This window comes from Hyla sarda, chromosome 7 (assembly GCF_029499605.1).
Source record: "Hyla sarda isolate aHylSar1 chromosome 7, aHylSar1.hap1, whole genome shotgun sequence".
NCBI lineage: Eukaryota > Metazoa > Chordata > Amphibia > Anura > Hylidae > Hyla > Hyla sarda.
Window position 1 is genome coordinate 219,929,218 of NC_079195.1, and position 65,158 is coordinate 219,994,375.

General features: G+C 43.7%; 1 protein-coding gene across 1 annotated transcript; it reads left to right on the top strand.

The window, feature by feature from the left end:
• Positions 1-19,433: 19,433 nt before the first annotated feature.
• ZRANB2 (zinc finger RANBP2-type containing 2) lies at positions 19,434-45,160 on the top strand. Its single transcript, XM_056532737.1, has 10 exons — positions 19,434-19,741; positions 24,626-24,678; positions 30,963-31,071; positions 32,299-32,381; positions 32,471-32,547; positions 34,042-34,206; positions 36,315-36,466; positions 39,866-39,946; positions 41,473-41,634; positions 43,874-45,160. Exons 1-10 carry the CDS (start codon positions 19,686-19,688, stop codon positions 43,938-43,940), a joined length of 1,005 nt encoding a protein of 334 aa, XP_056388712.1. The 5' UTR covers positions 19,434-19,685; the 3' UTR covers positions 43,941-45,160.
• The last annotated feature ends 19,998 nt before the right edge of the window (positions 45,161-65,158 follow it).

Below are 65,158 nucleotides of genomic sequence, written 5' to 3' on the forward strand. Positions count from 1 at the left end.
GCACCCTGATTGGAAAACACTGGCCTTAAAGGGGTAGTCTGGTGGAAAACAATTATTTATTTTATTTATTTTTTCAAATCAACTGGTGCCAGAAAGTTCGATTTGTAAATTACTTCTATTTAAAAATCTTAATCCTTCCAGTACTTACATGCTGGGAGTTGTAGTTTTGCAGCAGCTGGAGGCCCCATGATTGGAAAACACTGGCCTTAAAGGGGTAATCTGATGGAAAACATTTTTTTTCTTTCTTCAAATAAACTGGTACCAGAAAGTTAAACAGATTTGTAAATGACTTCTATTTAAAAATCTTAATCCTTCCAGTACTTATCAGCTGCTGTATGCTCCACAGGAAGCTTGATATATATCCTATAAAAACAAAAAAATCCAATCTGACTAAACCAATGTTACGCAATCAGGGTGCCTCCAGCTGTTGCAAAACTACAACTCCCAACATGCTGCTGTATGCTCCACAGGAAGTTCTTTTCTTTTAAAATGTCCATTCTGCCTGACCACAGTGCTCTCTGCTGACACCTCTGTCCATTTAAGGAACTGTCCAGAGTAGGAGCAAATCCCCATAGCAAACCCCTCCTGCTCCGGAGAGTTCCTGACCTGGACAGAGGTGTCAGCAGAGAGCACTGTGGTCAGACAGAAAAGAAATTCAAAAAGAAAAGAACTTCCTCTGTATTATACAGCAGCTGATAAGTACTGGAAGGGTTAAGATTTTTAAATAGAAGTCATTTACAAATCTGTTTAACTTTCTGGCACCAGTTCATTTAAAAAAAAATAAACTATTTGTTTTTCACTGTACCCCTTTAACTTTATAAAGCTGCAAACTGGTTTCCTATTAGAATCCGGAGACTTGTGAGGACGCGGGGAAAGGTTCGTTTTTCCTCTCCTACTGTAAAGACGCCGCTTCACAGCCACTAAAGATGGTCATGCATAACCGCCAGGATAGGTTTTAATGTACAATAAACAGATGATTTTTCATGGCGGGGGATGCTGGGGGGGGGGTGGGGGGTAGTCGAGTCTCCGTTTTGGACACCTCGGCTGCTTTAAAGGATGCATTTTGCAACGAAAACCCTAAATCCAGCTGTTTACGCTTTATCTCTCTTTTTTTTTATGCGCTTAAAATCATTTTCCTTTCAAAGTCTATAAATCTTGTGTTCGTGTAACTCAAAGGTACCCAGCCTGACAGAGATCAAAATCTCACACTATATTGGAGCCAGGAACCACATCTGCATTACAACACCGCCATCTAGTGCTCCTTCTCCATAACTGCAGCTCAACCCGACGCTGTATTCTCAATTACCCTGCGCCATCAGCGACAAACGCAGTTCATTTTGAGTTCCATTTTCAGCTTTTTTTTTTTTCTCATAATATCTTTTTTTTATTTTTAGCCTCTCTCCCTCTCTCTGAAACGATTTTCTTCGAAATTATTTCGTCAAGCATTGTGACACTTTTGAGTTGATTTCTGTTCTTTTTTGGCGAATTGAAAATACAATGTTCCCCCACTTAGCCGCGTTGGATTTTTTTTGTTTTTTTTTTGTAATTAACAGCTCCACTGGTTTGACTTGTTTCTGACTTTGCAGACAATTAGGCCATTAAATATTTCATTTGGCGCCATAATGACTGCGACGGCGTCGGTTTAGACTGTAAACAGAGAATGTCGGCTTTCGGATATTTAACTTATTAGGACGTTAGAGTAATTGCCGAGTTATCAAACTGGAGATTTATTTAATTATTTATTTATTTATTTATTTATTTATTGCAAAGGGTTTTTCCAAATTCTCTTTCCATTTCGTCCCTCGGCGGCACACAAAGGGTTAACATCCTCTTTTCACCTACTGGACAGAAGATATGATATCCAATTAATTAACAATTAAATCATTAACCAATTGTGATCCAGGGATAGACACCCCCCTATCCCATAAATGCCCCACAGGAACAGAAACACACGTGTTTCTTCTTCTGTCCTGCGGACATTATGATAAGTGTCTCAGTTCTGTCCCCGTTGGGGTTAATTCATTGCTGGCTCTGCCTGGGAGTCCTCGGGCTTCCATCATGTCTCGGGACCCATGTTCCTCTCCCAGTCGGGAGAAAACAGGTGGGGCGGCGTTTATTGTGGTGTGGACTGTAGGTACTTTGTATCGGGGTGCCTCTGTCTTACTCACCGCAGTATTCCGCTGCCCGTATTCCTTGCCTCTTCTCTTGAGTGCTTGGTTTGGCGGCAGCTGCAGCTTCCGGGTCTGCGCCGCGCGCACGGTCCGGCAGGAGTGGCGCACATGGAGCATGCGCGGCCTGACGTACTTCCGGAGTCCTGTGTCTGAGACACCGGAAGCCTTCAACAGGTATGGGGTATGTTTCTCCGTGTGCCGCACGGCTTGTCACGCCCCCTCCTATAGACTTGCATTGAAGGGGCAGGATGTGACTCATGAGGGGGCGGGGCTATGACGTCAAGAGCTCCCGACTCCAGTGTTCGGAATAGTTTGTTCCAAACGCTGAGCAGCGGAGTACCCCTTTAAGGAGTCAGCAGATCATATCATATGAGGTTAGTGGCCTCTGAAGGGGTTAATAAAGAAGTAATATGCCCGAAGGAAAAAGCTTTAACGTTGCATCTCTCCTGTCTCTTGGGGTAAATAGAGACCAATATATAAAAATAACACATCATATATTAAAGGGAGCGCGGACGTTCCGTCACATCATTTTCCAGTGAATACATCAAACTTTTTTTTTTTTTTTTAAGAAATCTGACAGAATTTAACTATTCCAAAGAGACCACAACTGTAAGTAAAGTTTTATCGAAAGCGCTAATTAAATGGAGAATAATTGGCGCTCAGGTTGTGAAAATTCTAATGAGATTTCACACAATGCATATTACTGTGAAGAGACTAAAGAACAGAGCAGATTGGCTCAGCTGGTCATTGTGACGGCTCAGGATGCTCCGTAATACTTTAAGGTATTCTGCAACTCCCCCATCCCCACCTTAACAAATGGATCTGCTGTGTCTACCGAGCCACTTTATATGCGGATTACAGCGACGACCTGGGATTAAATGCTGCAGAGAAATACAGGAGATTGTCAAAGAGAGGTTCAGCATTATGCACATAAATCTACAACAGAGGATACATGAGACTGTATGCATATAGAAAGGGTAAACAGGGTGAAAGGGGTATATAATACTGTCCCCTATGTACAAGAATTTACTATAATACTGTCTATTATATACAAGAATATAACTACTATAATACTGCTCCTATATACAAGAATATAACTACTATAATACTGCTCCTATATACAAGAATATAACTACTATAATACTGCCCCTATATACAAGAATATAACTGCTATAATACTGCTCCTATATACAAGAATATAACTACTATAATACTGCGTCCTATATACAAGAATATAACTACTATAATACTGCTCCTATATACAAGAATATAACTACTATAATACTGCTCCTATATACAAAAATATAACTACTATAATACTGTCTACTATATACAAGAATATAACTACTATAATACTGCTCCTATATACAAGAATATAACTACTATAATACTGTCCCCTATGTACAAGAATTTACTATAATACTGTCTATTATATACAAGAATATAACTACTATAATACTGCCCCCTATATACAAGAATATAACTACTATAATACTGCTCCTATATACAAGAATATAACTACTATAATACTGCTCCTATATACAAGAATATAACTACTATAATACTGTCTACTATATACAAGAATATAACTACTATAATACTGCTCCTATATACAAGAATATAACTACTATAATACTGTCTACTATATACAAGAATATAACTACTATAATACTGCTCCTATATACAAGAATATAACTACTATAATACTGCTCCTATATACAAGAATATAACTACTATAATACTGCTCCTATATACAAGAATATAACTACTATAATACTGCCTCCTAGCTGAGAGGTTGTGTCTGTGTAGCTCTCCTGATGTCTGGAGAAAGCCCAGGGAGGGGCCACCCTGGGTGGGGAAGCTCCCCAAGCAAGGCCCAGGCTTCTCGGCCTATTCTGGGAATTAATCCCCAGACACCACAAACCATGGATGAAAATCCTAAAGTTTCTCTGGATGTAAGAAATGTTCAGAATGTTGTCAGTTCTGGTGCAGCAAGAAGCACAGATGAGAAGAAAGCTGTGGAACTAAAGAAGGAATCATCAAGTAAGGTAATGGCTGCAGGTACAATCCACCCCTCCTGCAGTCAGACAGAGGAGAACATCCCTGGAGAAGCAGACCATGCAGGAGAATCTGCAGCAGCCTGTCCTGATACGTTCTGACCGCACACGATACGGGAGCAGCGCAAAAGTTACAAGCACGCCAGATGAGACCAGAGGGAGTACACCAGGAAGGCTTCAGGGGGCCACAGGTGCGGTCACTGGGAAGAACCAGGGGCCCGGTCCCCAGTCTGGAGATTGTAACCCCGCAGCAGTGACCACAGCAACACCGAGACAGATCCCACCTCAGAAGCAGAGTCCTGTGAGTACCCCACCAGCGCGGCCCCCCAATACTCAGCGGGCGCCTGAACTATGTCTGGCCGAGCAGATCCCAGCTCTGGTAAAGAGACTTGAGACTTTAAAAAAGACAAAGTTACAGCTGCAGAAACAAATTGAATGTATATACAAGCTAAAGGCAGCAAACCCCAATAACCAGGCTGTACATGACAAGAAGCTGAGCTCCCTCGCTGTGCAGCTCGCTGACACTGTGCAGGACATGGAGGACGTATTGGACCAGATGGGACCAGTCGCTGAGACCTTCAGAAACCAGCAGCGATTTGAGGGATATAAGGAAAGACCAGCAACAAAGTCATCTACTGCTGCACCTAAGTCTTCAGCCTCACCAGGGGACACCCAGCAGTCCTGTACAAGACAAGAGGACATCCAGCAGTCCTGTGCAAGACCACTCCTCAGACCAGCCAGCTTCCCTTTTGAAAAAGGGGATTTGTACAGACAAGCAGAAGCAAGCGTCCAGCAACATCAGAGACCTGCAGAGACTCCTCCAGAGGTACCACAAGTCCCAGCAGTCAGCACGGTGAAGCAGGACTATGGACACATACCTGAAGGTAACTCTGTAACAGTAGTGCAGTCACCACAAGCCCCTGGGGGCAGTAGAGAGCAGCAGGACTGTGGACTCTTACCTGAAGGCAGCAGTGCAGCAGAGAGTTCACAGGACATGGCTCTGCAGGGCTTGCTGGGCTCTGTAGTGCAGGATCATTCTGCCAGTGACTGCAATTATATGAATGTATGTGATATTACTGATAATGTGTCTGCAGAGGGGGGCGCTTCACAGTCTGTGTGGGATCTGGGGTCATCTCTGGGGTCAGGTCCACCATTAGTTCAGCCTTCAGAGGCTTGTGACCCCCAGAGTATAGAGGTTGATGGTGGGGAGGGGGCTGTACAGTCTGATGCACAACACTTCCCCCCTTTAGTCACACAAGTGTCAGACCCCCCTAGTACGGCTGGTCAGCAGCCACCACAGCGCCCCCAAGTACAGCAGGAGGGTAGAAGTAGTGGCGCCTCCTCTGGTAATGCCTGGAGTCGTGGGTCACCATTCATGTCCAATGTAAATTACACGGGTCAGGCTTTCAAGAGGAGGAACGTGGTCAGGTTCAGACATAGAGGGGCCAAGGAGGAGCTGCCTGACAGGAGGTTTGTGGTCCGTGAACTTCTGTGCCACCAAATGGGCTTCCTGCCATCTAACATCCTGGCAGTGATAAACCTTCCTGACAGGCAGGGCTATGACGTCAGCTTCAAACTCATGTCTGACCTGGACCGCTTCTGGGCCCATGTCACCCGGGTGAGAGATGCTGATGGCTGGAATAAGTTCAGCTTTGTCCCCATCTCCAGACCGGACACAGCGAATGTCACCATTATATTCTGGAACGAGTCTGTCCCCCCCCAGGATATTGTTGTATGGTTAAAAAGGCACTGTGACCTAATGTCAGATCTGACTAAGACCAGGGATGAGGACGGCATATGGACGGGCGGGTGGAAGGTCCTGGTAAAGTTACGGCAGATTAATAACATTACCCAACATCTGCCCAATTCATTCTTCATTGGTCGGGAGAAGGGGGTTTGTTTCTATGCAGGTCAGCCCAGAAAATGCTTCAAGTGTGGGAAGACCGGTCATATCGCGAGTGTGTGCACCCTGGTGTAGTGTAATTTATGTGGGGAGATCGGCCATGTCAGCGCCACCTGCCAGAACATCCGCTGCAACCTCTGTGGTAAGACCGGTCACTCCCACAGGGACTGTCCTGACGCCTGGCATAATATCTGTAAGGACTTCCCTGATGAGGACCTGCTGGAGGGGGCAGAGGACCTGGAGGAGGAGACGTTGGTGTCAGGGTCAGCAGTGACACAACCCGAGCCTCAACATAACACTAGGGGTGACAATATGGGTGACACTGTAGGTGACACTAGGGGTGACAATATGGGTGACAATATTGGTGACACAGTGCCCGACCAGTCCCAGCCAGGAGCCACTGAGGGGAACAGGGAGGTCACTGAGCAGGTTGTGGCCATGTCTTCTTCTGCCCCAGCATCAATAAATCCGCAGAAGAGACGGAAAAAAGACAAAACCAGCCGTAAGCCTGAGGAGGGATGGACCACTGTCCAAAAGCCCTCCAAAAAGAAAGTAGACCCCGGGTCAGGTGTAATGACCATCACAAATAGGTACAGTGTGTTGTCAGAGTCAGACGCTGAGGAAGAGATGGAGAGGGAGCTAAAGAGAGTGATAGAGGAATTTAATGAAGACCAAGAGGGTGATCCCCCCACAAAAAGGAGACCCCCACGGGATAAACGTCTGTCCGAATCGGACATGGAAACAGGTGGTCAGCAGGAGGGCTCGGACTCAGATCTGTGATGATGGGGGTGACATCTCTGCTTCTTCTGCTTTCCTTTGTTATGATGGCCGACTTTACCCTTAAAGTGTTCTCCAGTAATGTGAACAGTGTCAGAGTGAGGAGGACCAGACACGTCGTATATGACCATCTAAAGTCTATCGATGCCGATGTCGTCTTCTTACAGGAGACACGTTTAAATACTCAAGGACTGTTACGTGAAGCAGAGCGTGAATGGCGGTCTGGTCCATCCTTTTGGTCACTGGCTGTGGAACCAAGTGCCGGGGTCTCTATCCTCTTTACCACCAATGATGTAACTATACATAGGCTGACAGAGGTATTGATGGGAAGGTGCCTAATGCTAGAAGTTACTATTCGGGGTAGAAGGCTCCGACTCATTAATATCTATGGTTCACAGACAGTGACTGAAAGGGTTAACCTTTATAATGAAGTGAAGCCATATCTCTTCACGTCTGTCCCCGTCATCTTGGCTGGAGATTTTAATGCCTCCAGAACAACTAGTGACAGATCCTCTAATAGACCTCTAACCCGAGACTCCAAGGTCTTAAACAACATCATTCTACAGGCCGGGTTGTCAGATGTGTTTGTGCAGGGTGGTCGGAAGGCAAAGTTTACCTATTTTTGTGGTGGAAGAAGCAGTAGGATAGATTTGGCTCTGGTTAGTCCTACAGAGACGATTGGTGAGAAAGATGAGAAGATCGTCCCTTATTCTGACCATCTGGCCTTATATTTTTGTCTGGGTGTCACACAGGGTCCTGAGACAGGTAGAGGGTTGTGGAGACTGAATTCCAGTCTATTAGAGGATCCTTCTGTGCAGAGACAGGTTCACTCTCTTATACAGGGTCAGCTAGAGCGGGTGGACTTCTATGATGATATGGCCGCCTGGTGGGAGGATGTCAAGGATGAGATCAGAACCCTCTTAAAGAGACTGTCAGTTATAAAGGGGAAGAGTAAGTATGGCCAGTATCTCAAGCTGCGGAAAGAATTGGAGTCACTGTATTCGGCGGGTGGGGACCAACAAAGGATAGACCGGCTGAAATCTGAGATAAGGCAGTATCAGTACAGCAGGTATACCTCCCTGGTTCTTGAACGGGATTATGGGTCCTTAGGGTCTCCTGATCCCTTTGAGAATTGCCGGGAGCGGGTGGCAAATAAATCTGTCACCGGTCTCACTGACTCCCAGGGTGTTTTGCAGGAATCTCGGGAGGGTATCCTGGGGGTGGTGAGATCGTACTATGCTGACTTGTTTCAGAGGAAGGTTTTGGATAGAGACAAGATGACCCAATTCTTGGAGACAACTCCGCTCCCTGATACTAATGATTTGGACTTTTCTCCTTTGACAGCAGAATTGACGGTGGCGGAGGTCAAAGAGGCCATTGATAAGTTACATGTGAAGAAGGCACCAGGTCCAGATGGGATAACAGCAGAATTCTATAAGACATTCAGAGACCTCTTGGCCCCAATCCTCGTGGATGTTTATACAAATTGTCTAGAAAGTCACCTGATGCCTCCATCCATGAGAGTGTCCTCGCTGATTCTGCTGTCTAAAGGTAAAGAGCCGAGTGACATCAAGAACTGGAGGCCAATTGCCCTCTTGAATGTCGACAGGAAGATTCTGGCAAAAATCCTGTTTTCTAGGTTAGTTTGTCTGTCCCCGGCACTGTTGGCAGGCTGTCAGTATGGCACAGTAAAAGGGCGGAACATCTCTGGGGCAGTGATCTCCATAAGGGAGATGTTTGAGAGATGTAAAGCCCTGAGGTGTGGGAGATATGTTGTCAGTCTTGACCAGGCTAAAGCCTTTGACAGAGTAGATCATGAGTATCTATGGGCCACTTTGTCAAAGTACGGTATTCCGGGACAATTCATCGATTGGCTGAAGACTTTGTATTGTGAGGCCGAGAGCTTTCCTCTGATCAATGGTTGGCAGGGTGACACGTTCAGGGTTGAGGCGGGGGTGAGACAAGGTTGCCCACTGAGCCCGCTGCTGTATGTGTTTGCCTTAGACCCGTTTCTGAGGTCACTGCAGGAGTGTGGTTTTCAGGGGGTGCCGGTTCCCCACTGCCTACCCCTGAGTGTTGTTGCCTACGCGGATGATGTGACCGTAGTGATATCTGAGCCTCGTGAGGTGGAGATGTTGTCTGCGGCCATCAGAAGTTACTCGGAGGCCTCAGGGTCTCTGGTCAACCTTGAGAAGAGTCAAGCTCTCTGGGTATCAGATACTGATCCATATTTTGATCTGCCCCAATTTGTGAGAGCCTCCTCCTATATTAAAATCCTAGGGGTCAAATTCGGGAGGGACGATAACGCCAAACTAAATTGGGAAGAGAAGTTGGAAGCCGGAAATGCAAAGGTTCAGCGATGGAAGAACTGGAGGCTGACCTATAGAGAAAGGGTTAAAATGTTGAAGACTTACCTGGTCCCCGTCTTTTTGTATGTCTCTGTTGTTTTTCCTTTGCCAGAATCTTTCTCCGCTCGGCTCTTTAGCCTGTTCTTCCAAATGTTCTGGGGGAACAGGTTGAATCTGATAAAAAGAGGGGTCACCTACCTACAGAGGAGAGAGGGTGGGTTGGATATGCTGAATCCAAGGGTGTTCTTTGACTCCATGTTTCTAAAAGTTAATTTTGGTTGCATGGACTCAAACAACAGCTCCCTGTGGGTGAATAGTATCAGGGACTGGATATTGCCTTTTGCAGAGTCTTGGGTGCGAGGTGGCAGTCTCAAGAGGGGGAGATGGACGCGCGACTACCTCCCCCCGTACCTGGAATACGGGCTCAGATGTCTGAAGAGATGGCGCATTGAGAAGTCCTATATAGAGAGTAAGCCAAGGAAGGATCTATACGTAAGGGTTTGTAGGGCTTTCTTCTGCTCTCCGCTTGCCTTGAGGGATTGTGTGACCAGCACTTTACAGGAAAGTCTAAAGTTCCTCAATGGGAAACGACTCCCCGCAAAATTCTTTGACATAGCTTGGCTGTCGCTCCATGGGAGGCTCTTTGTCAGGGGTAACCTGAAATATCTAAGTGTTTCTGATAGGAACTGTCCTCTGGGTTGTCAGCAGGAGGAGACTATGGAGCATTTCATATCTGACTGCAGGGGCGGGAGGAGGATATGGGAAGAAGTGTCCAGTAAGCTGAACATCCCATTACTGCAGAACCTGACGTATCCTGACATCATATATGCTGTACCATCCAGTAACAGGACTGTAGACAGGGGGACTATGTACATTATAATTACTATCACTAAATATTACCATTGGCACATGAGAACTAGAGTGTCCATACACAACGAGCCATTCCATCACAACACAGCAGTAAGACAGATCATGTCCGAGCTCCAGTGGGTAAAGTCATTAGAGATACGGAGGAACCAAAATAATGGGAAATTATGGAGGAATGTCTCTTTGGTTTAACACAGATGATGTGATGTTATTTTATTAAATTTTTTTGTGTTTTTCCTTTTCCAGCAAATGCGGACTTTCTAAGTTTAATATTACTCTGTACATACTCTAGTTGAGTAGTCATTGTGTGTACAATGCTTGTTATTTTTGTTTTGCATTGTAAGAATTTATGTTAATTGTAATTTTGTTTGTTTTCACAATAAAAATTGCCTCCTATATACAAGAATATAACTACTATAATACTGCTCCTATATACAAGAATATAACTACTATAATACTGCTCCTATATACAAGAATATAACTACTTCAATACTGCTCCTATATACAAGAATATAACTACTATAATACTGCTCCTATATACAAGAATATAACTACTATAATACTGCCTCCTATATACAAGAATATAACTACTATAATACTGCCCCTATATACAAGAATATAACTACTATAATACAGCTCCTATATACAAGAATATAACTACTATAATACTGCTCCTATATACAAGAATATAACTACTATAATACTGCCCCTATATACAAGAATATATCTACTACAATACTGCTCCTATATACAAGAATATAACTACTATAATACTGCTCCTATATAAAAGAATATAACTACTATAATACTGCCCCTATATACAAGAATATAACTACTATAATACTGCTCCTATATACAAGAATATAACTACTATAATACTGCTCCTATATACAAGAATATAACTACTATAATACTGCCTCCTATATACAAGAATATTACTACTATAATACTGCTCCTATATACAAGAATAGAACTACTATAATATTGCTCCTATATACAAGAATAGAACTACTATAATACTGCCCCTATATACAAGAATATAACTACTATAATACTGCTCCTATATACAAGAATAGAACTACTATAATACTGCTCCTATATACAAGAATAGAACTACTATAATACTGCCTCCTATATACAAGAATATAACTACTATAATACTGCCTCCTATATACAAGAAAATAACTACTATAATACTTCTCCTATATACAAGAATATAACTACTATAATACTGCCCCTATATACAAGAATATAACTACTATAATACTGCTCCTACATACAAGAATAGAACTACTATAATACTACCTTCTATGTACAAGAATAGAACTACTATAATACTGCTCCTATATACAAGAATATAACTACTATAATACTGCTCCTATATACAGGAATATAACTACTATAATACTACCTCCTATGTACAAGAATATAACTACTATAATACTGCTCCTATATACAAGAATATAACTACTATAATACTGCCCCTATATACAAGAATATAACTACTATAATACTGCTCCTATATACAAGAATAGAACTACTATAATACTACCTCCTATGTACAAGAATATAACTACTATAATACTGCTCCTATATACAAGAATATAATTACTATAATACTGCTCCTATATACAGGAATATAACTACTATAATACTGCTCCTATATACAGGAATATAACTACTATAATACTACCTCCTATGTACACGAATATAACTACTATAATACTGCTCCTTTATACAAGAATATAACTACTATAATACTGCTCCTATATACAGGAATATAACTACTATAATACTGCTCCCTATATACAAGAATATAACTACTATAATACTACCTCCTATATACAGGAATATAATTACTATAATACTGCTCCTATATACAGGAATATAACTACTATAATACTGCTCCTATATACAAGAATATAACTACTATAATACTGCTCCTATAAACAAGAATATAACTACTATAATACTGCTCCTATATACAGGAATATAACTACTATAATACTGCTCCTATATACAAGAATATAACTACTATAATACTGCTCCTATATACAAGAATATAACTACTATAATACTGCTCCTATATACAAGAATATAACTACTATAATACTGCTCCTATATACAAGAATATAACTACTATAATACTGTCTCCTATATACAAGAATATAACTACTACAATACTGCTCCTATATACAAGAATATAACTACTGTTACGCCGAGCGCTCCGGGTCCCCGCTCCTCCCCGGAGCGCTCGCTTCTCTCTCGCTACCGCAGCGCTCCGGGCAGCTCCACTGACCCGGTGCGCTGCGATACCGTCTCCAGCCGGGATGCGATTCGCGATGCGGGTAGCGCCCGCTCGCGATGCGCATCCCGGCTCCCGTACCTGACTCGCTCTCCGTCTGTCCTGTCCCGGCGCGCGCGGCCCCGCTCCCTAGGGCGCGCGCGCGCCGGGTCTCTGCGATTTAAAGGGCCACTGCGCCGCTGATTGGCGCAGTGGTTCCAATTAGTGTGTTCACCTGTGCACTCCCTATTTATACCTCACTTCCCCTTCACTCCCTCGCCGGATCTTGTTGCCATTGTGCCAGTGAAAGCGTTTCCTTGTGTGTTCCTAGCCTGTGTTCCAGACCTCCTGCCGTTGCCCCCGACTACGATCCTTGCTGCCTGCCCCGACCTTCTGCTACGTCCGACCTTGCTTCTGTCTACTCCCTTGTACCGCGCCTATCTTCAGCAGTCAGAGAGGTTGAGCCGTTGCTAGTGGATACGACCTGGTCACTACCGCCGCAGCAAGACCATCCCGCTTTGCGGCGGGCTCTGGTGAAAACCAGTAGTGACTTAGAACCGATCCACTAGCACGGTCCACGCCAATCCCTCTCTGGCACAGAGGATCCACTACCTGCCAGCCGGCATCGTGACAACTACTATAATACTGCTCCTATATACAAGAATATAACTACTATAATACTGCTCCTATGTACAAGAATATAACTGCTATAATACTGCTCCTATATACAAGAATATAACTACTATAATACTGCTCCTATATACAAGAATATAACTACTATAATACTGCCCCTATATACAAGAATGAGATGACCGACTATGTAAAAATTATATAAATCTATTTTGATAGCTTTGACACTTGTGATTTCCTCCTGATATATTCCCGGTAGATATATCTCATCCATTGACGTCACATGACCTTCTCCGAACCTTCCATAATGAAATGCATAAGATTCAGTGAGAGGCAAAACACTCGGCTCTGAGGAGCAACTTGTGAACATCTTAAATTAATCTCCATCTACACAACAAACAATTACCAAACAAGACTCCCCAAAGTGGAGTTCAGGATCGGCTCATTCTCGCACCCCCTGAAGTGTCACCCTAGGGGGAGGGGGAGTCCCATAAAGTGCCATCAGTGTGGCTACCCATAGATGGAACCCACAAAGGGCTGTCATAGCTTATTGGTTGTGATAGTATGTCCCAGTGGAACAGCAATAAGTGGGGGTCCTAAAACTCAAGGCATGAATGGTGTTAAATATTGGCTGTTATGTATGTCTAGTGCCACTAGATGGCTCTGTAGCTGAGAGGTTCTGGAGTAGTATAACATTGTCAGTTATTTTTGTCTCGTTTGTCTCATGTGTAAAAATCTCCATCTGACAAAAACCAATGCTGTTGAATCTTATTACTTATCAACAATAATTAAACAGTACCTCTCATGATCTTGCTATATTTTAAAGGGGTACTCCGGTGGAAAACTTTTTCTTTTTTTTTTTTTTAATCAACTGGTGCCAGAAAGCTAAACAGATTTGTAAAAATTACTTCTACTAAAAAATCGTAATCCTTCCAGTACTTATTAGCTGCTGAATACTAAAGAGGAAATTATTTAGTTTTTGGAACACAGAGCTCTCTGCTGACATCATGAGCACAGTGCTCTCTGCTGTCATCGCTGTCCATTTTAAGAACAGTCCAGAGTAGGAGAAAATCCCCATAGCAAACATATGAGAGCTCTGTGTTCCAAAAAGAAAAGAAATTCCTCTGTAGTACTCAGCAGCTAATAAGTACTGGAATGATTACGTTTTTTAATAGAAGTAATTTACAAATCAGTTTAACTTTCTGGCACCAGTTGATTTAAAAAAAAAATAAAAAAAAACGTTTTTTACCGGAGTACCTGTTTAAAATCTTCCCATCATGATAAACCACCCTCTGCCTTTATTTTTTTATTATTTTTAAGTTTTCTACCTTGATATTGCTCTGTATTTTCTGCTCAGTCTCAGTCAGATTCACAGACTGGGAAGGGGCGTTCCCCAGCAGGCGTGACGTAATCTGAAGCCATACAGGGGAGAACTTCCTCCCTCACTCTGCTACACACAGCACATAGCATTTCAGTGTGAGATGATCTATGATTGGCTAAGGCTGCAAACACCCCCCTCAGCACTCCAGACTGCATTTCCTGATTTTGGACTTCTTCCAGGCCAGCAGGAGTCCAAAGTCTGTGCAAGAGATGGGGGGAAATGTGCTCTGGACAAGTAGGGAGACACCTAGTGGTAACAATTAAATAAATAAAAATAGAAAACTTCATTTTTTTAAACAAAGTACATTAGAAAGATTTTTATTTACCATAAGGAGTGCAATAGCAAAAAATTTGTTTTAATGAGAGTTACCATTTAAGTACAAGACATAACAAGTAGTGTGACAGATCACCTCTAGTTGCCTATAAATGGCCTGGAAGGAAAGAGTGGACTTTCCTTCCAGGCCATTTATAGGCAACTATAAATTGCCCAGGGCCCCCATCCACCAGGGGGCCACCTGCGGGCTGCTCAGTGGCGGATCGAGGGGGGGGGGAAACCGCCACTGAGCAGCCCACAGGGGGCCCCGTCACATTCGGTACATCCCTGTGTCCCGAAAGATCTTTTCGGGACACAAGGATGTCTCGGTTACTTTTCTGCAGCCCCACGTTGGCTTTAAAAATGCAGGGGCTACCGGGAGGTAGCGCACGCCGGGACGTCACTGCATGCACCCATAGGAACGGAGGAGCGGAGCATCGAGGAGGAGGACATGCGAGTGCATGGTAAGTTACCTACATGTCAACTTCAGTGCTCCGACCACCGCTCCCAGTAGATTGTGACCCCGGATCAGAGGAGCGGTGGACGGAGCAATGAAGTGGGGCAGTATACAGGCATACAGCCTCCAGTCCGCCATACACTGTATATGGCTGAAGGCTGTATATCTGTGGGGGAACTGTACTGCACCTAATGTGGGGAACTATACTGAACCTAATGTGGGGAGCTATACTGCACCTAATGTGTGGAGCTATACTGCACCTAATGTGGGGGAACTATACTGAACTTAATGCGGAGGAACCATACTGCACCTAATTTGGGGGAACTATACTGCACCTAATGTGGGGGAACTATACTGCACTTAATGTGGGGGAACTATACTGAACCTAATGCGGGGGAACCATACTGCACCTAATGTGGGGGAACTATACTGCACCTAATGTGGGAGCTATACTGCACTTAATGTGAGGGAACTATACTGCACTTAATGTGGGGGAACTATACTGCCCCTAATGTGGGGGAACTATACTGCACTTAATGTGGGGGAACCATACTGCACCTAATGTGGGGGAACTATACTGCCCCTAATGTGGGGAGCTACACTGCACCTAATGTGGGGGAACTATACTGCACCTAATGTGGGGAACTATACTGTGCCTAATGTGGGGAACTATATGGCACCTAATCTGGGGGAACTATACTGCACCTAATGTGGGGGAACTATACTGCACCTAATGTGGGGGAACTATACTGCACCTAATGTGGGGGAACTATACTGCACTTAATGTGGGGGAACTATACTGCACCTAATGTGGGGGAACTATACTGCACCTAATGTGGGGGAATTATACTGCCAACCTAATCTGGCGGGATTTATACTGCCAACCTAATCTGGCGGGACTTATACTGCCAGCCTAATGTGAGGGAACTATACTGACAACCTAATGACGGGGGACCTATACTGCCAACCTAATGTGGGGGAACTACAACCTAATGTGGGGGAACTATACTGCACCTAATGTGGGGGAACTATACTGCCAACCTAATCTGGTGGGACTTATACTGCCAGCCTAATGTGGGGGAACTATACTGCACCTAATGTGGGGGAACTTTACTGCACCTAATGTGGGGTAACTTTACTGCACTTAATGTGGGGGAACTATACTGCCAACCTAATGTGGGGGAACTATACTGCACTTAATTTGGGGGAACTATACTGCTCCTAATGTGGGGGAACTATACTGCCAGCCTAATGTGAGGGAACTATACTGTACTTAATGTGGGGGAACTACACTGCCAACCTAATGTGGGGGAACTTATACTGCCAACCTAATGTGGGGGAACTATACTGCCAACCTAATGTGGGGGAACTAAAACCTAATGTGGGGGAACTATATTGCCAACCTAATGTGGGGGAACTATATTGCCAACCTAATGTGGGGGAACTAAAACCTAATGTGGGGCAACTATACTGCCAACCTAATGTGGGGGAACTAAAACATAATGTGGGGAACTATACTGCACCTAATGTAGGGGAATTATACTGCCAACTTAATTTGGGGGGACTTATACTGCCAGCCTAATGTGGGGGGAACTATACTGCACTTAATGTGGGGGGAACTATACTGCACCTAACGTGGGGGAACTATACTGCACCTAATATGGGGGAACTATACTGCACCTAATGTGGGGGAACTATACTGCACCCAATGTGGGGGAACTATACTACCAGCCTAATGTGAGGAAACTATACTGAGAACCTAATGTTGGGGGACCTATACTGCCAATCTAATGTGGGGGAACAACAACCTAATGTGGGGGAACTATACTGCACCTAATGTGGGGGAACTATACTGCCAACCTAATGTGGGGGAACTATACTGCCAACCTAATACTGGGGAACTTATATTGCCAACCTAATGTGGGGGAACTATACTGCACCTAATGTGGGGGAACTACAACCTAATGTTGGGGAACTATACTGTACCTAATGTGGGGGAACTATACTGCCAACCTAATGTGGGGGAACTAAAACCTAATGTGGGGGAACTATACTGCCAACCTAATGTGGGGGAACTAAAACCTAATGTGGGGGAACATACTTCCAGCCTAATGTGGGGGAACTATACTGCCAGCCTAATGTGGAGGAACTGCAACATAATGTGGGGGATCTAAAACCTAATGTGGGGGAACTACAGCATAATGTGGGGGAACTACAACCTAATGTGGGGGAACTATACTGACAACCTAATATGCGGGGAATTTTACTGACAACCTAATATGGGGGGAACTATACTGACAACCTAATGTGGGGGAACTATACAAAAATATAAAATTGTACTATACTGATCCCTATAACTCTTATGAGGGTCATTTTTTTGCGCTGTGATTTGTAGTTTTTATCGATCCCATTTTTGTTTTGACTTTTCAATATCTTTTTAGATATTTTTTTATGGTATTTGAAGTGACCAAAACTTTGCTAATCTGGTTAGTGCACTATTACGACTTTTGGGGCCCCACAGGTTATCCCCCCCTCCCAATAGCTGCCCTCTATAAGTGGCCTCCCTGGTGATTGTTGCCCCCTGTTGGTAATACCCCCAAGGTTAGTTGCCCCTTTTAAGTAGACTCCCCTAGATACCTGCCCCCTGTAGGTAGACTCCCTGGTGATAATTGTGCTCTGTAGGGAGACCCCCTGTGATAGTTGACTCCTATAGGGAAACAGTCACAATACCCCCATAGTTCAGCCCCTCTGTCACAATACCCCCATAGTTCAGCCCCTCTGTCATAATACCCCCATAGTTCAGCCCCTCTGTCACAATACCCCCATAGTCCAGCCCCTCTGTCACAATACCCCCATAGTTCAGCCCCTCTGTCACAATACCCCCATAGTTCAGCCCCTCTGTCACAATACCCCCATAGTTAGGCCCCATTGTGCACTGTACCCATTAGTAGTCCCACCCAGCTCAGCTCATGAGCACCAGCAGCCATATGCTTCTGTGCTCCACTATTTGCAGGGGTCAAGTCCAAGGAAAAAAAAAAGTGCAGGAACTCTTCCTCCTAATAGATGCAGGACTCCTGCTAATGGGAACAATGTTCCCGCAGTGAAAAAGTGCAGGAACTCAGTTCCCACACGTTCCTGCAGGACTTGAGCCCTGACTATTTTTTCTGGTCCAAAGTCAGGACCTTCTACTATGGGCCATGGCACTAAGCAGGAGGTTCCCCAACCAGAGGAGCAGTGAAGCACAGAAGCTGCAGAGATCGACAGAGGATGTGTGGCAGACTCACTCCAGCGTCACAACTCGGTCACAGTCCGGTCCTCCAGGCTGTCTCGCTGCCTCTGACGCCTGTTTGTGAGGTTGGCATAGCGCTGGACATACCTGCAAGTCTTGCACCTCCCAGCAGCCACTACTCACTTTAAGAGGCAGTGGCTGCTGGCCCCAGCAGACTTGTCTGATGATGTGAGTACTGGCTAGAGCAGTGTTTCCCAACCAGGGTGCCTCCAGCTGTTGCAAAACTACAACTCCCAGAATGCCCGGACAGCCGTTGGCTGTCCGGGCATGCTGGGAGTTGTAGTTTTGCAACAGCTGGAGGCACCCTGGTTGGGAAACACTGGGCTAGAGGGACATGAGGGGGACATTCCAGGACGGCAGATGACCCCAAAAACGTATTGTCCTGCTGGATCCGGGACAGTTAAGCGATATGGGAGTTTTACAATATCTTGAGGTCCACAGTTGTAGTTTTGCAACAGCTGGAGTGTCCCAGGTTAGAAACCACTGACCTACATTATATATCAATATGCTGGGAGTGATGCAGAATGCTATCAGGACATGATGGGAGTTGTAGTTTTGAAGCAGCTGGAAAGCTGCTGATTGAGGAACACTGACCTATATAGTACCTTGGTCACCAAATTGCAGGCCTCCAGCATGCTGGGATTTGTAGTTTTGCAACATGGCTGTTTGGGCATGCTAGGAGTTGTAGTTTTGCAACATCTGGAGGTCCACAATTAGAAGACCACTGTTATCAATGATGTTATTCTACAAATAGGGAAGAGCAGCTATAGTCAACCTTATCTGTGCTTTATCTGGAGTGCTGACTCGCCCATGTTCATAAAATGACAACAAAGGTGTTTAATAAAGTTGTTACTTGAAAAAAAAATGCCTGCAGGTAGAATTCACGCATGCGCAAGAAGACATAGCCGGTTTATTTATTTTTTTGTTTGTTTTTTTTTGCGTTCCACGCCTCGACCTCGCCTATCCACGTCCTGGGGGCTTCACGTTATTCTAGTTGTTCACCGAGGCGCCTGTTTACATTCTATCCTTGTGTTATCCATCAAAGACGCATATTTCTCCACATGCATCGCTCAGAGTCATAGAGACACGGCTGGTGAAGTAGACGGGAGCTCTCGGCGGGTGATCACAAGGTCTTCCCGGCATTACAGGCGCGCTGTGGTCGCACTCGGCTCGGGGGCCTTCCTCACAGAGCAGACGGTGGCGGCCAAGATGTCGACCAAGAATTTTCGCGTTAGTGACGGAGACTGGATCTGTCCGGATAAGAAGTGAGTTGTGGTCCGGTACAGGAGCCCGGGTGGGGGATGATAGGTGCCGGTGAGGGGCAGTATGGAGCTGGGATGTCCGGGAGAGGACCGGGGGGAGCGGCCTCCGTGTGGTGGAGAGGCCTGGGCCAGGGGTGGAGGTCACCTCTCTGGAGGGTACAGGGGCCTGAGGAGGATATATGAGGGGACTCCATCCTGTTATAGTGTCCCCCGAACTATTCCAACAGCTGCTGCAGAACTACAACTCCCAGCATGTCCTGACCCACTCCTGTAGCTATATTGCAATATTCCCCCACGCATGGCTCCTTTCGTCTTGCAGAACTACAACTCCCAGCATGCCCTGACCCAGTCCTGTAGCTATATTGCAGTATTTCCATAATGTGTGACTCTCCAGCTGTTGCAAAACTACAACTCCCAGCATGAACTGACCGACTCATGTGACTATATTGCAAGATTCCCCAATGTATGGCTCCCTCGCAGAACTACAACTCCCAGCATGCCCTGACCCATTGCTGTGGCTATATTGCAGTATTTCCCTAACATGTGACTCTCCAGCTGTTGCAAAACTACAACTCCCAGCATGCCCTGACCGTCTCTTGCCCTGACGAATTGCAAGATTCGTCAGTGTGGCTCCGTTTCAGAACTACACCTCCCAGCATGCACATACCTATTTATCCGTTCTAGAACTACAACTCTCAGCATGCCCTGACTTATTGCAGTATTTCCCTAATGTGTGACTCTCCAGCTGTTGCAAAACTACAACTCTCAGTATGCCCTGACCGTCTCTTGTTGCTATATTGCAAGATTCCCCAATGTGTGGCTTCCTTGCTTTTGCAGAACTACTACTCTCAGCATGCCCTGACCGCTTCCTGTGGCTCTATTGCAGTATTCCCCCAACTGGGGCCTTCTCTGCTGTTGCCAAACTACAACTCCCAGCGTGTTGGCTATACTTTAGTTTCCCCCATATTGTAGTTTTGCTACAGCGGGAAAGCCACTACTCCCAGCATGCCCTGAAATGATGGGAGTTGTTGGTTTTGCGAGTGTTTGAGAGCCACATGTTGTTAGTCGGGGTGGGGACATGCATTACATTCACTCGAATGGATCAGAGCTGCAGTATCGGACACGACCTGTGGACAGAAGTGGTGCTGCTCACGTTGAGAATAAAAGCTGACCTTGATTTTTCCACCCCTTGTTAAAGGGGTACTCCGCTGCCTGACAAATTATCCTCTATCCAAAGGATAAGGGAGAACATGTCTGATCACGGGGGACCCCAGTTATCTGGTACACGAAGAGAACTCCCCTCCGTGCCGGATGACCGGCGATCACAGCCGTCACACCCCCTCCCCTAGGCATGAATGGAGGGGGTGAGGCGTGACATCACGATCATGAAAGCCCCAGGCTTCCCTGACCGTAACGCTGCAGTGCCGGCCCGGAGAACTCAGGGGGTCCCAGTGGCCGTCCTTTGGATAGGGGATAACATGTCTAGGGGCGGAGTACCCCTTTAAGGAGTTTTCACATAAAAGACGTGATAGTGGAGCTAAACAATTTTTCCAGAAATTCGGATTAATCCCTGAAATGTAAATTTTTGGAATTTGCTTAAAAAGGATACCTTTCGTCAAAAAAACTTCTGATATAATATAGATTAATGTATGCAGAATAACTCTCCAATAGCATGTTAATAAAAAATATTCTTCTTTCTATTTAATTTTCCACTTTGTAAAAATGACCACTAGGGGTCTCCCTACTAGTCCTGGCCGCAAGCCTTTTTTTTTTTATAGATTTCAGACTCGAGCTAATGTCCTAAATCTCACTTAGGCCGAGACACAGACAAGCTCAGCACTGCTCCCTGCCAGGGAGCAGTGCTGAGCTTGTCTGTGTCCTGGCTGCAATCAGGGGGTCCGAGCGATGGGGACCCCCGCAATCTCCTGTTTGGAGCCCCGATGCGCTAGCACAGGAGCGCGTCACGACCCCCGCCCAAAGCCACTACGCCCGCTCCATATAGTTCTATGGGAGAGCTGCTCGGCAATCTTCCGCTGTCCCATAGAACTATATGGCTTCGGGCAGGGGTCGTGACGCGCTCCTGTACTAGGGCACTGGGGCTCCAAACAGATCGCGGGGGGGTTCCAGCGCTCGGATCCTACCGATAGGGGATACGTTTTAATACAGACCCTGTGAGTGTCAACCCCTTAAGGACTCAGGGCGTACTTGTACGTCCTGAGTCTGCTCCCGTTCTGTAACGCAGTGCCACAGCGCGGCCCTGCGTCATAGTGGGTTGGGCCTGGCCTCTAATAACAGCTGGGACCCGTAGCGTGCGGCACTGATCGCGGTGCTGCGTGCTATTAACCCTTTAGACGTGGCATTCAAAGTTGATCACCATGTCTAAAGTGAAACTAACGTGCTGCCGGTTAGCTCAGGGGGCTGTTCGGGATCGCCGAAATCGCGGCATCCCGTACAGCTGTGGGACACGAGGAGGGTCCCTTACCTGCCTCCTGGTGTCCGTTCACCGAATGACTGCTCAGTGCCTGAGATCCAGACATGAGCAGTCAAGCGGCAGAATCATTGATCACTGGTTTCCTATGAGAAACCACTGATCAATGTAAAAGATCAGTGTGTGCAGTGTTATAGGTCCCTATGGGATAACAATGATCAATGTAAAAGGTCAGTGTGTGCAGTGTTATAGGTCCCTATGGGATAACAATGATCAATGTAAAAGATCAGTGTGTGCTGTGTTATAGCCCCCTATGGGACCTATAACACTGCAAAAAAAAGTGATAAAAAAGTAAGATCATTTAACCCCTTCCCTAATAAAAGTTTGAATCGCCCCCTTTTTCCATTAAAAAAAAGTGTAAATAAAAATAAACATATGGTATCGCCGCATGCGGAAATGTACGAATTATAAAAAATATATCATTAATTAAACTGCACGGTCAATGGCGTAAGCCCAAAAAAATTCCAAAGTCCAAAATAGCGTATTTTTTGGTCACTTTTTATATCATGAAAAAATGAATACAAAGCGATCAATAAGTCCTATCAATACAAAAATGGTACCGCTAAAAACTTCAGATCACGGCGCAAAAAATGAGCCCTCATACCGGCCCATACGCGGAAAAATAAAAAAGTTATAGGGGTCAGAAGATGACAATTTTAAACATATAAATTTTTCTGCATGTAGTTATGATTTTTCCAGAAGTCCGACAAAATCAAACCTATATAAGTAGGGGATCATTTTAATCGTATGGACCTACAGAATAAAGACAAGGTGTCCATTTTTACCCAAAAATGTACTGTGTAGAAACGGAAGCCCCCAAAACTTAGAAAATGGCGTTTTTCCTTCGGATAGGGGATAAGTTTTAGATCGCCGGGGCGGCTACAGGCGGTGAGAAATACAATTATTAATGTTCCTCCATTATCTTTATCATTCAATCTATTGACTATCTGGAGTCTGATCTTGCAATATTTATCAAGTGCATCCCAACCAGGTGGCGGATTATCGGACTGTACATGCTCATGATATTTTAGTCATCCATCCAGTATCATTACCCCACTAGGGCCCAGTGGGGTATGTATTAGTGCCTGTACATGTGTAGTATATTTTATTGAATTATATTTAATTACATTTTTGTACTAGTGATGCTGTTTTTTATTCATTAATCCACACCTATCATAATGCACCCTAGTTGGTGAGGTGCTTGAGGTAAGGGCTATATATTTGACTTAGATTTGTAAATAACTTCTATAAAAAAAATCTTAATCCTTTCAGTACTTATGAGCTGCTGAAATTGAGTTGTTCTTATCTGTCTAAGTGTTCTCTGATGACACGTGTCTTGGGAAACGCCCAGTTTAGAAGCAAATATAGACAAGGAGAGCGCGCCTAGTATGATAACGTAATGTAAAAAGGAGATGGGGAAAAGCAAAAATGCTCACCGAGTATAGTTGTACTACAGCCAAGTACAACTATGGTGTAAACATGGGATAACCCTCAACGGGCGAAGATCGGCAGCCACTCCTGGCAACACAGGTGAAGCACTCAGACGGATCCCTCCAAGGAACAGCGCAGGATAAAAGCGGCGCACAAGACTTCAAAGGTAAAATTATTTATTTACCCGGCATGCAACGCGTTTCGCTGGACAACCAGCTTCATCAGGCAAGGTGCCTGATGAAGCTGGTTGTCCAGCGAAACGCTTTGCATGCCGGGTAAATAAATCATTTTACCTTTTGAAGTCTTGTGCGCCGCTTTTATCCTGCGCTGTTCCTTGGAGGGATCCGTCTGAATGCAGTTTAGAAGCAAATCCCCATAGCAAACCACTTCTAAACTGGACGATATATATATATATATATATATATATATATATATATATATATATATATATATATATATATATATATATCTATCTATATCTCAACTGGCTCCAGAAAGTTAAACAGATTTGTAAACTACTTCTATTAAAAAATATATATATATATTGAACTCCAGATCCCTTACATAAAGATGGGGGCACAAATGTGAGTTTTTCACAATATCCTAGGGATTATGCAAAATTGCAGCGTGCATACAGCAATAAAACGTTTTATTTGCCACAGTTTTGAAAAAATAAAAAGGCAACACTAGTGGCAAAAAAAAAGGGCAGGTGCGTCGATACACTGTTACGCTGCCGGTTTAAGGATTAACTTCACTGTGAAGGTGACACCGTGTAGACGATATCTACAATAAATATGAGATAATCTGCAGCATGCAGGGGGACATGACTGCTGTTTGTTCGTCTGGGAATAGAACAATGATGGTTTATCTGTAATTCTATATATAAAAGAGGTTTTATAATAAGAATGTAAGTTACTCTGCGGTTTCTAATTTATTTGCTTTTCTTCTTTTTATTTAATTTTTTTTAGATGTGGGAATGTAAACTTCGCCAGAAGGACAAGCTGCAACCGCTGTGGACGAGGTGAGGTTATGTACTTATATTAAATGTTATATATATTGTACATGAGATAACATTATATATACCAGGGTGCCTCCAGCTGATGGAAAACTACAACTCCCAGCATGCCTGAACATCCCTAGGCCAGTGTTTCCCAAGCAGGGTGCCTCCAGCTGTTGCAAAACTACAACTTCCAGCATGCCTTGAAAGCCTTTGGGTGCATCTGACTCTAGCAAAACTACAACTCCCAGCATGCCGGGACAGCCAAAGGTAGTTTTGCAACAGCTGGACGCACCCTTGTTGGGAAACACTGGCCCAGGGATTTCCAGGCATGCTGGAAGTTGTAGTTTCTCTATCTCTGGCCTGGCGCACGGAGCGCCGGCTTACTTTCACTTTCTCTGGCAGCTGCTCATGCCGGCGTGTTCGCCGCTCGCCCTCTTCCCCCCCCTGAGCGCATATGCGGCTGACATATGCGCTCGGGACTAGGAGCGGGCGCCATGACAGCTTCTTCCCAGTCCTCCATTAGCTCCTCCCACAGGGCCGTCGGAGCTCCCTGGAGGCGCGAAGTGTCCTCCAATCAGCGCCGTGGGCGCGAATTTCACTGTGGGAGGCCAATCCTTTAGTGCGTCTGCCTCAGACACGCCCCTCTCTGGCTATTGGCTGGCCTTCTTTTTCACTAGCTGCATGGAGCCGAGTTCTCCTCACTGCCAGGGGACACAGACTAGGGTGAGAAAGTTCCTGCCTCTTTTCTCATTATGTCCGTACCATGAGCTGTTCCTCCCTCTAAACAGAAAACCGGAGCGTTGGTGACTTATTTAGTCTGTAAGCACTGTAATGCTAAGATGCCTAGCTCTACTGAGCCCACTTGCTTTGCCTGCTCCACTGCTCCCCCAGGTACCCCCCAGATGCCCTTTCGGTCCCGGTGGATTCAGCTGCCCCTCCAACCTGGGTTTCTTCCCTGACCCAGTATATGGCTGACTTGACCCAAGTCTCCCGTTCGGTGGCTGAGGCCTCCCGGGAAGTGGTGTCCGCCTTGAAGGGGTCTGCCCTGCGCCGGCCCTCTGTGGGGGCTCGCTCCGCTTCCCCACATACTTCACGCTCTCACAAGCGTACTAGGGGTGCCTCATCCAACTCTTCCATTGAGTCCTCAGATAGGCGTGGGCTCTCCCCCCCCCCCCCCCCCCCCCCCCCCCCGTCATCTGGTCACAAACGTTGCTTCTCCAGAGGACGTTCTCGGAGTCACCGCTCTACCACGCCAGAGCCGCGTACCCAGTCAGGGTCGCCCCCCTCCAGGACTGCCTTCACTCGTTCACATTCTCCTGGTGAACTGGCGGATGAGGCTTCCGAGCCGGCATCTGACTCAGAGGACCGCTCGGATACAGTTGAAGCGGTGAAGTCATTGGTTGCGGCCATAAGAGACACCTTTCACTTAGAGGACCCAGGAACTTCGGACGTAACTCCTGATGTATCCTTTCATCGTGTTAAGCCAGCACCTCAAAAGTTCAGCTCTCATGCTGACTTTGACGCCATTCTGGAATCTGCATGGAAACATCCAGACAAGAGGTTCCTGTAAATTAAGACAATTCAAGAACGTTATCCATTTGACAAGGATCTTGTCACTAAGGTGGTTTCCCCTCCCTCAGTGGATCCACCAATCTCCCGGATCTCTAAGGCTTCTACACTGCCACTGGCAGATGTGGCTGCCTTCAAGGATTCCACGGACAAGAAGGTGGAGTCCTTAACGAAGTTTACCTCTGAAGCAGCCGGCTCTTCGCTTCTTCCCATCTTCGCCTCAGCATGGGCGTCCAAGGCCCTATCGGAGTGGTGCCCAAAACTCCGTCAGGGTATCCTAGCAGGATCCCCCTCAGAGGATCTGTCTGCTCTGGCTATCCAATGCTCTAAAGCTGGGGAATTTCTGTGAAAAGCTTCCATGCAGTCAGCCCGTTGTTCTGCCTTTGCTGTGGGTCACCTAGCTGCTCTCCGCTGTTCTATGTGGCTTAAAGCTTGGAATGCGGATGCCGCTTCCAAAAGGTCTCTCACTGAGCTTCCTTTTACGGGTGGCCGTCTTTTTGGCAACTGCCTTGACGAGATTATCTCTGAGGCGACGGGCGGTAAGAGTTCCTTGTTGCCTCAAAATAAGGCTCGCTCTAATTCCCAAAGGATGTCCTCGTCATTTCGGACCTTTGGCCCCAGCACGGGGTCTGAGCGGCCGGTTTGCGGCCAAATCAGCAACCGCAAACCCTCTTCCGCATGAAGTGAAGCCCCCACCCGCAGTTTTTTCTCGGGTGGGAGGTCATCTCTTATTTTTTTTGAGACATCTGGACCACACACATTCAGGACTCCTGGGTCAGGGACGTGGTATCCAGCGGTTACCGAATCGAATTTGCCTCCCTCCCAAGGGATCGCTTTTTTCGATCCTCGGCCCCCCGGTCTCTTTCTCTGGCGAAGCAATTTCGAGAGGCTCTCCAGTCTCTGCTTCTCCAGGGGGTTATCGTTCCCGTTCCTCCAGGGGAACATTTTCAGGGTTTCTATTCCAATCGTTTTGTGGTCCCCAAGAAGGACGGTTCTGTGCGGCCAATCCTAGACCTCAAGCGTCTCAACCGTCATCTTCTTATCCGCCACTTCCGAATGGAATCTCTCCATTCGGTAGTGGCATCCCTGGAACTAGGGGAGTTTCTTTCCTCAGTGGACATCAAGGATGCCTACCTCCTATGTGCCAATATTTCCAGGCCATCATTGGCACCTCCGCTTTGCGGTTCCGGAGGGGCATTTTCAATTCCTAGCCCTCCCCTTTGGCCTGGCCATGGCTCCTCGGGTCTTTACCAAGATTCTTGCGCCGGTGAAGGCCCTGTTGCGGTCGAGGGGAGTCTCAGTGATACCCTACCTGGACGACCCTCTCATCAGGCTCCCACCAGAGCCCAGACTCTGGAGAATGTGGATGTCACTCTTCACACTCTGGATTGCTTCGGGTGGAGGGTCAACTGGGACAAGTCAGTCCTCTCTCCCACCCAGTCCCTGATATTTTTGGGACTTCACTTCAACACGACCTCGGCCCGAATTTGCCTTCCGCCGGACAAATGTCTGACTCTTCTGTCAGGAGTCCGCTCCCTTCGGCTCCAGGTCCCAGTCTCCATCCGCACTTGCATGGAAGTCCTGGGTCGGATGGTGGCGACCATAGAGGCCGTGCCCTTTGCCCAGTTTCATTACCGACCTCTTCAACTGGCGATTCTCTCTCGGTGGGACAGATCTCCGCTGTCCCTCGATCGCAAGATTTTTCTCCCTCACAGGTTCCGTCAGTCTCTTCTCTGGTGGCTCAGCTCCCCGCTTCTTCTCCAGGGGCGCTCATTCTTCCCCTTCACTGGCAGGTGGTTACGATGCTATCCGCGTCCAGTCGGACAACGTCACGGCATACATAAATCGTCAAGGCGGCACTCTCAGCTCGGCAGCCATGGCCGAGGTGACAAAGATTCTCATCTGGGCGGAAAGCATGGTTCCGGCCATCTCGGCGATTCACATTCCGGGGGTACTCAACTGGGAAGCAGACTTCCTCAGTCGGTCCTCACCCGACCCCGGCGAGTGGTCCCTACATCCAGACTTCTTTGCGCAGATCTGCGACCTCTGGGGCATTCAAGACGTGGACCTCTTCGCGTCCCGGCACATTCGGAAGATCCTTCCATTTGTGTCCAAATCCCGGGACCCTCTGGACGCCCTAGTGATTCCTTGGGCGGGGTTTACCCTACCCTGTTTCCTCCCCTTCCGCTCCTTCCCAGGGTTCTGAGGAAGCTCAAAGCGGAGGATGTTCCCGCCATTCTGGTAGCTCCAGATTGGCCCCGAAATGCGTGGTCCGCCGACGTGGACAGGCTCCTGGACGACGCTCAGCTGCGCCTTCCGCTTCGTCCGGACCTGCTCTCACAGGGTCCTATTTGCCACCCCAATTTACAGTCACTGCATTTGACGGCGTGGCGGTTGAGTCCGCGGTTTTGAGGGCCCGCGGGTTCTCTTCCCAAGTCATTCACACCATGCTCAGGGCTTGTAAGCCCTCCTCGGCAAGAATTTACCTCCGTACCTGGCGGTCTTATTTTCACTGGTGTGAAGTTCAGGTCCTGTCTCCTGTGACCTTCTCAGTTCCCGTCTTTTCTCCTTTTTGCAGTCGAGGTTGGAACTAGGGTTGTCTCTCAGTTCCCTTTAAGGTCAGGTTTTGGCCCTTTCTATTCTTCTTTTCCAGCGTCCTCTGGCTTCTAATTCTCATGTCCGGACCTTCCTTCAAGGAGTGGCGCGTCCTTTCCCTCCTTATCGGTCACCTTCTCCCCCTTGGGACTTGAATTTGGTTCTGAGTGCCCTCCAGGGCGAACCCTTTTGAGCCCCTTAGAGAGGTGTCTCTCCGCCTCCTTTCTTGGAAAGTGGCGTTTCTTGTTGCTATCACCTCCATCCGGAGGGTGTCTGAATTGGCAGCTCTCTCCTGCCGTTCTCCATTTCTGGTTATCCACCAGGACAAGGTTGTTTTCCGGCCAGATCCTTCCTTTTTGCCTAAGGTGGTTTCGGCTTTTCATCTCAATGAGGACATTGTCCTCCCGTCTTTTTATCCTGCTCCTTCTCATCCTGAGGAGCACTTACTACTCAAGCTGGATGTAGTTCGGGCTGTTCAGTCTTATCTCTCCATCACTGCGTTTCGTCAGTGTGATTCCTTTTTTGTCCTTACGGAAGGTCGTCGTAAGGGACAGTCTGCTTCCAAGGCCAACATTCCTCTGTGGATTTGGTCCGTCATTTCGGAAGCCTATCGCTGTAAGGGGAAGATTCCTCCCTTCAGGGTTGTGGCTCATTCTACCTGTTCTGTTGGGGCATCCTGGGCTCTCCAGAATAGAGCCTCGGCCTCGCAGATTTGCAAGGCGGCTACCTGGTCGTCTTTGCACACTTTCTCGAGGTTCTATCGGGTTCATACCTTCGCATTGGCTGATGCTGGTCTGGGTCGTAAAGTGTTGCAGGCGGCAGTGGATCGGCCGTCTGCCTGACTGCTTATCTGCCCACCCAAGGGACGGCTTTGGTACGTCCCGCGGTCTGTGTCCCACAATGGAGCCGATAGAGAAAAGGAGATTTTTGTTTTACTAACCGTAAAATCTCTTTCTCGAAGGATCCATTGGGGGGACACAGCTCCCGCCCTTTTTGGGGTTTTCTTTGGTTCTCTGTCCGAGGGTGTGTTCAGTTATGTTTTTTCTTCTGGTTCTCGGACAGTTTGGGTTTTTCTTTGAACTGTTAGTCTCCTCCTATTGCTCTGGAACTTAAACTGAGCTCAGAGCCTGAAGGCGGGTATATCCTGCTGGGAGGAGCCGACTTTTTTTATTACCATAGTGTCACACCTCCTAGAGACAGCAGCATACACCCGCGGTGTGTGTCCCCCAATGGATCCTCCGAGAAAGAGAGATTTTACGGTAAGTAATAAAAAAATCTCCTTTTTGCAACAGCTGGACGCACCCTTGTTGGGAAACACTGGCCCAGGGATCTCCAGGCATGCTGGGAGTTGTAGTTTTGCAACAGCTGAAGGCACCCTGGTTGGAAACACTGTTAAAGAGAAAAGGAATAATATTCTGTCTTCACCAAGCTCTTAAAGGGACATTCCAGGGAAAAAACTTTTTATATATTGATATATGTATATAGATAGAATTTTTTTTTTAATATATATATATATCTCTCTATCTATCTATCTCAACTGGCTCCAGAAAGTTATAGATTTGTAAATTACTTCTATTAAAAAATCTTAATCCTTCCAATAATTATCAGCTGCTGAAGTTGAGTTGTTCTTTTCTGTCTAGCAAAAGTGCTCTCTGCTGACATCTCTGCTTGTCTTTGGAACTGCACAGAGTAGAAGAGGTTTGCTATGGGGATTTGCTTCTACTCTGTACAGTTCCTGAGACACGTGTCATCAGAGAGCACTTAGAAAAAGAACAACTCAACTTCAGCAGTTCATAAGTACTGAAAGGATTTAAATTTTTTTTATAGAAGTCATTTACAAATCTGTAACTTTCTGGAGCCAGTTGAGATATATATATATATATATATATATATATATATATATATATAAGATTTTCCTGGATAACCCCTTTAAGCTCCCCTTAGTGGCAGCTGCATGCAGCCAGCATGTTATGAATTATGTATATGCTGTGGATTTGTAGTCTGCTGGGAGTTGTAGTTTTGCAACATCTGGTGGTGCCCTGGTTGGTTAACACTGTTATATACTGATATCCAATGTTAAATATATTCTGTACATGTCTCTATGTTGTTCCAATTTTATTTTTGTATTTTTATTATTTAAGAGAAAACAACGGATGCTAAAATGATGAAGGCCGGAGGGACCGAGATTGGAAAAACTCTGGCAGAGAAGAGCCGGGGATTGTTCAGCGCCAATGACTGGCAATGCAAAACGTAAGTCTGACGCACCTTGGCGTAGATGTCTGTCTCCGGGTTGGCTGTGGTTCTGCAGCTCCGTTCCAGTGAAGTGAATGGAGCCAAGTTGTAATACCGCACCCAACCTTGGGACAGACGTGGAGCTGTTTTTGAAAGAAATTAGCTCTGTTTTTCTATTCCTGGATAACCCCTTTAACGACATATACCTTATACACAAGATAGGGGATGTGAATGATGTTACATGTATTGTCTATGGAAACGCCGGAGATACCAGAGTGCTGTACTCGGCTGCTCCCTTAGAAAATGCATGGAGGGTCCTGTCCACCCTGCTCCGTGCATGGGGGGATTTGGGTGTGGTTCTGGAGATGGCAGGGGGTCCCAGCGACTGGACCCCCAGAGATCAAACACTTATTCCCTATTCTTTGCATAGGGTATAAGTTGTCAAACGCTGTAGTACCCCTTTCAATCAACTTTATATGTTTTGTTTTTTTCTGATTTTCCATTCTACTATCTATATTTTAAAATAATCCTAAAATCTTGAAGTTCCCATTCTGGCCACTAGTCCTAAAACTAAGCTGAGACTTTCTGTTCTGTACAGATCACACTAAAAGGTGACACAATAGCTGTTGCTTGCTTATCAGCCTCCCCCTTCTTGTAGAATGACCTCTGCAAAGGTCACTGAGCACCTTTCATATCAACGGGACAGCTTCATTTTATTGTTGCTTATTTCATTGGGACCTGCAGTAAAGCATATCGCTAAATGCTATTGAAAACAGCTTAGACAAGATGGGCGCTCTCTATAATAATGTACAAAAAATTAAATACAAAAAAATCACAACTAGAAAACTAAAAAACATGGTTCAGTAGCTGACTAATCAGTAAAAAAAAAATTTAAATTTAGCTCCGGGTTTCCCAACCAGGGGGCTCCAGCAGTTGCAAAACTACAACTCCCAGTATGCCCGGACAGCCTACGGCTGAGAGTTGTAGTTTTGCAACAGCTGGAGCCACCCTGGTTTGTAAACACTGAGCTATGTGATTTTTGGCTTCAGATTTCGATGCATTCATGTCACATTGGCAGCAATTGACACTGTTATTTTCAAAGATCACAGACGCCCCCACAATGTCATCGCACGTCTCACATCCAGATTTCACTCCCCTGTGGGAGAACGTCTGTGGTTTCCATGTCTTTCCCTGCAGGATTTTGACCTTGTGTATTTATTTATTTATTTTTTGCTTTTCTTTTAGTTGTGGAAATGTAAACTGGGCAAGAAGATCAGAGTGTAACATGTGCAATACCCCAAAGTATGCGAAACTGGAGGAGAGGACAGGTGCGTCTTTTCTTGTTTCTCTTATTTAAATTTTTTTGCTTTTATTTCGCCTTTGTGTTCCTGGTCCGACATTGTCTTGTCATCTACAGGTTATGGTGGAGGATTTAATGAACGTGAGAACGTGGAATACATAGAGCGGGAGGAATCTGATGGAGAGTATGATGAGGTAAAAGAAATTGGAATCTGTTTAAAGAGTTATTAACAAAGTTTTTTTTTTTTCTCTCTCTCCCCCTTCCCCCCCCCCCTCATATTAATGTCCCTCATCCTGTTAACTCCTCCCTCCTGCCTTAAAGGGGTACTCCGGTCCTAAGTCATCTTATCCCCTATCCAAAGGATAGGGGATAAGATGTCCGCCGCTGGGGACCCCCGCAATCTTGCATTCGTCACCCACCTCTTTGACCTGTACGGCGCACTGCCAGGTGCCGACCACGGGGCTGGAGTATGGTGACGACACGACTCCACCCCCGTGTGATGTCACGCTCCGCCCCCGCTATGCAAGTCTATGGGAGACTTGCATAGCGGGGGCGAGGCGTGATGTCACACAGAGGCGGAGTCGTGATGTCACGATACTCCATACCCGATGTCAGCATCCGGAAGTTTGTGAGCTGGCAGTGCGCCGTGCAGGTCAGAGGTGGGTGCCGAATGCAAGATTGCGGGGGTCCCCAGCGGCGGGACACCCACGGTCAGACATCTTATGCCCTATTCTTTGCATAGGGGATAAGATGTCTTTGGGCTGGAGTACTCCTTTTAAAAAGGGTGCTCCAGGGAAGTTAAGAAAAATGAAAATGCCACTGTGTCCTCTGTAGTTATACATGTGATTTTGCCAGCTCTGGCTCTGTGCGGCTCTGTATAATGGCTGCCAGACAATTGCTGTTACTATCTATGTGCATGCTGTGTTGTTTTCAGCAGCACACACTCTACATGTCTTTTCTTTCAAACTATCCTTCCCTCAAGCAATAAATCATGCTATGCTCTGAATGGCAGCAGTCAGTGATTAGATCTACAGCAGAAAAATAGTAGCGTTATGTGCTGGGTTGTGACAGAGAATCTTCACAGGAGACACTGGGCTTCTCTGCCGGCAAGATCCTCACACAATGAGGGGAGGGGACGTGTGGCTGTGAAACCAGATCCCCAGACAAGACAGAATTCAGGTGGTGTTGGTCTTCCAGGAGGGTGGGGTTTGTCTCAGTGAGAGCTTTGCACAAAGACGCAGAGGATCTGATAATGACGTCTTTCTCTCACTCCCTGCATGTAAGTGACAGCTGAAAGGGGGAAACTGCTCTATAAATCTAATGAATGATATTTAGACAAATAGGTCGGTGAGAGGGAAAGGATGGGCTGTGGGTTTAGTTCCCCGGAGTACCCCTTTTAATTATTTACATTTTGCATTTTTACCTTTTTTCCGCTCTGGCTCCTGAGAGCGCGTTCCCCGGCAGGCACAATGTCATCTGAAGCCCTGCTGGGAGAACCATATATATGAAAAATAAGGTGATAAAACAAATTATACATGAAAAGGTGATAAAACAAATCTGTCCACATTTTTGATATGTTGTTTCTTATAAAGACAAACAACATATCAAAAATGAATTATAATGACAGCGCCCATTAAAACAAATCTGTCCACAAGAGAATTATCTTCGCCTGTCGTTCGTATTTATAGTTTGGACGAAAAAAGAAGAAATACAGAGGAAAGCCGCCATCCAGTACAAAGACCATACTTAAAGCTGATGAAAAGGTGTCTGGAGGGGAAGAGGAGGAGGAGGAGGAAGGTGATGAAGAGGATGATGAAGAGGAAGGAGATCTGTCAAAATATATGTTGGATGATGTAAGTTAATAACTGCGCTTCCTGTAAAGAGGGAATGTGTTTGGAACATGGCCTAAGACTCTGATGCCATGGACTGTGGGTACAGCTCCTGCGCCATCACTGTCATATACTGTCATGGCTGCTTGTGTCTCTTAGCCGCTGTATATGCTGAAGGCACGGTTGGATAGCTGTTAGTGTATAAAAGCAATATTGTACCTTTCCTGAAGCTGATGATTGCTGCCAAACTTATAAAATCGCTTTGTTAGTTCACTGGAAAACAAGCCTGGCACAGCCTAGCGCACCTCACTCTCCCTCGTGTCCCAGACCCTTGATGTACAGAGCTCTGTATGCCCATCACGGAGGGGCTGGGAGGTGCGGGCAAGTGAGGCGGCATACCAGGCTGTGGCAAGTTTAGAAACCACCATCAGCTCCAGGATAGGTACAGTATGCCTTTATACCCTAACAGCTATCCAACCGTGTCTATTGATCTTACCAGCAAATACATCTTACAGATTCCCTTCACGAGCCAAGCTGCTGCACTAGGATAGTGTTGGGATGGAAAGCATGAAAAGTTGTGTAAAATTCTGCAACAAACTTCATACAATATGTGTATTATATAAGACAAAAAAATTGAGTCTCAAAGCTCCACTATATGCATAAAGTCTGCAATCTTTAATGTTACAATAAAAAAAAAAAAAAAAAAAAAAAAAATATATATATATATATATATATATATATATATATATATATATATATATATATATGCAAATCCAAAAGTGTTGCAGTATCTTGTAATAACCTTTTTTATTGGACTAAAATAATTTTGTAGAGAAGCTTTCGGGATTCCTCCCTTTATCAAGTCCAAAGCAAATCTAGGCTATCTAAGGTATTACAAGATACTGCAAAACTTTTTGGATTTGCATCACTGGACTAATATGGCTACTCAAATTTAATATATAGATATATATATATATATATATTATATTGTCTCTCTGTCATATCTATCCAATCTATCCTTATCCAAAGTAGAGCAGGGAGAGGCCAGGACCTAGAATATCACTAGATCTGTTTAACAATACAAATGTATGGCAAATAAACACTGCAATTGTAATTATATGCCAATACAGTAGATCCGAATAGTATCATGCATTGCTGTATATGTTAGCTACCACATAGGACATCACAAACAGTATTATTTAGTTATAGTACCTCTGGGACTTACTCCTTACTGAGCATGCCAAATCCTACATCAACCTCATATTCAACGTTCTTACCTATAAGGCTAGGTTCACACTGCGGAATCTCTGGGCAGAAAATCCCTCTCCTGGAGATTCCAAGTGCGGCCATCGCTGACTGAATCAGTCGGCACTAGGACCGCGCGGACACTGCACTCTCCAATAGACTGCAATGTGTTCCGCAATTATTTCCACCTGAAGAAAGAGCAACGCCATTCTTCAGGGGGAAATTTCCAAGCGGATTTTCCGTTCACAAATTCCACTTCACAAATTCCAAAGTGTGAATTTTGTGAACGGAAACCCATTCGCTACACTATACATTTTAGCAAGCGGAATTTCTGCCTGCAATTTCAAGGCGGAATAGCAGGCGGAAATTCTGTAGTGTGAACCTAGCCTAATAACATTGACCTGCTGACCCATACAGCTGTTTTTCTCCTCCTTTTAGGGCTCTTATTTTTATTGCTCTAGTATCTAGTGCCTGTAAAATCATCATTATTTACCTTAAAGGGGTATTCTGGCGAAAAACATCTTATCTACTATCTGAAGGATAGGGATAAGATGTCTGATCGCTGAGACTGACAGCGGCGTCCGGAACATGGAAGCTTGGAGCTTCCGTGTTCGTGACGTCACTCCTCCCATAGACATGAATGGGGGGGGCGCGGCAGCCGTAGTCGCCAGTCATCCAGCACGGAGCTGAGTTCGCTCCATACATGGTTGCCCAGGGTGCCGCAATCTGACATCTTATCTCCCCTATCCTCAGTTTTTCGACTGAGTATCCCTTTAATGAAGACTTTTTTATTTTTTTATTTTATTTTTTTCCCCGTATTGGATTGTAGCAAATAATAACAGTGATTTTGTCTTAATAAACATCATGTTCCCAAATATTTCTTTCAGGACGATGATGAGGATGGTGACCTTTCAAAATATAACCTTACCAGTGATGATGAGGATGCTAGTAAAAATACGAAATCCGCAACCGACAAACCGAAATCCAAATCCCCATGTTCCCGCTCCTCCTCCCATACAAGCTCAAGGTCTAGGTCCAGGTAAACGGGTACAGGTCAAGGGTAAAGCCGGGCAAAATGTCAGTATCTATTTTAACTTTTTTCCTTTTTTTATTTATTTTTAAATATATTTATTTACTAATGTTCTAGAGCTAAATAGAGAAATTTTTGACTACTTTATTTTCATGTCCGACTTTTACTGTTCGTGTAATTTGTGCACTTACATAGGCAGCTAGTGCTGAGATATCCTACACGGAGCCCCTTCATAATATGTGCTCTGAGGCTGCGTATATGTAATTCCCTATATACAGCCAATGTGTACTGCAAAGTTTTATCTGTTTTGGTGCTCGGTTTGCTAAATATCCGAACGTTCTCATCAGAAAATTCTGTGCTTGCTCCATGTGTAAAGCTTCTCGGCACCAAAGTCTGGGTGGGGGGGTTTGTGGTTGTGTTTACACGGAAAAAAAACATTGTGGTTTTTGACCAGGAAACTTCGCCAATTACCTTGTCAATAACCACACAGTCACATTATATATATATATATATATATATATATATATATATATATATATATATATATATATATATATATATATATATATATATATAAAATATATATATATATATAAATATATAAAATATATATATATATATATATATATATATATATATAATATATATATATATATATTAGTTCCTATTAACTTCGATGGGAGACGGGAAACAGTGTGCAAAGGTGACCTGTGTCTTCTTTCTGCTGTAAAGCTTCCCTTTAAAAGCAGTAGGCCAGTGTTTTCCCAACCAGTGTGCCTCCAGCTGCTGCAAAACTACAACTCGCAGCATGCCCGGACAGCCAACGGCTGTCCGGGCATGCTGCAAGTTGTAGTTTTGCAGCAGCTGGAGGCACACTGGTTGGGAAAACACTGGCCTTAAAGGTGTACTCCTCTGGAAAATATATATTTTTAAAGTCAACTGGTGTGAGAAAATTAAACAGATTTGAAAATTACTTCTATTTAAAAAAAAATATATATTAATCCTTCCAGTACTTATTAGCTGCTGAATACTACAGAGGAAATTCTTTTCTTTTTGGAACACAGTGCTCTCTGCTGACATCTCTGTCCACTTTAAGAACTGTCCACAGTAGGAAAAAATCCCCATAGCAAACATATGCTGCTCTGGACAATTCCTAAAATGGACAGAGATGTCAGCAGAGAGCACTGTGCTCATGATGTCAGCAGAGAGCTCTGTGTTGCAAAAAGTAAATAATTTCCTCTGTAGTATTCAGCAGCTAATAAGTACTGGAAGGATTAAGATTTTTTTAATAGACGTAATTTACAAATCTGTTTAACTTTCTGGCACCAGTTGATAAAAAAGAAGAAGAAAAAAAGTTTTACCTTTAGTACCCCTTTAAATAAGTATACTTGGGGGGGTGTGAATAAGAATAAGGGGCCCTACTTGTGAGTTTTTTCCGAAGAGTAGACTACGTGTGCACAGGCATTCTCTATAGAAAAAAATCTATAGGACTGTTTAGGTTATTTTATGTTTACTGTCCATTATTTTGAATACTTAAGAGGGAAATGTATCATTGTCTGCGCTAGGTTGGGCAAAGTTGCCACATTTTTGCGCAAGCCTCCATTTTGGGCAAACATTTTGCAACGTTTTGGAACTTCGGCGGGTGGAGCTTAACAAAGTGCCCATGAAAGGGGAGTGGCCTCAGATTAGGGCTGCACGATATATCACAAAAGCAATCGAATCGTGATTATTGCGATAAAGCCCCAGGGGAAAACTTGCGATTATCTGCTCGGACCGGCTCCCGTGTGCGGCTGCAGGCAGGGGCCGTCCAGAGCAGGTAAAAACTAATTCAAATACTAAAAGTCAGTGTTTCTCAACTAGGGTGCCTACAGCTGGGAGTTGTAGTTTCACAACAGCTGGAGGCACCCTGGTAGAGAAACACTGTGCTAAGTAAGAGGCGCAGGGAGAAAGGGAAGGTAGGCATGAAATGTGACCATAAAGAGGGGGAATGTGACGGGGGGATGTGACCATGGTGAGGGGGAATGAGATTTGGGGGGGGGGGTGACGGGGGCGAGTGGGAGCCATAGAAATTGAATGGGGGAGAAATGGGTGGATAGATGTGAATTGGGGGAGACTGGAGATGAAATGGGGAGATTTCACCATTTTGTTTTTATATTGCTTATTGAAATCTCAATATTTAGGCCCATAATCGGGATCACACAGTTTCGCCATATAGTGCAGCCCTACCTCACATTTATCCCAGTTGATACTACAGAGGTAGAATATATTGTCACTAAAATCGCTTTACTGCCTCATTTATTTAAGGAATACTGCAGTGGAATATAACTTATCCTCGATCTGAAGGACCGGGGTTCAGTTATAGATTGCGGGGTTTCTAACCGCTGGGACCCCCCACAAACTCCTGAACACTGCCCCGGGTACTCCGCAGGAAGCGCCGTGCCGACCCCCGCCGGAAGTCGCGGCAGAGATACATAGAGGGGGCGTGTCAGCTGCCATGGCATGGAACGCCCCCTTCCTGCGGACTGCCACAGCCCCATTCAGGAGATCGTGGGGGATCCCAGCAGTCAGAACCCTCGCAATCTGTTACTTATCCCCGATCTTTTGGATAGAAGATAAGTTATATTCCACTACAGAATTCCTTTAAAGGGGTTATCCAGGAAATAACTTTTTTTTTCTATACATCAACTGGCTCCAGAAAGTTAAACAGATTTGTAAATTACTTCTATTAAAAAAATCTTAATCCTTTCAGTACTTATGAGCTTCTGAAGTTGAGTTGTTCTTTTCTGTCGGAGTGCTCTCTGATGACACGTGTCTCGGGAACTGTCCAGAGTAGAAGCAAATCCCCCATAGCAAACCTCTTCTACTCTGTGCAGTTCCCGAGACAAGCAGAGATGTCAGCAGAGAGCACTGTTGCCAGACAGAAAACAACAACTCAACTTCAGCAGCTGATAATTATTGGAAGGATTAAGATTTTTTAATAGAAGTAATTTACAAATCTGTTTAAATTTCCAGAGCCAGTTGATATATAAAAAAAAAAAGTTATTTTCTGGATAACCCCTTTGAGTCGTCCTCTGCTTAATAAATCAGGGGATCGCAAAGCAGCGCACTTTTACAATAAGGACCCCTCTTGTTCTTGTAAAGCTCCCTTAGGTTAGAACCCAATCTATGAAACTACTATGACATGTCTGCCTAGACTCCAATACCTGTTACTTATAGTACTTTTTTTTTATTGTGTAGTTTTTCTTTATTTTTATTCTTTTTAACGTGTCTCTTCTAGTAAAATTATAATTTCTGCATTGCACTTTAGTTGTTTTTGTTTGTTCTTATGTTGTGTAATGTATTGTTAATGCAGTCATCTTATGCATTGATTATAAGAACTGGATAAAATATCTACCATGTTGTTTTCAGATCCCATTCAAGAAGCTCTTCCAGCTCCAGATCAGGATCTGGTTCCAGCTCAAGAAACCGATCTCGAGGTTCAAAATCAAGGTGAATAGGGGGTAACACGCTGTGTGGCGCAGCAAGAGTTAAGTGGTTCAGGATGGCTTTTACATACTGAGTTGTTTACCATACTGTCTAATACAACGTATCGGCTTGTCTCAACTTCTGTATCGTATTTTGATCTTTCAATATGTATTTACTAGTATAACAGAAAAGGGGCCGTTGCTCATCCATAATGGATAACATACAGATGATTGTAAAAGTGACTTAGTTCTGTTTGGCTACATCAGTGATGTCCAAACTGTGGCTCTCCAGTTGTTGCAAAACTACAACTCCCAGCATGCCCGGACAGCCAACGGCTGTCCGGGCATGCTGGGAGTTGTAGTTTTGCAACATCTGGAGGGCCACAGTTTGGACACTGCTGGGCTACATAATGGATAGAATGTATTGAGACCATCTTGTCTTTACTCTACAACCATATGGTATAAATACTATATAATATAATAAATATAGATATATAGCTATATATATATATATATATATATATATCTATATCTATATCTATCTATATCTCTATCTCTATCTTGGCAAAGATTTCTAACATTCTGTTATCACTTTGTCATTATGGGAGAAGGAGTGCAGAATGATGGCAGAACAAGGCTGCAACATAACAATATGTGAAAGGGTGTGAAAACTTTTCAAATGCTTTACATATCTGATATCTTAAAGGGGTACTCCACTGAAAAACATTTTTATTTTTTTTAGATCAACTGGTGCCAGAAAGTTAAACGAATTTGTAAATTACTTCTATTAAAAAAAAAAAAATCTTAATCCTTCCAGTACTTATCAGCTGCTGTTATGATCCACAGGAAGTTCTTTTCTTTTAGAATTTCCTTTCTGTCTGACCACAGTGCTCTCTGCTGACACCTCTGTGTCCATTTTAGGAACTGTCCAGAGTAGGAGCAAATCCCCATAGAAAACCCTCTCCTGCTCTGGACAGTTCCTAAAATGGACAGAGGTGTCAGCAGAGAGCACTGTGGTCAGACAGAAAGGAAATTCAAAAAGAAAAGAACTTCCTGTGAATCATAACAGCAGCGAAGTACTGGAAGGATTCCAAGAATTTTTTTAATAGAAATAATTGACAATTTTTTTTTTTTTTACTTTCTGGCACCAGTTGATTTAAAAAAAAAAAAAAAAAATAGTTTTCCAGTGGAGTACCTCTTTAAAGGGGTACTCTGCCCCCAGACATCTTATCCCTTAGCTAAAGGATAGGGGATGAGATGTCTGATCGCGGGACGCTGGGGACCCCTGCTATCTCTCCTGCAGCACCCCCGTTCATGAGCTGCACGGAGCGATGATCGCTCCGTGCAGCTCATGAACGGGGTTGCTGCAGGATCTAGAGTATAGACCCATTGAAAAGACTAAGGCCATCGGCAGCATTACACTAGCTGTGGCCCTGTTTATTATCCGAATATGTGGTTCCTAAAGACAACCCCCGTTTTTGCGTTCTATGAATTTCTTTTTGTTCCCCTTGAATTCTGGCATTAAATTCTTTCCATTTTTAATCAATAAAGATCCAGCTCCAGGTCCCACCGAGGTTCTTCTTCCCCCAGAAAAAGATCTTACGCAAGTTCCCACTCGTCGTCCTCTTCAGAGAGAGGAAAGAAAAGAAGCCGCTCCAGATCTTCATCTGGTGACCGCAAAAAAAGGCGATCAAGATCACGGTCAACAGAAAGGTTTGGGTTACCGTAGAATTAGAGGGGGAATTGTAGTGAAAGAAAAAAAGGGGACGTGAAAAAAAAAGTTAAAACATGCGATACTTCTATACATCTATTATGTGTTTTGGATAATATTCTTCCAGACTTCTCAGTATTCAGCTGAGCACCTGTGGATGTTTAAAGAGCAATTTCAGTCACAGTTTATCCAATATACATTGCACATTCACTGCAATGGTACAACTACTATAATACTGCCCTTTATCTATAATAATATAACTAACTACTATAATACTGCTCCTATATACAAGAATATATCTACTATAATACTTCTCCTATATACAAAAATATAACTACTATATACTGCCTCCTATATACAAGAATATAACTACTACAATACTGCTCCCATATACAGGAATATAACTACTATAATACTGCTCCTATATACAAGAATATAACTACTATAATACTGCTCCTATATACAAGAATATAACTACTATAATACTGCTCCTATATACAAGAATATAACTACTATAATACTGCTCTTATATACAAGAATATAACTACTATAATACTGCCCCTATATACAAGAATATAACTACTATAATACAGCTCCTATATACAAGAATATAACTACTATAATACTGCCCCTATATACAAGAATATAACTACTATAATACTGCTACTATATACGAGAATATAACTACTATAATACTGCTCTATATACAGGAATATAACTACTATAATACTCCTCCTATATACAAGAATATAACTACTATAATACTGCTCCTATATACAAGAAGATAACTACTATAATACTGCGCCTATATACAAGAATATAACTACTATAATACTGCTCCTATATACAAGAAGATAACTACTATAATACTGCGCCTATATACAAGAATATAACTACTATAATACTGCTCCTATATACAAGAAGATAACTACTATAATACTGCGCCGATATACAAGAATATAACTACTATAACACTGCTCCTATATACAAGAATATAACTACTATAATACTGCTCCTATATACAGGAATATAACTACTATAATACTGCTCCTATATACAAGAATATAACTACTATAATACTGCTCCTACATACAAGAATATAACTACTATAATACTGCTCCTATATACAAGAATATAAATACTATAATACTGCTCCTATATACAAGAATATAACTACTATAATACTGCCCCTATATACAAGAATATAACTACTATAATACTGCTCTTATATACAAGAATATAACTACTATAATTCTGCTCCTATATACAAGAATATAACTACTATAATACTGCTCTTATATACAAGAATATAACTACTATAATACTGCCCCTATATACAAGAATATAACTACTATAATACTGCCTCCCATATACAGGAATATAACTACTATAATACTGCTCCTATATACAAGAATATAACTACTATAATACAGCTCCTATATACAAGAATATAACTACTATAATACTGCCCCTATATACAAGAATATAACTACTATAATACTGCTACTATATACGAGAATATAACTACTATAATACTGCTCTATATACAGGAATATAACTACTATAATACTCCTCCTATATACAAGAATATAACTACTATAATACTGCTCCTATATACAAGAAGATAACTACTATAATACTGCGCCTATATACAAGAATATAACTACTATAACACTGCTCCTATATACAAGAATATAACTACTATAACACTGCTCCTATATACAAGAATATAACTACTATAATACTGCGCCTATATACAAGAATATAACTACTATAATACTGCTCACTATATACAAGAATATAACTACTATAATACTGCTCCTATATACAAGAATATAACTACTATAATACTGCTCCTATATACAAGAATATAACTACTATAATACTGCGCCTATATACAAGAATATAACTCCTATAATACTGCTCCTATATACAAGAATATAACTACTATAATACTGCCTCCTATATACAAGAATATAACTACTATAATACTGCCTCCTATAGCAAGTTATATGGATCAGACTGGAATTTTTCTTTAACATGACACAGAACAACCTTCTGCTCATGACTATATACTATTGATAGTCTGTGTCTGTACACTGTGGTTACATTATTTTTCTGGATCAATATTGATGTCATAGGAACAATTCACACTCCATAGTATTTTATGCTTTATTTTATTTTTATATACAGCACCGAAACTGCTACATAAACTAACTAGACACCTAATTTTTGTTGCAGGCGCAGACATTCTCCCGCCGGATCGGCTCACTCTGGCTCCCGTTCGTCGAGTTCCAAAAAGAAATAAAAAAAAAAAAATTTACTTAGGAAATAAACCTCACGAGCAGAATATATAAAAACAAAAACACACAACAACAAAAAAAAAGGAGCAGTAAAGAGAGGCCTCATGAACCACACTCAGCCGCCGTAGTAGAGGTCGCGCGCGCGACGCTCCCGTGCTTCCGCTACAACCACACACACCCCTAACCCAACCGTAGCATTTTAAGCCATAAGTCCAGAACCGCGTGTCTTCCCCCCTCCCCCTCTACCTCTTACCATAGGAAGCAGGACACACTAGATGGCAATAATATGGCTTAGACTTTTTGTTTTAAAACCTTGTGACACGCCCTATGAATGGAATTGTATTTTGGGTATTGCCTTTTTTTTTTTTTTTTTGTGTGTGTATTTACATGCTCGCCCCCCGATAGCAGGATAATGTGAATTTCTCTCCACCATTGCAATCCTTATGGCTTAAAATGCACATAATGCGAAAGTGAAAGTGAAACTGAATGACGGCCTGTAGCTAAAACCTTTTAATATTTTCGTGGTGTTACAAGGTAAGTATTTGTGTTACTCAATCTTGGCGTCATGCTGGAACACCAGAGATGACTCAAATACACAGGTCAACTCCTAGGGTGGTGGTTCCTAACCAAGGTGCCTCCAGCTGTTGCAAAACTACAACTCCCAGCATGCCCGGACAGCCGAAGGCTGTCCGGGCATGCTGGGAGTTGTAGTTTTACAACAGCTGGAGGCATCCTTTTTAGGAAACTCATACCTGCACATCCCAAATCCCGATACTCTGCCCCACCTCCTATTTGACCCTATGACGAGTCAGTGTCCCCACTACTTTACCCCCCGTTGCAGCCATAATCGTACTTATTTGTGTTCCATCTACTCTTCAGTGTAACCCGTCACATGGAGTATAGCTGTATTTTTTTTTTGTGCCTAAAGCTGCCTATAAAGTAATATGTACGAAAAACCTCCTCTGTGTGGCGCTGTCGCTCTAATTCACCCGCATCCATCTATGTACTCAATGGGTGGGAGGATCGTGCCGTTCTAAAGGAGACGTCTCAACTAAAACAAATATTATTAGATTGAATTTTGTCTGATTTGGCTATATATAAAATGTAGTTCTTTTTAGGATGGTGACTTTTTTTTTTTTAGTTTTTTTAATTTTATTTTAAATTTTTTTATTTTTATTTTTAAAATACTGTAGACATGTGACAATAAAACACTGACTCTCCCGCACTCTATTCTTTTGTGTTTTTTAGAGAAAAAAAAATTTAAAAAAATCATAAATGGAGAAAGGGGGCAGCAATATGTGCATGGGGGGGGGGGGGGGGGGGATAAAAAATCTGGAAATTTTCCTATGGTGGAGTTTACAGTATGAGATTACTAAAATCTGTTAATTAAAGGGGTAATCCAGGATTAGAACATTTAGAGCTAGTTTCTTCCAAAAAAAACAGCACCATCCCTGTCCTCAGGCTAACTTTTCTCAATCCCTTTTAAAGGGGTATTCCAGTGAAAAGCTATTTTGTTCATATCAACTGGCTCCAGAAAGTTAAACAGATGTGTAAATTACTTTTATTGAAAAAAAAAAAAAAAAAAAAAATCTTAATCCTTCCAGCACTTATCAGATGCTGAAGTTGAGTTGTTCTTTTCAGTCTGACCACAGTGCTCTCTGCTGACATCTCTGTCTTTCTCAGGAACTGTCCAGAGCAGGAGAGGTTTGCTATGGGGATTTGCTCCTACTCTGGACAGTTCCTGAGAAAGACAGAGGTGTCAGCAGAGAGCACTGTGGTCAGACAGAAAAGAACTCAACTTTAGCATCTGATAAGTACTGGAAGGATTAAGATTTTTTAATAGAAGTAGTTTACAAATCTGTTTAACTTTCTGGAGCCAGTTGATATGAACAAAATAGTTTTTCACTGGAGTACCCCTTTAAAGGAATAGAAATACCCCTTCCAGGAATAGAAAGCCAATGAAGTGAATAGAGACAAGTTCTAATACCACACACAACCTGAGGACAGGGGTGGCGCTGTTTTTGGAAGAAACTAGCTCTAATTTTCTAATCCTGGATTACCCCTTTACGTGACTATTGGGCTATGTTAACGTGGCAAAATTTCTGAGCGGAATTACGAGGAAATATTCTATTTGGAAATTCCTCTGTAGCAGAGTCCCATTGATTTCAATTGGATTCTTCTGCACTGTGCACATGGCGGAATTTCCGCGACAGATGTTTTTACCATCGAAATCCCAATTCCAGCATCTGCAGAAAGAATAGACATGGCTATTCTTTCTGAGGATTCTGCTAAGAAATACATTGCCATCTATGAGATGGCGCATTTCCGAGCAGTCCTAGTGTCCGCCTGTACATTCAAATGTTTGGAATGTCCACCCGCAGTATTTTTAAAGATGATGTGCAGCGGTGATAGGGGATAAATGTCTATTCAGGTAGGGTCCGACCACTGGGACCACCCGCGATCTCCGATGGGCCTCGGCTCTGCTAGTGCGAGTTTCTTACCCAGCACGCCAGCTTATCGAAACATTCCCCGTCCATTCATCTCTATGGGCGAGGCAGAGAACGATGAGCGCTGTGTCTCCGCCTCTGCCATAGAAATCAATGAAGGGGGCGTGTCTCGACAAGCTGGCTTGCGAGTGCGAAACATTTTTTGGAGCAGAGACGGAGCCCCGTACGGGAGATCGCAGGGTGTCCAATCGGTCAGACCCCCCGCAATCAAAACATTTATCCCCGATCCTGCGCATATGGGATACATTTCTTACCGCTGGACGACATCTTTAACATTATGGCTTGAACGAGCCTATTCGTAGTATTCAGAATATTGAGCAGACCAGGTAGGCCGAATGGCTCTTAACTACGGACACATTCTATGTTTCTATGCATGCTAAAGGCCTTTAAACCTCCACAATCACGTTACGGTGCTCTCCTCAAGGAGTAACCATACACCTGTGACCCACTATGGTCTGCACATTGAAAACCAATCGAGTTGGTTCAACTTTAAACAACTACCTGTTGAAAACATTGAGTACCTCTCATGATCTTGTTAAATGTTATAATCCTCCCAGTCCTCTGCCTCCATCATGATAAATAGAGATGAGCGAACTTACAGTAAATTTGATTCGTCACGAACTTCTCGGCTCGGCAGTTGATGACTTTTCCTGCATAAATTAGTTCAGCTTTCCGGTGCTCCCGTGGGCTGGAAAAGGTGGATACAGTCCTAGGAGACTCTTTCCTAGGACTGTATGCAGCTTTTCCAGCCCACCGGAGCACCTGAAAGCTGAACTAATTTATGCAGGTTAAGTTAGCAACTGCCGAGCCGAGAAGTTTGCGACGAATCGAATTTACTGTAAGTTCGCTCATCTCTAATGATAAACCACCCCCTGCCTTTATTGTTTATAATTTTTTTGTTTTCTACCTTGATATTGATCTGTATTTTCTGCTCAGATTCATAGACTGGGAAGGGGGCGTTCCCCAGCAGGTGTGACATCATCTGAAGCCATACAGGGGAGAACTTCATCCCTCACTCTGCTTCATGCAGCCCAGAGCAGTTCAGTGTGAGATGAGCTATGACTGGCTAAGGCTGCACACACACCCCCCCCCCCCCCCCCCCAGCACTCCAGACTGCTTTTCCCGATTTTTGACTTCTGCCAGGCCAGCAGGAGTCCAAAGTCTGTGCAAGAGATGGAGGGAAATGTGCTCTGAACAAGTAGGGAGACACCTAGTGGCAGCTTTTCTTAACACAAAACATAGAAAACTTCATTTTTTTTTTAAAACTAAATACGTTAGAAAGATTTTTTATTTACTATAAGGAGTGCCCATTTAAATTCTTAGTAGTGAAACAAAGTAGGTTTAGTCATCTTAACTTAACACTATATTCTGCTTGACTAATTGACTTAGTCTTAATTAATCAAACAAAAATTGGTTGAGTTGAAGTCAAAAAGGTGATGGAAATAGTTAACTCAGCCCAATATTTTTTACAGTGTATAGGCAGCCGTTAGTCTGATGACTTTCTGATTAGAATTCAATTTTCTAGCTGTCTGTATCTAGTTTGAATACGGTAAGTATTTTGATTTCCCAGCAGATTTTCCTTGTGCCACCAGGGGGAGCACCTGAGTATAAAAATGTTGGCTGTACATACGTTTTTTTATCATGTTTGTGGTAATTGGAAAATAACTTCTTAAGGGCCCATTCACACAGCAGAATATCCACCCTGAAAAATTTCCGGTGGACATACTGGGTGCGGCAGGCATGACAAAATCGGTCGGCACTAGGACCGCTCGTAAATACGCCGTCTCCATAGACAGCAATGTATTTTCGAGAGGATCTCGCTGAAAGAATGAGCACGTTTCCGTGCAGAAATTCTGCAGTGTGCAAGGTGCGTCAGAATCCCATTGAGAACATATTTACGCCTGATTCTATTTGGAAATTCTGTCATGTGAATGGGCCCTAAGGGTGAATTCACGTGCAGCAGATTTGTTGCACACTTATCAGATGAGACTGTGTTTACCAAACCAGTGTGCCTCCAGCTGTTGCAAAACTACAACTCCCATCATGCCCGGACAGCCAACGGCTGTCCGGGCATGCTGGGAGTTGTAGTTTTGCAACAGCTGGAGGCACACTGGTTGGGAAACACTAACTAAGAAGACTGATTTCACTGGAAGTGAATTTTTTGGAACAAATCTGCATGTGTACTGCTGGGCCAGTGGAGTGATGTTCTGCATAGTCCTGAATAAGGGACTCTTCCGCTTTAAAAGGGGTTTTCCCAAGATTATCATTGTTCAGGGGTGTGATACCAGGGTTCTGTACATGGATCAAGGAGGGGCTGGGAGGTGAGAGCAAGCGAGAAGGCGTCCCAGGCTGTGGCACTTGGGCAGCTCAGTCCCGCCTCCTTGACACTAGGCTGACCGATTCCGTTTATGACCTGGAGACTGTAAAGGCTGAGGATGGCGCATTGTTCTGCTGACAGTCTCCTTCTGCCATAGAGAATGAACTTAGTCAGCTATAGTGAGCGTTACTTGTCCAAATGCCCATACACCTGAATCAGAGGAGCCAGGTATGGACATTTGGTGGCACGCTCTGCCAAAAGCATATGACACCATGCCAATCATGTTTATGGCCGCTGAATTTGTATATACTGCCACTTTCTCCACTTATCAAACACCCTCAATTCACTAATCCCTAACAGTCAAATCATTGGTTAAATTTTTTGATTGATGAAATAAAGACAGATTATCAGATCACTGAGGGGTCAGGTTACAGCTGCAGCTGCTAGAAGTCAATGGGAGGGTGCAGCTGAAAAGAGATACATAGGGAAGCTACTGCTGTATTAGGGTGCATTCACACCACGTTTTGAACATACGGGTGCCGGATGCGGCAGGGGGAGGGGCAAACCGGGCGTTCCCGTACCCTGGCCGGATCAGCCCATGACTCCATTTACTTTAATGATCCGACCGGAGTCAAACGGTGACTCCGGTCGGCTCAGTTTTGACCCGTATGCAGTTTCCATACGGGTCAAAACTGAGCCGACCGGAGTCACCGTTTGACTCCGGTCGGATCATTAAAGTAAATGGAGTCACGGGCTTATCCAGCCGGGGTAAAGGAGCGCCTAGTTTGCCCCTCCCCCCGCCAGATCCGGCACCCGTATGTACAAAACGTGGTGTGAATGCACCCTTAGTAAGTGCTTTATCTTAGATTTAAAGTTTACACTGCTCAGTACTGCTCTATATTGTCTTTCATGCTGCCACTGCTTCTAAGGGTGTGAAATAGGGGAGCAGGATCTCCTCTTGTGTGTGTGCATTGTATGGAGACATCCTAGCAGCTGGTCTACACCCACTAGCTTAGGATCACCTGATAAAGATGGAGCCTGCAGTTAGGTAAATTACTGGTAAATTCCATATGAAAATTATATATTAGGCCAAAATTGTGACAACCATCATTCACACACACGAAAGCTTATGCTGAAAAGGTACCTGAAGTTGAAGGCATGTTTAATGAAGACTTTTTTTGTATTTTATTGCTGGTTTTAACATTTGAAAACAACATGAACTATACAAAATAGTGTAAAGGTGTCCAGAGCCAAAACTATCTATATGTTCCATCCACTGTGCTATAAGCAAAGTGCAACAGCTATGTACAGAGCAATGAAGAAAAACACATAGACATATAGAGGAAAATGTATCAAAACATGCAAAGTGGAAGTGTTGCATTGCCCTAGTAACCTATGAGATTGCTTCTTTTATTTTTCAGAGGCCTTTTTAAAAAGGTACAAAGAATTCAGCTGGTGTTGGGATAACCTGGCTCCCAGGCAAAAATCCGATATTCAGACACAGACAACGTGTTTCAAAGGTGCATCCTTCTTACGGTCATTTATATAATGTACATTAACACTATATAAATACAAAATTCTATTCAAATAATGGCGGGAGTGCGGGTCAGTGATGATGTCATCCCGCTCTGGGCACTGGATTGTTGACTGTTAGTAATGAGTACATGTTTATATATAACATTGTAAAAATCGTCCCATTGATTTCAATAGGCCAGTTGTATCCTCTGGATGGTGAGAGGCTGTGTATGAATGATAAGCAGGGGAATGCTTGGCTGAGTTCTCTATGGGGGACTTGAGAGCTGGACTGGTCAAAGCGAAGAGAGTAAATATACTTTAACAATGTAGTAAACATGTAATTATGGTCAGTGGGTTAAGTATATTTCCTCTCTCCTCTTTGACCAGCCCCGGGATTCAATTCGTCTCTCAAGTCCCCCATGCACAGCTCAGCCACGCATTCCCCTGCTTAGCATTCACACACAGTCTCTCATTATCCATAGGCTACAACTGGCCTATTGAAATCAATGGGCCGATTTTTACAATGTTATAGTACTCATTACTAACACTCAACGATCGAGTGCACGGAGCGGAATGAAGTCATCACTGACCCGCACTCCCGCCATTATTTGAATTGAATTTTGTGTGTGTGTGTGTATATATATATATATACATTATGTAATGTACATTATGTAAAGGATCTGAAAAAGGATGTACCTTTGAAACGCGTTGTCCGTGTCTGAACTACCTGTTTATGACTAAATAAAGACGTATTTGTTCATCTACCTTCGGGTTTGCGCCTCTCAGCCTAATATCGGATTTTTGCCTTAGTACATGGGAACCTTGCCAGGTTATCCCAACACCAGCTGAATTCTCTGTTTCATAACCTCTGGCATAGCAGGACCGACCGACAGCCGGCTGCCTCCAAACACCGAATCACTCTACATGCGCTAATCAGTGTTGCGCCTGCCTGCACAACACTTACAGGGGAGCAGTATACCTATTGCTCTTACAATATCCATCCTCATAAACCTGGATTAACTGCACTATATAACGACATCTGTTTTTTTTCCTCTGCTCTTCATACTTTTAAAAAAGTCAGTAATACACAACTAACATCATATTATAGTTGCGTGCATGCCTCCTCGCTCCCCCACCCTCCCTATTTGACTTCCAGCAGAGCGCCTTGTACTTCAATCATGCAGGGGAGGGAGGAGGCATGCATGCTGCAGCTCAGCTTGGCTTCCATGACACTTTAGCTTAGGAGATTCCAATACCACTCCAAACTCCACAGAGGATAATAGGCGCTGCCAGTAAGGGGATCCAGGGATAATGATAAAAACTTATTTTATTAAAACATGCTACGTGATATGAAACCCGACTGGTTTCTTCTTCAGGCATCGTGATTCCTGAAGAAGAAACTGGTTCGGTTTTGTGACACGTAGCATGTTTTAATAAAATAAGTTTTTATCATTATCCCTGGATCACCTTACTGGCAGCGCCTATTATCCTCCGTGGAGTTTGGAGTGGTATTGGAATCTACTTTTCATGTGTGGGGAGGAATGTGCAGCAGCCTTAAATGGCCAAGTGCATATACGTGTTGTGCCGGAATTTGCACAACCATTTTAGGTGAGTTAACCCTTGGCTCACCTATTTTTTATTGTTATGCTGAAGGGTTCACACGAGGGAGCGCTTTTGTCTTTTACTTTAGCTTAGGAGGAAAACATTATTTTATACCTTTAGTTTAAAGACTGGCAGCATTTCTTGCATCAGCTATTTGTGTCTGCGGCAATGAGCATGGTATAGAGCTCCCCTTTATAAGGGAATTCCCTTTAAAACCAACCTATGCAAAAGAGTGATGTAATAATGATATATATGTTATAAAATCAGTTGTCTAGGCCTCAACACTGTTCAGCAGTCCTGATGTGTAATGCTGTGCTGATAATATTACACATCATCGCCCTCCCCATTATCTTTTGCACCAGATACAGAAGCTTTCCCTCTCCCTGGACTTATCTTTTTCCACCTCCAAGGGTGACCCCTCCCTGGTCCCGGGGTTATACTGAGAATCGGGAGGGTGAACTCATAGATGTAAACAATAAGTCTACCGCAGGGTCACAGCATATGGGGATGGTGTAAGTTACTAACCAAGGGGGCCCCTCTGATACCGCGAATGGCCACCACGTGATTCCGCGTTGTTTCTATGGGTTCTGTGTATCATATTGCAAAGAAAATGAGCATGTACTGAGCAGTGCCCCCTGTTGGATTAATTCACCAGGTTCAACGATAAAGAAAGTCGTTACTGCTAATGCATGTAAAGACGCTGCATGTGTGCTGCAAATAGGGTCGCCACCTTTCTTGCAAAAAAATTTGCATAATTAATTATATATGCGTGACATCACAGTATTCACATATGCAGGGGAAATTTTGTCCTATTCTGTATGAGGGATCATTTTTTGCGCCCCAATCTGTAGTTGTTAACAGTCCCATTTTTGTGACTTTTTTATTTTTTTATTTTTTATTTTTAGCAAATTTGGGAGTTGTAGTTAGTTACTAACTACAACTCCCAGCATGCCCTGATAGAGCCAGCATGTTGGACTATATAGTAGTAAATAGTATAGGTCAGTGTCAACTCTCAGCATGTTGTATTATATAGTAGTGTATAGTATAGATCAGTGTGTCCCAACCAGGGGTGCCTCCAGCTGTTGTAAAACTACAACTCCCAGCATGTTGGACTATATAGTAGTGTTTAGTATAGGTCAATGTTTCTCAACCAGTAGTGCCTCCAGCTGTTGTAAAACTACAACTCCCAGCATGTTGGACTATATAGTAGTATATAGTATAGGTCAGTGTGTCCCAACCAGGGGTGCCTCCAGCTGTTGTAAAACTACAACTCCCAGCATGCCCGGACAGCCAACGGCTGTCTGGGCATGCTGGGATTTGTAGTTTTGCAACAGCTGGAGGCGCTCTGGTTGGGAAAAACTGGTATAGGTTATGGTGCAATATTCCGGGAGTTGGAGAATTGGTGGGGGCAGCATCATCCTGTGGGGACAAGGAGACTGGTCAGGGTTGAGGGAAAGCTAAATGTACAAAGTACAGAGATATTCTTAAAGGGGTTCTCCGGTGGAAAACTTTTTTTTTTTTTTTTTTTAAATGAACTGGTGCCAGAAAGTTAGTTAAACAAATGTAGATTGTAAATTACTTCTATTTAAAAATCTTAATCCTTCCAGTATTTATTAGCAGCTTTATGCTACTATAGGAAATTATTTTCTTTTTGAATTTCTTTTCTGTCTTGTCCACAGTGCTCTCTGCTGACATCTCTGTCTATGTCAGGAACTGTCCAAAGCAGGAGAGGTTTGCTATGGGGATTTTCTCCTGCTCTGGACAGTTCCTGATACAGGCATCAGGTGTCAGCAGAGAGCACTGTGGACAAGACAAACAAGAAATTCAAAAAGAAAAGTTTCCTCTGTAGCATACAGCTGCTAATAAATACTGGAAGGGTAAAGATTTTTTAATAGATGTAATTTACAAATCTGTTTAAAGGGGTACTTCGCACCCCTAGACATCTTATCCCCTATCCAAAGGATAGAGGATAAGATGTCAGTTCGCCGGGGTCCCGCTGCTGGGGACCCCCGGGATCTCGGCTGCAGCACCCACCTGTACGGCTTCCACCTCACACCGGCAATGCTGGAGGCTTCGGATCCCGACCACAATGGTGGAAGAGCGTGACGTCACAACTCCGCCCCGTGTGACATCATGCCCCGCCCCCTGAGCCAAGCTCCCTGACCTGAGGAAGAGGGGTGCAGACCCCCTCGAAACACGTTGTCCACTACCTGTACACGGTACACTCTGAGAGTGATCGTATGTTGAAATGATCGTATGTCGGGGCCATCGTAGGTCGGGGGGGTCACTGTATGTATATATATATATATATATATATATATATATATATATATGTATATGTATATATAAAGCAGCCATATTGTGTGCTAAATATACATGCAAAATATTAAATTTAAAATCATAGAATTAAAACATACAAAGACATTGTTGACGCGATCATAATACATATAAGACCTGGTGTATTATAACCAAAAGTTCATACCCAAAATTAAACCAATAAAAGAGAATAGAGAAAATCCATATAGACATATGAAAAAAGCATAAATTACCAAAAATAGATTCCTTGTGGGTGCTGAGTGGAATAAAAAGATTGAGATAAAGAGATGTCCCTATAGAGCAGTGGTCTCCAAACTGTGGCCCTCCAGATGTTGCTAAACTACAACTCCCAGAATGCCCGGACAGCCGTTGGCTGTCCGGGCATGCTGAGAGTTGTAGTTTTGCAACATCTGGAGGGCCGCAGTTTGGAGACCACTTTTGTAGTGTACTCCGTGAAAAAAAACTAAATTTCGCGAGGGGTGCCCCAAATCGAAAAAGGTTGGGAACCACTGGGTTAAGAAATACGGTGTAAAATTATTACATTGTTTTCACTTGCTGCGGAATGTGAGAAAATAATCACCAGTCGCTAGAATGTGAGGAATAGATAAGGGACATGGTGTCAGCCGGTTGTCACGTCATTCGCAGGGGCTCTTATCAGGTGGAAGGAGGAAGGTTTTGGGTTTCTTGCAAAACGGTGACAGCGCCCACCGACGTTCTAGTTCAGTGTTTTCCAACCAGGGTGCCTCCAGCTGTTGCAAAACTACAACTCCTAGCATGCCCAGATAGCCAAAGGATAAAACAAAAGTAAAGGTGACAGCACACACTCTAGTAAACCGTAGTACTGCTCTTAGAAGGAAACCTGCTCTTAAAAGGGAAACCCCGATCTCTGACCTAGCCATAAAAATCTCTAGTATGGCTCTAATACAATCTTTCCCAATCAATGTGCCTCCAGCAGTTCCAAAACTACAACTCCAAGCATGCCCGGACAGCCAACGGCTGTCCGGGCATGCTGTGAGTTGTAGTTTTGCAACAGCTGGAGGCACCCTGGTTGGGAAACACTGCTTTATCAGCATGACTGTTGTCATTTCTACAACATTGTGTGGCCCTGCATTTCTATTATACAGACCAAAATGTGATAGCCTGGGGGAGTAGGGTATATGGGATGTAGATGTGCGGTGACTAAAGGGTGTCTGATTAACCCTTGTTATTCGTGACGCCAGGGTGAGGGCTCCTCTGTAATGCTTGTCCTACCGCCACCCTTCCCAAGAGCGATAGGGAGGTATAGAATAATGGAATGTCCACAACCGGAGAGTTTGCTGAAAACAGTTGGAACTTTTACTGCAGATTTTATGCAACTTCACAACAGGAACAGTCTCTACAAATGCAAATTCTCTTGGAGACTGACAAAGGTTGGGACCTTAAGCAATTTAGAGTCTTTAGATTGATATGCGCTGTTCCACTGGATTTAGGGGAATTAGTTGCGGTCCAGTAGTCACTCTAGCTTTAACAGGGATTAGATTAGAACTCACGGTTTAGGTTCTGCTAAGGCCGTTAGGTTGTTAGGCCTAGCGTGTCTTTGAAAGTTGCGCAGATCCGTCCTGCTAGTTCGGCATCCACGAGAGCAGCAACCCAAGAGAGCGATAATTGGCTACAGCTCTTTTATATGGGCAGGGGCTGGACTAGTGCTAATTGGTCCAATACTGATGTCAATCACCTTCACACAGGATTATGGGTAACATGTGACCCAAGGACCTCCAAAGATCATCTAACATACCATAGAGGATTTAACATGGTCACATGACTGAAGGTCCTGCGACGCTAGACAAGGTAAGTATACTATACATTATATTAAATATACATTATTATTAAATATGTACATATATATAAACATTACAGAATTAGAGTAGAGAAGAGGCGACTAGGGGCTGTCCCACCTGGGGGACCCTACCTGAGCGTAGTTACTCTGACTTTGGGGACCACCATACAAGGTACGGTATGCAATATGGTACTGGGACACCACAACAACATAATGGCGGCTCAACACACATCCTACGGATCGCTCGCGTGAGGACTTTTAATTAAGAAGAACATGATCCAATGCACGTGACTAATGTAAAAGCCGCGGAGAGCGAGGACATGAGCGACATCCAAGGTGCATGGAGATTCACCCTTAAATTGACTATAATAATGCTAATTGTTATTTACAGAGAAAACCCTGAATAAGCTCATTTAATACCGTCCAATGATCCAGAAAATCTCCATATCCGGCTCCTACCAGTTACGGTCAACACAAGATGAGAGGAATTTTGGCGCAATGTTGGAGCGAGATCTGCAAGATCAGTTCACGAGCCCTGTACAAGCGAATATAAGAAACGTTGTGATATACAGTGGGGCAAAAAAGTATTTAGTCAGCCACCAATTGTGCAAGTTCTCCCACTTATAAAGATGAGAGGCTGTAATTTTCATCATAGGTTATAACCTCAACTATGAGAGACAGAATGAGAAAAAAAATCCATAAAATCACATTTTCAGATTTTTAACCCCTTAACAACGCAGGACGTAAATGTACGTCCTGGTGCGGTGCTACCTAACGCACCGGGACGTACATTTATGTCCTATACATAACCGCGAGCATCGGAGTGATGCTCGGGTCATGCGTGGCAGGTCCCGGCTGCTGATAGGAGCCAGGAACCCACCGGTAATGGTGGACATCCGTGATCGCGTGGATGTCCGCCATTAACCCTTCAGTTGCGGTGATCTGATAATCCAGAACGGCAGACGGAGGTCTCCTCACCCGCCTCCGCTGCCATCCACGGGTCTTCTGCTCTGGTCTGAGATCGAGCAGACCAGAGCAGAAGATGACCGATAACACTGATCAGTGCTATGCCCTATGCATAGCACTGAATAGTATTAACAATCAAATGATTGTTATAAATAGTCCCATATGGGGACTCTTAAAGTGCAAAAATAAAAGTAAAAATAGTAAAACATTTAAGTACTTAAAACGTGAAAAATCCTCTCTCCCAATAAAAATGTATTGTCAGTTTTTCCCCATTTTACTTAAAAAGTGTAAAAAAAAAATATTTAATAAACAAATTTGGTATCGCTGCGTGCGTAAATATCCGATCTATTAAAATATAATGTTAATTATTCCGTGCGGTAAACGGCGTCAACGTGAAAAAAAAAGGCCAAAATTGCAGCTTTTTTTTTAAATAACATTTTATTTACATATGCAAATGTGGTATCAAAAAAAAGTACAGATCACGACCCAAAAAAATGAGTGATCATACCACCGCTTATATGGAAAAATGAAAAAGCTATAGGTCAGCAAAAAAATAAGTCGGTTAAAAAGTTTGCGATTTTTTTTTTAACGCTGTATAATAATAGAAAAGTATGTAATCATGGGAATCATTTTAATCGTATTGACCCACAGAATAAGGAAAACATGTCTATTATACTGTAAAGTGTACGGCATGAAAACGAAACCTTCCAAAATTTGCAAACAATAAAAAAAAAAAAAAAAAACAAGCCCTAATACTGAGTGTTATAATTTTTAGAAGGTAAGGAGGAAAAAACTAAAACGTAAAAAATAAAATTGTCTAAGTCTTAAGGGGTTAAAGAATGTATTTGCACATTATGGTGGGAAATAAGTATTTGGTCACCTACAAACAAGTAAGATTTCTGGCTCTCACAGACCAGTAACTTCTTCTTTAAGAGTCTCCTCTGTCCTTCACTCGTTACCTGTATTAATGGCTCCTGTTTGAACTTGTTATCAGTATAAAAGACACCTGTCCACAACCTGAAACAGTCACTCTCCAAACACCACTATGGCCAAGACCAAAGAGCTGTCGAAGGACACCAGAAACAAAATTGTAGACCTGCACCAGGCTGGGAAGACTGAATCTGCAATAGGCAAGCAGCTTGCTGTGAAGAAATCAACTGTGGGAGCAATTATTAGAAAATGGAAGACATACAAGACCACTGATAATCTCCCTCAATCTGGCACTCCAGGCAAGATCTCACCCTGTGGTGTCAAAATGATCACAAGAACAGTGAGCAAAAATCCCAGAACCACACGGGGGGACCTAGTCAATGACCTGCAGAGAGCTGGGACCAAAGTAACAAAGGCTACCATCAGTAACACACTACGCCGCCAGGGACTCAAATCATGCACTGCCAGACGTGTCCCCCTGCTTAAGCCAGTACATGTCTGGGCCCGTCTGAAGTTTGCTAGAGAGCATTTGGATGATCCAGAAGAGGATTGGAAGAATGTCATATGGTCAGATGAAACCAAAGTAGAACTTTTTGGTAAAAACTCAACTCGTTATGTTTGGAGGAGAAAGAATGCTGAGTTACATCCAAAGAACACCATACATACTGTGAAGCGTGGGGGTGGAAACATCAAGGGACCAGGACGACTGATCCGTGTAAAGGAAAGAATGAATGGGGCCATGTATTGTGAGATTTTGAGTGAAAACCTCCTTCCAGCAAGGACATTAAAGATGACACGTGGCTTGGTCTTTCAGCATGACAATGATCCCAAACACACCACGGGCAATGAAGGAGTGGCTTCATAGAAAGCATGTGAAGGTTCTGGAGTGGCCTAGCCAGTCTCCAGATCTCAACCCCATAGAAAACCATTGGTGGGAGTTGAAAGTCTGTGTTTCCCAGCAACAGCCCCAAAACATCACTGCTCTAGAGGAGATCTGCATGGAGGAATGGGCCAAAATACCAGCAACAGTGTGTGAAAACCTTGTGAAGACTTACAGAAAACATTTGAATTCTGTCATTACCAACAAATGGTTTATAACAAAGTATTGAGATGAACTTTTCTTATTGACCAAATACTTATTTTCCACCATAATTTGCTAATAAATTCTTTAAACATCAGACAATGTGATTTTATGGATTTTTTTCTCATTCTGTCTTTATAGTTGAGGTTATAACCTATGATGAAAATTACAGCCTCTCATCTTTATAAGTGGGGGAACTTGCACAATTGGTGGCTGACTAAATACTTTTTGCCCCACTGATTCTTATTAGATAAAAATGCTTCTTTCTCCAGTTATTAAGCTTCTTTCCCCTGCTGCCCAGTTTTTCACTGAAAATCAGCTCAGATTTGTCCTGCGAGCCAAGCAATGCAAGTCGATAGGGAGGAGGAAGCCCATGACAAGAAATACAAGTCAATGGAGGAGGAAGGAGCTCAAGACAAGCAATACAAGTCTATGGAGGGGAAAAGAAGCTCAAGACAAGCAATACAAGTCATTGGAGGGGGTAAGGAACTCAAAACAAGCCAACACAAGTCTATGGGGGTGGAAGGAAGGAGCTCAAGATAAACAATACAAGTTTATGGAGGGGGAGGTGGAAGTACAAGACAGGCAATACAAGTTTAGAGAGGAGGGAGCTCAAGACAAGCAAAGCAAGTCTATGGAGAGGGGAGGAGGGAGCTCAAGACAAGCAATACAAGTCTATGGAGAGGGGAGAGGGAGCTGAAGACAAGCAAAGCAAGTCTATGGAGAGGGGAGGATGGAGCTCAAGACAAGCAAAGCAAGTCTATGGAGAGGGGAGGAGGGAGCTCAAGACAAGCAATACAAGTCTATGGAGAGGGGAGGAGGGAGCTCAAGACAAGCAAAGCAAGTCTATGGAGAGGGGAGGAGGGAGCTCAAGACAAGCAAAGCAAGTCTATGGAGAGGGGAGGAGGAGCTCAAGACAAGCAATACAAGTCTATGGAGAGGGGAGAAGGGAGCTCAAGACAAGCAATACAAGTCTATGGAGAGGGGAGGAGGGAGCTGAAGACAAGCAAAGCAAGTCTATGGAGAGGGGAGGAGGGAGCTCAAGACAAGCAAAGCAAGTCTATGGAGAGGGGAGGAGGGAGCTCAAGACAAGCAATACAAGTCTATGGAGAGGGGAAGAGGGAGCTGAAGACAAGCAAAGCAAGTCTATGGAGAGGGGAGGAGGGAGCTGAAGACAAGCAAAGCAAGTCTATGGAGAGGGGAGGAGGGAGCTCAAGACAAGCAAAGCAAGTCTATGGAGAGGGGAGGAGGGAGCTCAAGACAAGCAAAGCAAGTCTATGGAGAGGGGAGGAGGGAGCTCAAGACAAGCAATACAAGTCTATGGAGAGGGGAGGAGGGAGCTGAAGACAAGCAAAGCAAGTCTATGGAGAGGGGAGGAGGGAGCTGAAGACAAGCAAAGCAAGTCTATGGAGAGGGGAGGAGGGAGCTCAAGACAAGCAATACAAGTCTATGGAGAGGGGAGGAGGGAGCTCAAGACAAGCAAAGCAAGTCTATGGAGAGGGGAGGAGGGAGCTCAAGACAAGCAATACAAGTCTATGGAGAGGGGAGGAGGGAGCTCAAGACAAGCAAAGCCAGTCTATGGAGAGGGGAAGAGGGAGCTGAAGACAAGCAAAGCAAGTCTATGGAGAGGGGAAGAGGGAGCTGAAGACAAGCAAAGCAAGTCTATGGAGAGGGGAGGAGGGAGCTCAAGACAAGCAAAGCAAGTCTATGGAGAGGGGAGGAGGGAGCTCAAGACAAGCAAAGCAAGTCTATGGAGAGGGGAGGAGGGAGCTCAAGACAAGCAATACAAGTCTATGGAGAGGGGAGGAGGGAGCTGAAGACAAGCAAAGCAAGTCTATGGAGAGGGGAGGAGGGAGCTGAAGACAAGCAAAGCAAGTCTATGGAGAGGGGAGGAGGGAGCTCAAGACAAGCAAAGCAAGTCTATGGAGAGGGGAGGAGGGAGCTCAAGACAAGCAAAGCAAGTCTATGGAGAGGGGAGGAGGGAGCTCAAGACAAGCAATACAAGTCTATGGAGAGGGGAGGAGGGAGCTCAAGACAAGCAAAGCCAGTCTATGGAGAGGGGAGGAGGAGCTGAGGGAGAGCAATCAGCCTGGACCATAGGGCTTGTGCTTCTATGTGATAGTTCCATGGTCTCCAAATTGTGGACCTCCAGATGTTGTGACACTACAGCTCCCAACATGCCTGGACAGTCAACAGCTGTCCGGGCATGCTGGGAGTTGTAGTTTTGCAACAGCTGGAGGCACATCAGTTGGGAAACACTTTTTTAGTTAATTGTAGTTTATGTAGATCAGACACCTTGGACTTCATTGCCCGGAGTTCAGTCCTTTTTCTGCGCACACTCTATCGCTTTGGCTCAAGGGCGTCTGGGCCTCGTACAGCGATGGTCAAGGTGGTGCCTGGCGCGGAGGTGGACTTGGTAAATAAATCAACAGCTGAATCTGTATTTGCTTGAAGCACTTGGAACAGAAGGAGATTATTTCCGTCTCTCGCCTTTTATTTACTGTCAGCGGAGATTGCAATAGGTAAACATAGGAGCTGGATGTTATTTCACACTGTGAGCATCAGGTGGCGCTGTTGGTCAGTTCAGGCGCATACATAGCAGATTTGGGTATTTAGCACAATAACAGAGCATCAGTAAAAAAGCCGCCGTCCTGGAATATTGTCATGAATGTATTCAGTGTCTTCTGTTACAGTGTATAAGGTTATAGGTGCAGAATGCTAAGATGATTCCAGCGTAGGTCATTAGATGTGGTTGGGCAGGAATTAGCAGCTAGTTATATATAGATAGATAGATGATATGAGAGATAGATATGGGATAGATAGATAGATATGAGATAGATAGATATATATGAGATAGATAGATATGAGATAGATAGATAGATAGATAGATAGATAGATAGATAGATATGAGATAGATAGATATGAGATAGATAGATATGAGATAGATAGATATGAGATAGATAGATAGATAGATATGATATAGATAGATAGATAAGTAGATAGATATGAGATAGATAGATATAAGATAGATAGATAGATATGATATAGATAGATAGATAGATAGATAGATAGATAGATAGATAGATAGATAAGTAGATAGATATGAGATAGGTAGATAGATATGAGATAGATAGATAGATGTGAGATAGATAGATGATAGATATTAGATAGATAGATAGATAGATATGAGATAGATAGATGATAGATAGACAGATAGATATGAGATAGATAGATATGAGATAGATATGAGATAGATAGATATGAGATAGATAGATAGATAGATAGATATGAGATAGATAGATAGATAGATATGAGATAGATAGATATGAGATAGATATGAGATAGATAGATAGATAGATATGAGATAGATAGATATGAGATAGATAGATAGATAGATAGATATGAGATAGATAGATATGAGATAGATAGATAGATAGATAGATATGAGATAGATATGAGATAGATAGATAGATATGAGATAGATAGATATGAGATAGATAGATAGATAGATATGAGATAGATAGATAGATAGATAGATAGATAGATATGAGATAGATATGAGATAGATAGATAGATATGAGATAGATAGATATGAGATAGATAGATAGATAGATAGATATGAGATAGATATGAGATAGATATGAGATAGATAGATAGATAGATATGAGATAGATAGATAGATAGATATGAGATAGATAGATATGAGATAGATAGATAGATAGATAGATAGATAGATAGATATGAGATAGATAGATAGATATGAGATAGATATGAGATAGATAGATAGATAGATAGATATGAGATAGATAGATAGATAGATAGATAGATATGAGATAGATATGAGATAGATAGATATGAGATAGATATGAGATAGATATGAGATAGATAGATATGAGATAGATAGATATGAGATAGATAGATATGAGATAGATATGAGATAGATAGATAGATAGATAGAGCTGTGAAGGTTTAATTCCCCCTTTATTGCCCTCTGTACAAATTCATCACCCCCTCTTTACCACCCTCTGTGCCATTTTATTCCCCCTTTATCCCCCTGTTCCACTTCATAAAGAGGGGGTGATGAATTTTCACAGGGGGTAATAAAGGGGGAATGAAATGGCCCAGGGAGGGGGGTCAGGGGGAAAGGATGTGGCATAGGGGGTAATGGGGGGGGGGGGGGGGGATAATTTGGCACAATGCACGGGGGAATAAGAAATAAGATGGCACAGGGTATAAAAGGGGGGAGGAGGGATAAGGGGAGATTAGAGGACACTGGGAGATTCTCCTGTAATATCACTTTTTTATTGTGTTTTATAGGTAATTACACTCTGGGGTGAGTACAGGACAGTATTCCGTCATTTAGGAAGAATTTTTAGCCTTTTTCCTAATAAGGGACATGTCTCAATAGTGGACACCTTTTTATTCTCCTTGAGTGGCCACTATTGGGAGATTCTACTGTAGTTATGTGTCCTTGTTTCTGCTGCTTGTAGGATGTCAGACTTGGTTCACATTAGGTTCCAGAGTGCTGTTTTCCTGTTCACCACTAGGTGTCGCGCTTGACATTCTAGTAAATACAATCCTGTAAATTGCAACATTTGTATCTTATTGTATAAACATTTGTTCTGTATATTCCGGGATCTCTGTTCTGTCATAATTAGTGATGAGCACGAATATTCGTAATGCTAATTTTTTATCTCGAATATTGGCACTATTTAGAATATAGTGCTATATATATTCGTAATGACGAATATTCGTTTTTTTTTTTTCAGTTTTATTTTCACATGCAAATTTTTCATACAACTTTTGAATGAGCATAGCGAAAATGTGAATTTCGCTAACATAGGGCGAATAATCGTCAATATATTCTCAAAATATCCCAAATTCGAATATGGCCCCTGCCGCTCATCACCAGTTATAATGTAACACATGTAGATCCTTCTGTTATATACAGGGCAGTCACTGTGATATATTCGGGGGTATCCTGTACAGGCAGGAAAGCTGGATACATGGATCAGATCCATCCAGAAAACTTTCCCCTAGTCCAGTGTTTCCCAACCAGGGTGCCTCCAGATGTTGCAAAACTACAACTCTCAGCATGCCTGGACATGTCCAGACATGCTGGGAGTTGTAGTTTCCTAACCAGGGTGCCTCCAGGTGTTGCGAAACTACAACTCCCAGCATGTCTGGACAGCCAAACAACCAGGGTGCCTCCAGGTGTTGCAAAACTACAATTACCAGCATGCCTGGACAGCCAAAGGCTATCCAGGCATGCTGGGAGTTGTAGTTTCCTAACCAGGGTGCCTCCAGGTGTTGCAAAACTACAACTCCCAGCATGTCTGGACAGCCAAACAACCAGGGTGCCACCAGGTGTTGCAAAACTACAACTCTCAGCATGTCTGGACAGCCAAACAACCAGGGTGCCTCCAGGTGTGGCAAAACTACAACTCCCAGCATGCCTGGACAGCTAAAGGCTGTCCAGGGATACTAGGAGTTATAGTTTCCCAATTAGGGTGCCTCCAGGTGTTGCAAAACTACAACTCTCAGCATGCCTGGACAGCCAACCAACCAGGGTGCCTCCAGGTGTATCAAAACTACAACTCCCAGCATGCCTGGACAGCCAAACAACCAGGGTGCCACCAGGTGTTGCAAAACTACAACTCCCAGCATGCCTGGGCAGCCAAACAACCAGGGTGCCACCAGGTGTTGCAAAACTACAACTCCCAGCATGCCTGGACAGCCAAACAACCAGGGTGCCACCAGGTGTTGCAAAACTACAACTCCCAGCATGCCTGGGCAGCCAAAGGCTGTCCAGGCATGCTGGAAGTTGTAGTTTCCTAACCAGGGTGCCTCCAGGTGTTGCAAAACTACAACTCCCAGCATGCCTGTACAGCTAAAGGCTGTCCAGGGATACTGGGAGTTATAGTTTCCCAATTAGGGTGTCTCCAGGTGTTGCAAAACTACAACTCTCAGCATGCCTGGACAGCCAACCAACCAGGGTGCCTCCAGGTGTTGCAAAACTACAACTCCCAGCATGTCTGGACAGCCAACCAACCAGGGTGCCTCCAGGTGTATCAAAACTACAACTCCCAGCATGCCTGGACAGCCAAACAACCAGGGTACCGCCAGGTGTTGCAAAACTACAACTCCCAGCATGCCTGGGCAGCCAAAGGCTG

Excerpts from the sequence above, each read along its gene's own strand:
- ZRANB2 (XM_056532737.1), top strand. The coding sequence starts at position 19,686 with ATGTCGACCAAGAATTTTCGCGTTAGTGACGGAGACTGGATCTGTCCG. Across the intron at positions 32,382-32,470 it reads GAAACTGGAGGAGAGGACAG|GTTATGGTGGAGGATTTAAT; the intron begins GTGCGTCTTTTC and ends TGTCATCTACAG. Across the intron at positions 36,467-39,865 it reads AGCTCAAGGTCTAGGTCCAG|ATCCCATTCAAGAAGCTCTT; the intron begins GTAAACGGGTAC and ends TGTTGTTTTCAG.